Source organism: Aythya ferina (genome assembly GCF_964211825.1).
Source record: "Aythya ferina genome assembly, chromosome: 23".
Classification (NCBI taxonomy): Eukaryota; Metazoa; Chordata; class Aves; order Anseriformes; family Anatidae; genus Aythya; species Aythya ferina.
The window spans coordinates 360427-432515 of record NC_140321.1 but is presented as its reverse complement, the minus strand read 5'-3'; positions in this window follow the sequence as shown (position 1 = coordinate 432515).

Sequence of the window (72089 nt, the reverse complement as noted above, 5' to 3'; positions counted from 1 at the left end):
GAGAACCAACAAAACCCATCGGAGACACCAAAACAAGTCAAAAACACCCCAAACAAGAACGGGATAACCCTAAAAAAAGAAAGAAAACCCCAAAAACAATAGATCCACACCAAAACCACCCTAAACCTACCTGACGTTCTCCAAAACCCAAAATTTACAATTTTCCACAACGATAACCATGGAAAACCCAAGGAAACCCAACGGAGACCCCAAAACACGTCAAAAACACCCCAAAAAAGAACGGGATAACCTCAAAAAAAAGAAAGAAAACCCCAAAAATCATAGATCCACACCAGAACCACCCTAAACCTACTTGATGTTCTCCAAATCCCAAAGTCCACTCCCAACCACCAGAAAACCCATTAGGAACTCAAAGAAACGCAACGGAAACCCCAAACCACGTCAAAAACACCCCAAAAAAAAACTGGATCAGAAGAAAAAAAAAAAATAAAAAAAAAAACTATGTATTTCCACCCAAAACCACCCTGAATTCACCTGATCTTCTCCAAAACCCACAATCCACTCCCATTTACCTTAACGACAAACGAGAACCCAACGAAACCCAACGGAGACCCCAAAACACGTCAAAATCACCCCAAAAAACAACTGGTTCAACACCAAAAACGAAAGAAAACCCCAGAAACCATAGATCCAAACCAGAACCACACTAAACCTACCTGATGTTCTCCAAAACCCACAATTTACAATTTTCCGCCATGATGACCACGGAAAACACAACGAAACCCAACGGAGACCCCAAAACACGTCAAAAACACACCAAAAAAGAACACGATCAACCCCTAAAACGAAAGAAAACTCTAAAAGCCATAGATCCACCCCAAACCCCCCCCCCCCTTAACCTACCTGATGTTCTCCAAAACCCACATTTTACCATTTTCCACCATGATGACCATAGAAAACACAACGAAACCCAACGGAGAAACCAAAACACGTCAAAAACACCCCAAAAAAGAACTGGATCAGAAGTAAGAAAACACAAAACTATGAATTTCTCTACAAAACCACCCTAAACCTACCTGATCTTCTCCAAAACCCACAATCCACTCCCATTTACCTTAACGACCAATGAGAACCCAACAAAACCCAACGGAGACCACAAAACACGTCAAAAACACCCCAAAAAATAACTGGTTCAACACCAAGAAAACGATAGAAAAACCGCAAAAACCATAGATCCAAACCAGGACCACACTAAACCTACCTGATGTTCTCCAAAACCCACAATTTACCATTTTCCACCATGATGACCATGGAAAACACAACGAAACCCAACGGAGACCCCAAAACACGTCAAAAACACACCAAAAAAGAACAGGATCACCCCCAAAAAAGAAAGAAAACACCAAAAGCCATAGATCCACACCAAAAGTCCCCCTAAACATACCTGATGTTCTCCAAAACCCACAATTTACTCTTTTTCACCATGAGGAACATGGAAAACACAACGAAACCCAACGGAGACCCCAAAACACGTCATAATCACCCCAAAAAAAAAACTGGATCAGAAGTAAAAAACCCCAAAACTATGAATTTTTCTACAAAACCACCCTAAACCTACCTGATCTTCTCCAAAACCCACAATCCACTCCCATTTACATTAACGACCAACGAGAACCAACAAAACCCATCGGAGACACCAAAACAAGTCAAAAACACCCCAAACAAGAACGGGATAACCCCTAAAAAAAGAAAGAAAACCCCAAAAACAATAGATCCACACCAAAACCACCCTAAACCTACCTGACGTTCTCCAAAACCCAAAATTTACAATTTTCCACAACGATAACCATGGAAAACCCAAGGAAACCCAACGGAGACCCCAAAACACGTCAAAAACACCCCAAAAAAGAACGGGATAACCTCAAAAAAAAGAAAGAAAACCCCAAAAATCATAGATCCACACCAGAACCACCCTAAACTTACTTGATGTTCTCCAAATCCCAAATTCCACTCCCAACCACCAGAAAACCCATTAGGAACTCAAAGAAACGCAACGGAAACCCCAAACCACGTCAAAAACACCCCAAAAAAAAACTGGATCAGAAGAAAAAAAAAAAAACTAAAAAAAAAAAAACTATGTATTTCCACCCAAAACCACCCTGAATTCACCTGATCTTCTCCAAAACCCACAATCCACTCCCATTTACCTTAACGACAAACGAGAACCCAACAAAACCCAACGGAGACCACAAAACACGTCAAAAACACCCCAAAAAACAACTGGTTCAACACCAAAAACGAAAGAAAACCCCAGAAACCATAGATCCAAACCAGAACCACACTAAACCTACCTGATGTTCTCCAAAACCCACAATTTACAATTTTCCGCCATGATGACCACGGAAAACACAACGAAACCCAACGGAGACCCCAAAACACGTCAAAAACACCACAAAAAAGAACATGATCAACCCCTAAAACGAAAGAAAACTCTAAAAGCCATAGATCCACCCCAATCCCCCCCCCCCTTAACCTACCTGATGTTCTCCAAAACCCACAATTTACACGTTTCCACCATGATGACCATGGAAAACCAAACAAAACCCAACGGAGACCACAAAACACGTCAAAAACACACCAAAAAAGAACGGGATGACCCCCAAAACTGGAAGAAAATAACCCCAAAATCATAGATCCACCCCAAAACCACCCTAAACCTACCTGATGTTCTCCAAAACCCACAATTTACCATTTTCCACCATGATGACCATGGAAAACCAAACGAAACCCAACGGAGAAACCAAAACACGTCAAAAACACCCCAAAAAAGAACTGGATCAGAAGTAAGAAAACACAAAACTATGAATTTCTCTACAAAACAACCCTAAACCTACCTGATGTTATCCAAAACCCACAATCCACTCCCATTTACCTTAACGACCAATGAGAACCCAACAAAACACAACGGAGACCCCAAAACAAGTCAAAAACACTCCAAAAAAGAACGGGATAACACCAAAAAAAACGATAGAAAAACCGCAAAAACCATAGATCCAAACCAGGACCACACTAAACCTACCTGATGTTCTCCAAAACCCACAATTTACCATTTTCCACCATGAGGAACATGGAAAACACAACGAAACCCAACGGAGACCCCAAAACACGTCAAAAACACACCAAAAAAGAACAGGATCACCCCCAAAAAAGAAAGAAAACACCAAAAGCCATAGATCCACACCAAAAGTCCCCCTAAACATACCTGATGTTCTCCAAAACCCACAATTTACTCTTTTTCACCATGAGGAACATGGAAAACACAACGAAACCCAACGGAGACCCCAAAACACGTCATAATCACCCCAAAAAAAAAACTGGATCAGAAGTAAAAAAACCCAAAACTATGAATTTTTCTACAAAACCACCCTAAACCTACCTGATCTTCTCCAAAATCCACAATCCACTCCCATTTACATTAACGACCAACGAGAACCAACAAAACCCATCGGAGACACCAAAACAAGTCAAAAACACCCCAAACAAGAACGGGATAACCCTAAAAAAAGAAAGAAAACCCCAAAAACAATAGATCCACACCAAAACCACCCTAAACCTACCTGACGTTCTCCAAAACCCAAAATTTACAATTTTCCACAACGATAACCATGGAAAACCCAAGGAAACCCAACGGAGACCCCAAAACACGTCAAAAACACCCCAAAAAAGAACGGGATAACCTCAAAAAAAAGAAAGAAAACCCCAAAAATCATAGATCCACACCAGAACCACCCTAAACCTACTTGATGTTCTCCAAATCCCAAAGTCCACTCCCAACCACCAGAAAACCCATTAGGAACTCAAAGAAACGCAACGGAAACCCCAAACCACGTCAAAAACACCCCAAAAAAAAACTGGATCAGAAGAAAAAAAAAAATAAAAAAAAAAACTATGTATTTCCACCCAAAACCACCCTGAATTCACCTGATCTTCTCCAAAACCCACAATCCACTCCCATTTACCTTAACGACAAACGAGAACCCAACGAAACCCAACGGAGACCCCAAAACACGTCAAAATCACCCCAAAAAACAACTGGTTCAACACCAAAAACGAAAGAAAACCCCAGAAACCATAGATCCAAACCAGAACCACACTAAACCTACCTGATGTTCTCCAAAACCCACAATTTACAATTTTCCGCCATGATGACCACGGAAAACACAACGAAACCCAACGGAGACCCCAAAACACGTCAAAAACACACCAAAAAAGAACACGATCAACCCCTAAAACGAAAGAAAACTCTAAAAGCCATAGATCCACCCCAAACCCCCCCCCCCCTTAACCTACCTGATGTTCTCCAAAACCCACATTTTACCATTTTCCACCATGATGACCATGGAAAACACAACGAAACCCAACGGAGAAACCAAAACACGTCAAAAACACCCCAAAAAAGAACTGGATCAGAAGTAAGAAAACACAAAACTATGAATTTCTCTACAAAACCACCCTAAACCTACCTGATCTTCTCCAAAACCCACAATCCACTCCCATTTACCTTAACGACCAATGAGAACCCAACAAAACCCAACGGAGACCACAAAACACGTCAAAAACACCCCAAAAAATAACTGGTTCAACACCAAGAAAACGATAGAAAAACCGCAAAAACCATAGATCCAAACCAGGACCACACTAAACCTACCTGATGTTCTCCAAAACCCACAATTTACCATTTTCCACCATGATGACCATGGAAAACACAACGAAACCCAACGGAGACCCCAAAACACGTCAAAAACACACCAAAAAAGAACAGGATCACCCCCAAAAAAGAAAGAAAACACCAAAAGCCATAGATCCACACCAAAAGTCCCCCTAAACATACCTGATGTTCTCCAAAACCCACAATTTACTCTTTTTCACCATGAGGAACATGGAAAACACAACGAAACCCAACGGAGACCCCAAAACACGTCATAATCACCCCAAAAAAAAAACTGGATCAGAAGTAAAAAACCCCAAAACTATGAATTTTTCTACAAAACCACCCTAAACCTACCTGATCTTCTCCAAAACCCACAATCCACTCCCATTTACATTAACGACCAACGAGAACCAACAAAACCCATCGGAGACACCAAAACAAGTCAAAAACACCCCAAACAAGAACGGGATAACCCCTAAAAAAAGAAAGAAAACCCCAAAAACAATAGATCCACACCAAAACCACCCTAAACCTACCTGACGTTCTCCAAAACCCAAAATTTACAATTTTCCACAACGATAACCATGGAAAACCCAAGGAAACCCAACGGAGACCCCAAAACACGTCAAAAACACCCCAAAAAAGAACGGGATAACCTCAAAAAAAAGAAAGAAAACCCCAAAAATCATAGATCCACACCAGAACCACCCTAAACTTACTTGATGTTCTCCAAATCCCAAATTCCACTCCCAACCACCAGAAAACCCATTAGGAACTCAAAGAAACGCAACGGAAACCCCAAACCACGTCAAAAACACCCCAAAAAAAAACTGGATCAGAAGAAAAAAAAAAAAAATAAAAAAAAAAAAACTATGTATTTCCACCCAAAACCACCCTGAATTCACCTGATCTTCTCCAAAACCCACAATCCACTCCCATTTACCTTAACGACAAACGAGAACCCAACGAAACCCAACGGAGACCACAAAACACGTCAAAAACACCCCAAAAAACAACTGGTTCAACACCAAAAACGAAAGAAAACCCCAGAAACCATAGATCCAAACCAGAACCACACTAAACCTACCTGATCTTATCCAAAACCCACAATTTACAATTTTCCGCCATGATGACCACGGAAAACACAACGAAACCCAACGGAGACCCCAAAACACGTCAAAAACACACCAAAAAAGAACACGATCAACCCCTAAAACGAAAGAAAACTCTAAAAGCCATAGATCCACCCCAATCCCCCCCCCCCTTAACCTACCTGATGTTCTCCAAAACCCACAATTTACACGTTTCCACCATGATGACCATGGAAAACCAAACAAAACCCAACGGAGACCACAAAACACGTCAAAAACACACCAAAAAAGAACGGGATGACCCCCAAAACTGGAAGAAAATAACCCCAAAATCATAGATCCACCCCAAAACCACCCTAAACCTACCTGATGTTCTCCAAAACCCACAATTTACCATTTTCCACCATGATGACCATGGAAAACCAAACGAAACCCAACGGAGAAACCAAAACACGTCAAAAACACCCCAAAAAAGAACTGGATCAGAAGTAAGAAAACACAAAACTATGAATTTCTCTACAAAACAACCCTAAACCTACCTGATGTTATCCAAAACCCACAATCCACTCCCATTTACCTTAACGACCAATGAGAACCCAACAAAACACAACGGAGACCCCAAAACAAGTCAAAAACACTCCAAAAAAGAACGGGATAACACCAAAAAAACGATAGAAAAACCGCAAAAACCATAGATCCAAACCAGGACCACACTAAACCTACCTGATGTTCTCCAAAACCCACAATTTACCATTTTCCACCATGAGGAACATGGAAAACACAACGAAACCCAACGGAGACCCCAAAAAACGTCAAAAACACACCAAAAAAGAACAGGATCACCCCCAAAAAAGAAAGAAAACACCAAAAGCCATAGATCCACACCAAAAGTCCCCCTAAACCTAAATGATCTTCTCCAAAACCCACAATTTACTCTTTTTCACCATGAGGAACATGGAAAACACAACGAAACCCAACGGAGACCCCAAAACACGTCATAATCACCCCAAAAAAAAAACTGGATCAGAAGTAAAAAACCCCAAAACTATGAATTTTTCTACAAAACCACCCTAAACCTACCTGATCTTCTCCAAAACCCACAATCCACTCCCATTTACATTAACGACCAACGAGAACCAACAAAACCCATCGGAGACACCAAAACAAGTCAAAAACACCCCAAACAAGAACGGGATAACCCCTAAAAAAAGAAAGAAAACCCCAAAAACAATAGATCCACACCAAAACCACCCTAAACCTACCTGACGTTCTCCAAAACCCAAAATTTACAATTTTCCACAACGATAACCATGGAAAACCCAAGGAAACCCAACGGAGACCCCAAAACACGTCAAAAACACCCCAAAAAAGAACGGGATAACCTCAAAAAAAAGAAAGAAAACCCCAAAAATCATAGATCCACACCAGAACCACCCTAAACCTACTTGATGTTCTCCAAATCCCAAAGTCCACTCCCAACCACCAGAAAACCCATTAGGAACTCAAAGAAACGCAACGGAAACCCCAAACCACGTCAAAAACACCCCAAAAAAAAACTGGATCAGAAGAAAAAAAAAAAAATAAAAAAAAAAAAACTATGTATTTCCACCCAAAACCACCCTGAATTCACCTGATCTTCTCCAAAACCCACAATCCACTCCCATTTACCTTAACGACAAACGAGAACCCAACGAAACCCAACGGAGACCACAAAACACGTCAAAATCACCCCAAAAAACAACTGGTTCAACACCAAAAACGAAAGAAAACCCCAGAAACCATAGATCCAAACCAGAACCACACTAAACCTACCTGATGTTCTCCAAAACCCACAATTTACAATTTTCCGCCATGATGACCACGGAAAACACAACGAAACCCAACGGAGACCCCAAAACACGTCAAAAACACACCAAAAAAGAACACGATCAACCCCTAAAACGAAAGAAAACTCTAAAAGCCATAGATCCACCCCAAACCCCCCCCCCCTTAACCTACCTGATGTTCTCCAAAACCCACATTTTACCATTTTCCACCATGATGACCATGGAAAACACAACGAAACCCAACGGAGAAACCAAAACACGTCAAAAACACCCCAAAAAAGAACTGGATCAGATGTAAAAAAACACAAAACTATGAATTTCTCTACAAAACCACCCTAAACCTACCTGATCTTCTCCAAAACCCACAATGCACTCCCATTTACCTTAACGACCAATGAGAACCCAACAAAACCCAACGGAGACCACAAAACACGTCAAAAACACCCCAAAAAACAACTGGTTCAACACCAAGAAAACGATAGAAAAACCGCAAAAACCATAGATCCAAACCAGGACCACACTAAACCTACCTGATGTTCTCCAAAACCCACAATTTACAATTTTCCACCATGATGACCATGGAAAACACAACGAAACCCAACGGAGACCCCAAAACACGTCAAAAACACACCAAAAAAGAACAGGATCACCCCCAAAAAAGAAAGAAAACACCAAAAGCCATAGATCCACACCAAAAGTCCCCCTAAACATACCTGATGTTCTCCAAAACCCACAATTTACTCTTTTTCACCATGAGGACCATGGAAAACACAACGAAACCCAACGGAGACCCCAAAACACGTCATAATCACCCCAAAAAAAAAACTGGATCAGAAGTAAAAAAACCCAAAACTATGAATTTTTCTACAAAACCACCCTAAACCTACCTGATCTTCTCCAAAACCCACAATCCACTCCCATTTACATTAACGACCAACGAGAACCAACAAAACCCATCGGAGACACCAAAACAAGTCAAAAACACCCCAAACAAGAACGGGATAACCCCTAAAAAAAGAAAGAAAACCCCAAAAACAATAGATCCACACCAAAACCACCCTAAACCTACCTGACGTTCTCCAAAACCCAAAATTTACAATTTTCCACAACGATAACCATGGAAAACCCAAGGAAACCCAACGGAGACCCCAAAACACGTCAAAAACACCCCAAAAAAGAACGGGATAACCTCAAAAAAAAGAAAGAAAACCCCAAAAATCATAGATCCACACCAGAACCACCCTAAACCTACTTGATGTTCTCCAAATCCCAAAGTCCACTCCCAACCACCAGAAAACCCATTAGGAACTCAAAGAAACGCAACGGAAACCCCAAACCACGTCAAAAACACCCCAAAAAAAAACTGGATCAGAAGAAAAAAAAAAAAATAAAAAAAAAAACTATGTATTTCCACCCAAAACCACCCTGAATTCACCTGATCTTCTCCAAAACCCACAATCCACTCCCATTTACCTTAACGACAAACGAGAACCCAACGAAACCCAACGGAGACCACAAAACACGTCAAAAACACCCCAAAAAACAACTGGTTCAACACCAAAAACGAAAGAAAACCCCAGAAACCATAGATCCAAACCAGAACCACACTAAACCTACCTGATGTTCTCCAAAACACAAAATTTACAATTTTCCGCCATGATGACCACGGAAAACACAACGAAACCCAACGGAGACAACAAAACACGTCAAAAACACCACAAAAAAGAACTGGATCAGAAGTAAAAAAACACAAAACAATGAATTTTTCTAAAAAACCACCCTAACCCTAACTAATCTTCTCCAAACCCCACAATTTACACGTTTCCACCATGATGACCATGGAAAACCAAACAAAACCCAACGGAGACCACAAAACACGTCAAAAACACCCAAAAAAAGAACGGGATGACCCCCAAAACTGGAAGAAAATAACCCCAAAATCATAGATCCACCACAAAACCACGCTAAACCTACCTGATGTTCTCCAAAACCCACAATTTACCATTTTCCACCATGATGACCATGGAAAAACAAACGAAACCCAACGGAGAAACCAAAACACGTCAAAAACACCCCAAAAAAGAACTGGATCAGAAGTAAGAAAACACAAAACTATGAATTTCTCTACAAAACAACCCTAAACCTACCTGATGTTATCCAAAACCAACAATCCACTCCCATTTACCTTAACGACCAATGAGAACCCAACAAAACACAACGGAGACCCCAAAACAAGTCAAAAACACTCCAAAAAAGAAAGGGATAACACCAAAAAAACGATAGAAAAACCGCAAAAAACATAGATCCAAACCAGGACCACACTAAACCTACCTGATGTTCTCCAAAACCCACAATTTACACTTTTTCACCATGAGGAACACGGAAAACACAACGAAACCCAACGGAGACCCCAAAACACGTCATAATCACCCCAAAAAAAAAACTGGATCAGAAGTAAAAAACCCCAAAACTATGAATTTTTCTACAAAACCACCCTAAACCTACCTGATCTTCTCCAAAATCCACAATCCACTCCCATTTACATTAACGACCAACGAGAACCAACAAAACCCATTGGAGACACCAAAACAAGTCAAAAACACCCCAAACAAGAACGGGATAACCCTAAAAAAAGAAAGAAAACCCCAAAAACAATAGATCCACACCAAAACCACCCTAAACCTACCTGACGTTCTCCAAAACCCAAAATTTACAATTTTCCACAACGATAACCATGGAAAACCCAAGGAAACCCAACGGAGACCCCAAAACACGTCAAAAACACCCCAAAAAAGAACGGGATAACCTCAAAAAAAAGAAAGAAAACCCCAAAAATCATAGATCCACACCAGAACCACCCTAAACCTACTTGATGTTCTCCAAATCCCAAAGTCCACTCCCAACCACCAGAAAACCCATTAGGAACTCAAAGAAACGCAACGGAAACCCCAAACCACGTCAAAAACACCCCAAAAAAAAACTGGATCAGAAGAAAAAAAAAAAATAAAAAAAAAACTATGTATTTCCACCCAAAACCACCCTGAATTCACCTGATCTTCTCCAAAACCCACAATCCACTCCCATTTACCTTAACGAAAAACGAGAACCCAACGAAACCCAACGGAGACCACAAAACACGTCAAAAACACCCCAAAAAACAACTGGTTCAACACCAAAAACGAAAGAAAACCCCAGAAACCATAGATCCAAACCAGAACCACACTAAACCTACCTGATGTTCTCCAAAACCCACAATTTACAATTTTCCGCCATGATGACCACGGAAAACACAACGAAACCCAACGGAGACCCCAAAACACGTCAAAAACACACCAAAAAAGAACACGATCAACCCCTAAAACGAAAGAAAACTCTAAAAGCCATAGATCCACCCCAAACCCCCCCCCCTTAACCTACCTGATGTTCTCCAAAACCCACATTTTACCATTTTCCACCATGATGACCATGGAAAACACAATGAAACCCAACGGAGAAACCAAAACACGTCAAAAACACCCCAAAAAAGAACTGGATCAGAAGTAAGAAAACACAAAACTATGAATTTCTCTACAAAACCACCCTAAACCTACCTGATCTTCTCCAAAACCCACAATCCACTCCCATTTACCTTAACGACCAATGAGAACCCAACAAAACCCAACGGAGACCCCAAAACAAGTCAAAAACACTCCAAAAAAGAACGGGATAACACCAAGAAAACGATAGAAAAACCGCAAAAACCATAGATCCAAACCAGGACCACACTAAACCTACCTGATGTTCTCCAAAACCCACAATTTACCATTTTCCACCATGATGACCATGGAAAACACAACGAAACCCAACGGAGACCCCAAAACACGTCAAAAACACACCAAAAAAGAACAGGATCACCCCCAAAAAAGAAAGAAAACACCAAAAGCCATAGATCCACACCAAAAGTCCCCCTAAACATACCTGATGTTCTCCAAAACCCACAATTTACAATTTTTCACCATGAGGAACATGGAAAACCAAACGAAACCCAACGGAGACCCCAAAACACGTCATAATCACCCCAAAAAAAAAACTGGATCAGAAGTAAAAAAACCCAAAACTATGAATTTTTCTACAAAACCACCCTAAACCTACCTGATCTTCTCCAAAACCCACAATCCACTCCCATTTACATTAACGACCAACGAGAACCAACAAAACCCATCGGAGACACCAAAACAAGTCAAAAACACCCCAAACAAGAACGGGATAACCCCTAAAAAAAGAAAGAAAACCCCAAAAACAATAGATCCACACCAAAACCACCCTAAACCTAACTGACGTTCTCCAAAACCCAAAATTTACAATTTTCCACAACGATAACCATGGAAAACCCAAGGAAACCCAACGGAGACCCCAAAACACGTCAAAAACACCCCAAAAAAGAACGGGATAACCTCAAAAAAAAGAAAGAAAACCCCAAAAATCATAGATCCACACCAGAACCACCCTAAACCTACTTGATGTTCTCCAAATCCCAAAGTCCACTCCCAACCACCAGAAAACCCATTAGGAACTCAAAGAAACGCAACGGAAACCCCAAACCACATCAAAAACACCCCAAAAAAAAACTGGATCAGAAGAAAAAAAAATAAAATAAAAAAAAAAAAACTATGTATTTCCACCCAAAACCACCCTGAATTCACCTGATCTTCTCCAAAACCCACAATCCACTCCCATTTACCTTAACGACAAACGAGAACCCAACGAAACCCAACGGAGACCACAAAACACGTCAAAAACACCCCAAAAAACAACTGGTTCAACACCAAAAACGAAAGAAAACCCCAGAAACCATAGATCCAAACCACAACCACACTAAACCTACCTGATGTTCTCCAAAACCCACAATTTACAATTTTCCGCCATGATGACCACAGAAAACACAACGAAACCCAACGGAGACCCCAAAACACGTCAAAAACACACCAAAAAAGAACACGATCAACCCCTAAAACGAAAGAAAACTCTAAAAGCCATAGATCCACCCCAATCCCCCCCCCCCTTAACCTACCTGATGTTCTCCAAAACCCACAATTTACACGTTTCCACCATGATGACCATGGAAAACCAAACAAAACCCAACGGAGACCACAAAACACGTCAAAAACACTCCAAAAAAGAACGGGATGACCCCCAAAACTGGAAGAAAATAACCCCAAAATCATAGATCCACCCCAAAACCACCCTAAACCTACCTGATGTTCTCCAAAACCCACAATTTACCATTTTCCACCATGATGACCATGGAAAACCAAACGAAACCCAACGGAGAAACCAAAACACGTCAAAAACACCCCAAAAAAGAACTGGATCAGAAGTAAGAAAACACAAAACTATGAATTTCTCTACAAAACAACCCTAAACCTACCTGATGTTATCCAAAACCCACAATCCACTCCCATTTACCTTAACGACCAATGAGAACCCAACAAAACCCAACGGAGACCCCAAAACAAGTCAAAAACACTCCAAAAAAGAACGGGATAACACCAAAAAAACGATAGAAAAACCGCAAAAACCATAGATCCAAACCAGGACCACACTAAACCTACCTGATGTTCTCCAAAACCCACAATTTACAATTTTCCGCCATGATGACCACGGAAAACACAACGAAACCCAACGGAGACCCCAAAACACGTCAAAAACACACCAAAAAAGAACAGGATCACCCCCAAAAAAGAAAGAAAACAGCAAAAGCCATAGATCCACACCAAAAGTCCCCCTAAACATACCTGATGTTCTCCAAAACCCACAATTTACACTTTTTCACCATGAGGAACATGGAAAACACAACGAAACCCAACGGAGAAACCAAAACACGTCAAAAACACCCCAAAAAAGAACTGGATCAGAAGTAAAAAAACACAAAACTATGAATTTCTCTACAAAACCACCCTAAACCTACCTGATCTTCTCCAAAACCCACAATCCACTCCCATTTACCTTAACGACCAATGAGAACCCAACAAAACCCAACGGAGACCCCAAAACAAGTCAAAAACACTCCAAAAAAGAACGGGATAACACCAAGAAAAAGATAGAAAAACCGCAAAAACCATAGATCCAAACCAGGACCACACTAAACCTACCTGATGTTCTCCAAAACCCACAATTTACCATTTTCCACCATGATGACCATGGAAAACTCAAGGAAACCCAACGGAGACCCCAAAACACGTCAAAAACACACCAAAAAAGAACAGGATCACCCCCAAAAAAGAAAGAAAACACCAAAAGCCATAGATCCACACCAAAAGTCCCCCTAAACATACCTGATGTTCTCCAAAACCCACAATTTACAATTTTTCACCATGAGGAACATGGAAAACCAAACGAAACCCAACAGAGACCCCAAAACACGTCATAATCACCCACCAAAAAAAACTGGATCAGAAGTAAAAAACCCCAAAACTATGAATTTTTCTACAAAACCACCCTAAACCTACCTGATCTTCTCCAAAACCCACAATCCACTCCCATTTACATTAACGACCAACGAGAACCAACAAAACCCATCGGAGACCCCAAAACAAGTCAAAAACACCCCAAACAAGAACGGGATAACCCCTAAAAAAAGAAAGAAAACCCCAAAAACAATAGATCCACACCAAAACCACCCTAAACCTACCTGACGTTCTCCAAAACCCAAAATTTACAATTTTCCACAACGATAACCATGGAAAACCCAAGGAAACCCAACGGAGACCCCAAAACACGTCAAAAACACCCCAAAAAAGAACGGGATAACCTCAAAAAAAAGAAAGAAAACCCCAAAAATCATAGATCCACACCAGAAACACCCTAAACCTACTTGATGTTCTCCAAATCCCAAAGTCCACTCCCAACCACCAGAAAACCCATTAGGAACTCAAAGAAACGCAACGGAAACCCCAAACCACGTCAAAAACACCCCAAAAAAAAACTGGATCAGAAGAAAAAAAAAAAAAAAAAAAAAAAAAACTATGTATTTCCACCCAAAACCACCCTGAATTCACCTGATCTTCTCCAAAACCCACAATCCACTCCCATTTACCTTAACGACAAACGAGAACCCAACGAAACCCAACGGAGACCAAAAAACACGTCAAAAACACCCCAAAAAACAACTGGTTCAACCCCAAAAACGAAAGAAAACCCCAGAAACCATAGATCCAAACCAGAACCACACTAAACCTACCTGATGTTCTCCAAAACACAAAATTTACAATTTTCCGCCATGATGACCACGGAAAACACAACGAAACCCAACGGAGACAACAAAACACGTCAAAAACACCACAAAAAAGAACTGGATCAGAAGTAAAAAAACACAAAACAATGAATTTTTCTAAAAAACCACCCTAAACCTACCTGATCTTCTCCAAAACCCACAATTTACAATTTTCCACAACGATGACCATGGAAAACCAAACAAAACCCAACGGAGACCACAAAACACGTCAAAAACACCCCAAAAAAGAACGGGATGACCCCCAAAACTGGAAGAAAATAACCCCAAAATCATAGATCCACCACAAAACCACCCTAAACCTACCTGATGATCTCCAAAACCCACAATTTACCATTTTCCACCATGATGACCATGGAAAACACAACGAAACCCAACGGAGAAACCAAAACACGTCAAAAACACCCCAAAAAAGAACTGGATCAGAAGTAAGAAAACAAAAAACTATGAATTTCTCTACAAAACAACCCTAAACCTACCTGATGTTATCCAAAACCAACAATCCACTCCCATTTTCCTTAACGACCAATGAGAACCCAACAAAACCCTACGGAGAAACCAAAACAGGTCAAAAACACTCCAAAAAAGAACGGGATAACACCAAAAAAATGATAGAAAAACCGCAAAAACCATAGATCCAAACCAGAACCACACTAAACCTACCTGATGTTCTCCAAAACCCACAATTTACAATTTTCCACCATGATGACCACGGAAAACGCAACGAAACCCAACGGAGACCCCAAAACACGTCAAAAACACACCAAAAAAGAACAGGATCACCCCCAAAAAAGAAAGAAAACACCAAAAGCCATAGATCCACACCAAAAGTCCCCCTAAATATACCTGATGTTCTCCAAAACCCACAATTTACTCTTTTTCACCATGAGGACCATGGAAAACACAACGAAACCCAACGGAGACCCCAAAACACGTCAAAAACAACACAAAAAAGAACAGGATCACCCCCTAAAATGAAAGAAAACTCTAAAAGCCATAGATCCACCCCAAACCCCCCCCCTTCCCCTTAACCTACCTGATGTTCTCCAAAACCCACAATTTACTCTTTTTCACCATGAGGACCATGGAAAACCAAACGAAACCCAACGGAGAAACCAAAACACGTCATAAACACCCCAAAAAATAACTGGATCAGAAGTAAGAAAACACTTCTTAGAGAAATTCTATGAATTCATAGAGAAATTCATCTCTATGAATTCTATGAATTCATAGAGAAATTCTATGAATTTCTCTACAAAACCACCCTAAACCTACCTGATCTTCTCCAAAACCCACAATCCACTCCCATTTACCTTAACGACCAACGAGAAACCAACGAAACCCAACGGAGACCCCAAAACACGTCAAAAACACTCCAAAAAAGAACGGGATAACACCAAAAAAACGATAGAAAAACCGCAAAAAACATAGATCCAAAACAGAACCACACTAAACCTACCTGATGTTCTCCAAAACCCAAAATTTACAATTTTCCACCATGATGATCACGGAAAACACAAGGAAACCCAACGGAGACAACAAAACACGTCAAAAACACACCCAAATAGAACGGGATGACCCCAAAACTGGAAGAAAATAACCCCAAAATCATAGATCCACCCCAAAACCACCCTAAACTTACTTGATGTTCTCCAAATCCCAAAGTCCACTCCCAACCACCAGAAAACCCATTAGGAACTCAAAGAAACGCAACGGAAACTCCAAAACACGTCAAAAACACCCAAAAAAGAACTGGATCAGAAGAAAAAAAAAAAAAAAAACTACGAATTTCCACCCAAAACCACCCTGAATTCACCTGATCTTCTCCAAAACCCTCAATCCACTCCCATTTACCTTAACGACAAACGAGAACCGAACGAAACCCAACGGAGACCCCAAAACACGTCAAAAACAATCCAAAAAACCAACTGTTAAACCCCAAGAACGAAAGAAAACCCCAAAAACCATAGATCCAAACCAGAACCACACTAAACCTACCTGATCTTCTCCAAAACCCACAATTTACAATTTTCCACCATGATGACCACGGAAAACACAACGAAACCCAACGGAGACCACAAAACACGTCATAAATACCCCAAAAAAGAACTGGATCAGAAGTAAAAAACCCCAAAACGATGAATTTTTCTACAAAACCACCCTAAACCTACCTGATCTTCTCCAAAACCCACAATCCACTCCCATTTACATTAACGATCAACGAGAACCAACAAAACCCATCGGAGACACCAAAACAAGTCAAAAACACCCCAAACAAGAACGGGATAACCCCTAAAAAAAGAAAGAAAACCCCAAAAACAATAGATCCACACCAAAACCACCCTAAACCTACCTGGCGTTCTCCAAAACCCAAAATTTACAATTTTCCACAACGATAACCATGGAAAACCCAAGGAAACCCAACGGAGACCCCAAAACACGTCAAAAACACCCCAAAAAAGAACGGGATAACCTCAAAAAAAAGAAAGAAAACCCCAAAAATCATAGATCCACACCAGAACCACCCTAAACCTACTTGATGTTCTCCAAATCCCAAAGTCCACTCCCAACCACCAGAAAACCCATTAGGAACTCAAAGAAACGCAACGGAAACCCCAAACCACGTGAAAAACACCCCAAAAAAAAACTGGATCAGAAGAAAAAAAAAAAAAAAAAAAAAAAAAAACTATGAATTTCCACCCAAAACCACCCTGAATTCACCTGATCTTCTCCAAAACCCACAATCCACTCCCATTTACCTTAACGACAAACGAGAACCCAACGAAACCCAACGGAGACCACAAAACACGTCAAAAACACCCCAAAAAACAACTGGTTCAACACCAAAAACGAAAGAAAACCCCAGAAACAATAGATCCAAACCAGAACCACACTAAACCTACCTGATGTTCTCCAAAACCCACAATTTACAATTTTCCGCCATGATGACCACGGAAAACACAACGAAACCCAACGGAGACCCCAAAACACGTCAAAAACACACCAAAAAAGAACACGATCAACCCCTAAAACGAAAGAAAACTCTAAAAGCCATAGATCCACCCCAAACCCCCCCCCCCTTAACCTACCTGATGTTCTCCAAAACCCACATTTTACCATTTTCCACCATGATGACCATGGAAAACACAACGAAACCCAACGGAGAAACCAAAACACGTCAAAAACACCCCAAAAAAGAACTGGATCAGAAGTAAAAAAACACAAAACTATGAATTTCTCTACAAAACCACCCTAAACCTACCTGATCTTCTCCAAAACCCACAATCCACTCCCATTTACCTTAACGACCAATGAGAACCCAACAAAACCCAACGGAGACCACAAAACACGTCAAAAACACCCCAAAAAACAACTGGTTCAACACCAAGAAAACGATAGAAAAACCGCAAAAACCATAGATCCAAACCAGGACCACACTAAACCTACCTGATGTTCTCCAAAACCCACAATTTACCATTTTCCACCATGATGACCATGGAAAACACAACGAAACCCAACGGAGACCCCAAAACAAGTCAAAAACACACCAAAAAAGAACAGGATCACCCCCAAAAAAGAAAGAAAACACCAAAAGCCATAGATCCACACCAAAAGTCCCCCTAAACACCTGATGTTCTCCAAAACCCACAATTTACTCTTTTTCACCATGAGGAACATGGAAAACCAAACGAAACCCAACAGAGACCCCAAAACACGTCATAATCACCCCCCAAAAAAAACTGGATCAGAAGTAAAAAACCCCAAAACTATGAATTTTTCTACAAAACCACCCTAAACCTACCTGATCTTCTCCAAAACCCACAATCCACTCCCGTTTACATTAACGACCAACGAGAACCAACAAAACCCATCGGAGACACCAAAACAAGTCAAAAACACCCCAAACAAGAACGGGATAACCCCTAAAAAAAGAAAGAAAACCCCAAAAACAATAGATCCACACCAAAACCACCCTAAACCTACCTGACGTTCTCCAAAACCCAAAATTTACAATTTTCCACAACGATAACCATGGAAAACCCAAGGAAACCCAACGGAGACCCCAAAACACGTCAAAAACACCCCAAAAAAGAACGGGATAACCTCAAAAAAAAGAAAGAAATCCCCAAAAATCATAGATCCACACCAGAACCACCCTAAACCTACTTGATGTTCTCCAAATCCCAAAGTCCACTCCCAACCACCAGAAAACCCATTAGGAACTCAAAGAAACGCAACGGAAACCCCAAACCACGTGAAAAACACCCAAAAAAAAAACTGGATCAGAAGAAAAAAAAAAAAATAAAAAAAAAAACTATGTATTTCCACCCAAAACCACCCTGAATTCACCTGATCTTCTCCAAAACCCACAATCCACTCCCATTTACCTTAACGACAAACGAGAACCCAACGAAACCCAACGGAGACCACAAAACACGTCAAAAACACCCCAAAAAACAACTGGTTCAACACCAAAAACGAAAGAAAACCCCAGAAACCATAGATCCAAACCAGAACCACACTAAACCTACCTGATGTTCTCCAAAACCCACAATTTACAATTTTCCGCCATGATGACCACGGAAAACACAACGAAACCCAACGGAGACAACAAAACACGTCAAAAACACCCCAAAAAAGAATGGGATGACCCACAAATCTGGAAGAAAATAACCCCAAAATCATAGATCCACCCCAAAACCACCCTAAACTTACTTGATGTTCTCCAAACCCAAAGTCCACTCCCAACCACCAGAAAACCCATTAGGAACTCAAAGAAACGCAACGGAAACCCCAAACCATGTCAAAAACACCCCAAAAAAGAACTGGATCAGAAGAAAAAAAAAAAAACTACGAATTTCCACCCAAAACCACCCTGAATTCACCTGATCTTCTCCAAAACCCACAATCCACTCCCATTTACCTTAACGACAAACGAGAACCCAACGAAACCCAACGGAGACCACAAAACACGTCAAAAACACCCCAAAAAACAACTGGTTCAACACCAAAAACGAAAGAAAACCCCAGAAACCATAGATCCAAACCAGAACCACACTAAACCTACCTGATGTTCTCCAAAACCCACAATTTACCATTTTCCACCATGATGACCACGGAAAACACAACGAAACCCAACGGAGACCCCAAAACACGTCAAAAACACACCAAAAAAGAACAGGATCACCCCCAAAAAAGAAAGAAAACACCAAAAGCCATAGATCCACACCAAAAGTCCCCCTAAACATACCTGATGTTCTCCAAAACCCACAATTTACTCTTTTTCACCATGAGGAACATGGAAAACCAAACGAAACCCAACGGAGACCCCAAAACACGTCATAATCACCCCAAAAAAAAAACTGGATCAGAAGTAAAAAACCCCAAAACTATGAATTTTTCTACAAAACCACCCTAAACCTACCTGATCTTCTCCAAAACCCACAATCCACTCCCATTTACATTAACGACCAACGAGAACCAACAAAACCCATCGGGGACACCAAAACAAGTCAAAAACACCCCAAACAAGAACGGGATAACCCCTAAAAAAAGAAAGAAAACCCCAAAAACAATAGATCCACACCAAAACCACCCTAAACCTACCTGACGTTCTCCAAAACCCAAAATTTACAATTTTCCACAACGATAACCATGGAAAACCCAAGGAAACCCAACGGAGACCCCAAAACACGTCAAAAACACCCCAAAAAAGAACGGGATAACCTCAAAAAAAAGAAAGAAAACCCCAAAAATCATAGATCCACACCAGAACCACCCTAAACCTACTTGATGTTCTCCAAATCCCAAAGTCCACTCCCAACCACCAGAAAACCCATTAGGAACTCAAAGAAACGCAACGGAAACCACAAACCACGTGAAAAACACCCCAAAAAAAAACTGGATCAGAAGAAAAAAAAAAATAAATAAATAAAAAACTATGTATTTCCACCCAAAACCACCCTGAATTCACCTGATCTTCTCCAAAACCCACAATCCACTCCCATTTACCTTAACGACAAACGAGAACCCAACGAAACCCAACGGAGACCACAAAACACGTCAAAAACACCCCAAAAAACAACTGGTTCAACACCAAAAACGAAAGAAAACCCCAGAAACCATAGATCCAAACCAGAACCACACTAAACCTACCTGATGTTCTCCAAAACCCACAATTTACAATTTTCCGCCATGATGACCACGGAAAACACAATGAAACCCAACGGAGACCCCAAAACACGTCAAAAACACCCCAAAAAAAAAAGGATGACCCACAAATCTGGAAGAAAGAAAACCCCAAAATCATAGATCCACCCCAAAACCACCCTAAACTTACTTGATGTTCTCCAAACCCAAAGTCCACTCCCAACCACCAGAAAACCCATTAGGAACTCAAAGAAACGCAACGGAAACCCCAAACCAGGTCAAAAACACCCCAAAAAAGAACTGGATCAGAAGAAAAAAAAAAAAAACTACGAATTTCCACCCAAAACCACCCTGAATTCACCTGATCTTCTCCAAAACCCACAATCCACTCCCATTTACCTTAACGACAAACGAAAACCCAACGAAACCCAACGGAGACCACAAAACACGTCAAAAACACCCCAAAAAACAACTGGTTCAACACCAAAAACGAAAGAAAACCCCACAAACCATAGATCCAAACCAGAACCACACTAAACCTACCTGATGTTCTCCAAAACCCACAATTTACCATTTTCCACCATGATGACCACGGAAAACACAACGAAACCCAACGGAGACCCCAAAACACGTCAAAAACACACCAAAAAAGAACAGGATCACCCCCAAAAAAGAAAGAAAACACCAAAAGCCATAGATCCACACCAAAAGTCCCCCTAAACATACCTGATGTTCTCCAAAACCCACAATTTACTCTTTTTCACCATGAGGAACATGGAAAACCAAACGAAACCCAACGGTGACCCCAAAACACGTCATAATCACCCCAAAAAAAAAACTGGATCAGAAGTAAAAAAACCCAAAACTATGAATTTTTTTACAAAACCACCCTAAACCTACCTGATCTTCTCCAAAACCCACAATCCACTCCCATTTACATTAACGACCAACGAGAACCAACAAAACCCATCGGAGACACCAAAACAAGTCAAAAACACCCCAAACAAGAACGGGATAACCCCTAAAAAAAGAAAGAAAACCCCAAAAACAATAGATCCACACCAAAACCACCCTAAACCTACCTGACGTTCTCCAAAACCCAATATTTACAGTTTTCCACAACGATATCCATGGAAAACCCAAGGAAACCCAACGGAGACCCCAAAACACGTCAAAAACACCCCAAAAAAGAACGGGATAACCTCAAAAAAAAGAAAGAAAACCCCAAAAATCATAGATCCACACCAGAACCACCCTAAACCTACTTGATGTTCTCCAAATCCCAAAGTCCACTCCCAACCACCAGAAAACCCATTAGGAACTCAAAGAAACGCAACGGAAACCCCAAACCACGTGAAAAACACCCAAAAAAAAAACTGGATCAGAAGAAAAAAAAAAAAATAAAAAAAAAAACTATGTATTTCCACCCAAAACCACCCTGAATTCACCTGATCTTCTCCAAAACCCACAATCCACTCCCATTTACCTTAACGACAAACGAGAACCCAACGAAACCCAACGGAGACCACAAAACACGTCAAAAACACCCCAAAAAACAACTGGTTCAACACCAAAAACGAAAGAAAACCCCAGAAACCATAGATCCAAACCAGAACCACACTAAACCTACCTGATGTTCTCCAAAACCCACAATTTACAATTTTCCGCCATGATGACCACGGAAAACACAACGAAACCCAACGGAGACAACAAAACACGTCAAAAACACCCCAAAAAAGAATGGGATGACCCACAAATCTGGAAGAAAATAACCCCAAAATCATAGATCCACCCCAAAACCACCCTAAACTTACTTGATGTTCTCCAAACCCAAAGTCCACTCCCAACCACCAGAAAACCCATTAGGAACTCAAAGAAACGCAACGGAAACCCCAAACCATGTCAAAAACACCCCAAAAAAGAACTGGATCAGAAGAAAAAAAAAAAAAACTACGAATTTCCACCCAAAACCACCCTGAATTCACCTGATCTTCTCCAAAACCCACAATCCACTCCCATTTACCTTAACGACAAACGAAAACCCAACGAAACCCAACGGAGACCACAAAACACGTCAAAAACACCCCAAAAAACAACTGGTTCAACACCAAAAACGAAAGAAAACCCCAGAAACCATAGATCCAAACCAGAACCACACTAAACCTACCTGATGTTCTCCAAAACCCACAATTTACCATTTTCCACCATGATGACCACGGAAAACACAACGAAACCCAACGGAGACCCCAAAACACGTCAAAAACACACCAAAAAAGAACAGGATCACCCCCAAAAAAGAAAGAAAACACCAAAAGCCATAGATCCACACCAAAAGTCCCCCTAAACATACCTGATGTTCTCCAAAACCCACAATTTACTCTTTTTCACCATGAGGAACATGGAAAACACAACGAAACCCAACGGAGACCCCAAAACACGTCATAATCACCCCAAAAAAAAAACTGGATCAGAAGTAAAAAAACCCAAAAAAATGAATTTTTCTACAAAACCACCCTAAACCTACCTGATCTTCTCCAAAACCCACAATCCACTCCCATTTACATTAACGACCAACGAGAACCAACAAAACCCATCGGAGACACCAAAACAAGTCAAAAACACCCCAAACAAGAACGGGATAACCCCTAAAAAAAGAAAGAAAACCCCAAAAACAATAGATCCACACCAAAACCACCCTAAACCTACCTGACGTTCTCCAAAACCCAAAATTTACAATTTTCCACAACGATAACCATGGAAAACCCAAGGAAACCCAACGGAGACCCCAAAACACGTCAAAAACACCCCAAAAAAGAACGGGATAACCTCAAAAAAAAGAAAGAAAACCCCAAAAATCATAGATCCACACCAGAACCACCCTAAACCTACTTGATGTTCTCCAAATCCCAAAGTCCACTCCCAACCACCAGAAAACCCATTAGGAACTCAAAGAAACGCAACGGAAACCCCAAACCACGTGAAAAACACCCCAAAAAAAAACTGGATCAGAAGAAAAAAAAAAAAAAAAAAAAAAAAAACTATGTATTTTCACCCAAAACCACCCTGAATTCACCTGATCTTCTCCAAAACCCACAATCCACTCCCATTTACCTTAACAACAAACGAGAACCCAACGAAACCCAACGGAGACCAAAAAATACGTCAAAAACACCCCAAAAAACAACTGGTTCAACACCAAAAACGAAAGAAAACCCCAGAAACCATAGATCCAAACCAGAACCACACTAAACCTACCTGATGTTCTCCAAAACCCACAATTTACAATTTTCCGCCATGATGACCACGGAAAACACAACGAAACCCAACGGAGACAACAAAACACATCAAAAACACCCCAAAAAAGAATGGGATGACCCACAAATCTGGAAGAAAATAACCCCAAAATCATAGATCCACCCTAAAACCACCCTAGACTTACTTGATGTTCTCCAAATCCCAAAGTCCACTCCCAACCACCAGAAAACCCATTAGGAACTCAAAGAAACGCAACGGAAACCCCAAACCAGGTCAAAAACACCCCAAAAAAGAACTGGATCAGAAGAAAAAAAAAGAAAACTACGAATTTCCACCCAAAACCACCCTGAATTCACCTGATCTTCTCCAAAACACACAATCCAATCCCATTTACCTTAACGACAAACGAGAACCCAACGAAACCCAACGGAGACCACAAAACACGTCAAAAACACCCCAAAAAACAACTGGTTCAACACCAAAAACGAAAGAAAACCCCAGAAACCATAGATCCAAACCAGAACCACACTAAACCTACCTGATGTTCTCCAAAACCCACAATTTACAATTTTCCGCCATGATGACCACGGAAAACACAATGAAACCCAACGGAGACCCCAAAACACGTCAAAAACACACCAAAAAAGAACACGATCAACCCCTAAAACGAAAGAAAACTCTAAAAGCCATAGATCCACCCCAAACCCCCCCCCCTTAACCTACCTGATGTTCTCCAAAACCCACATTTTACCATTTTCCACCATGATGACCATGGAAAACACAACGAAACCCAACGGAGACCCCAAAACACGTCAAAAACACACCAAAAAAGAACAGGATCACCCCCAAAAAAGAAAGAAAACACCAAAAGCCATAGATCCACACCAAAAGTCCCCCTAAACATACCTGATGTTCTCCAAAACCCACAATTTACACTTTTTATCCATGACGACCATGGAAAACCAAACAAAACCCAACGGAGACCCCAAAACACGTCATAATCACCCCAAAAAAAAAACTGGATCAGAAGTAAAAAACCCCAAAACTATGAATTTTTCTACAAAACCACCCTAAACCTACCTGATCTTCTCCAAAACCCACAATCCACTCCCATTTACATTAACGACCAACGAGAACCAACAAAACCCATCGGAGACACCAAAACAAGTCAAAAACACCCCAAACAAGAACGGGATAACCCCTAAAAAAAGAAAGAAAACCCCAAAAACAATAGATCCACACCAAAACCACCCTAAACCTACCTGACGTTCTCCAAAACCCAAAATGTACAATTTTCCACAACGATAACCATGGAAAACCCAAGGAAACCCAACGGAGACCCCAAAACACGTCAAAAACACCCCAAAAAAGAACAGGATCACCCCCAAAAAAGAAAGAAAACCCCAAAAATCATAGATCCACACCAGAGCCACCCTAAACCTACTTGATGTTCTCCAAATCCCAAAGTCCACTCCCAACCACCAGAAAACCCATTAGGAACTCAAAGAAACGCAACGGAAACCCCAAACCACGTGAAAAACACCGCAAAAAAAAACTGGATCAGAAGAAAAAAAAAAAATAAAAAAAAAAAACTATGTATTTCCACCCAAAACCACCCTAAATTCACCTGATCTTCTCCAAAACCCACAATCCACTCCCATTTACCTTAACGACAAACGAGAACCCAACGAAACCCAACGGAGACCACAAAACACGTCAAAAACACCCCAAAAAACAACTGGTTCAACACCAAAAACGAAAGAAAACCCCAGAAACCATAGATCCAAACCAGAACCACACTAAACCTACCTGATGTTCTCCAAAACCCACAATTTACAATTTTCCGCCATGATGACCACGGAAAACACAACGAAACCCAACGGAGACCCCAAAACACGTCAAAAACACACCAAAAAAGAACACGATCAACCCCTAAAACGAAAGAAAACTCTAAAAGCCATAGATCCACCCCAAACCCCCCCCCCTTAACCTACCTGATGTTCTCCAAAACCCACATTTTACCATTTTCCACCATGATGACCATGGAAAACACAACGAAACCCAACGGAGACCCCAAAACACGTCAAAAACACCCCAAAAAAGAACAGGATCACCCCCAAAAAAGAAAGAAAACACCGAAAGCCATAGATCCACACCAAAAGTCCCCCTAAACATACCTGATGTTCTCCAAACCCCACAATTTACTCTTTTTCACCATGAGGACCATGGAAAACACAACGAAACCCAACGGAGACCCCAAAACACGTCATAATCACCCCCAAAAAAAAACTGGATCAGAAGTAAAAAACCCCAAAACTATGAATTTTTCTACAAAACCACCCTAAACCTACCTGATCTTCTCCAAAACCCACAATCCACTCCCATTTACCTTAACAACCAATGAGAACCCAACAAAACCCAACGGAGACCCCAAAACAAGTCAAAAACACTCCAAAAAAGAACGGGATAACACCAAAAAAACGATAGAAAAACCGCAAAAACCATAGATCCAAACCAGAACCACACTAAACCTACCTGATCTTATCCAAAACCCACAATTTACCATTTTCCACCATGATGACCACGGAAAACACAACGAAACCCAACGGAGACCCCAAAACACGTCAAAAACACCCCAAAAAAGAACAGGATCACCCCCAAAAAAGAAAGAAAACACCAAAAGCCATAGATCCACACCAAAAGTCCCCCTAAACCTAAATGATCTTCTCCAAAACCCACAATCCACTCCCATTTACATTAACGACCAACGAGAACCAACAAAACCCATCGGAGACACCAAAACAAGTCAAAAACACCCCAAACAAGAACGGGATAACCCCTAAAAAAAGAAAGAAAACCCCAAAAACAATAGATCCACACCAAAATCACCCTAAACCTACCTGACGTTCTCCAAAACCCACAATCCACTCCCATTTACATTAACGACCAACGAGAACCAACAAAACCCATCGGAGACACCAAAACAAGTCAAAAACACCCCAAACAAGAACGGGATAACCCCTAAAAAAAGAAAGAAAACCCCAAAAACAATAGATCCACACCAAAACCACCCTAAACCTACCTGACGTTCTCCAAAACCCAAAATGTACAATTTTCCACAACGATAACCATGGAAAACCCAAGGAAACCCAACGGAGACCCCAAAACACGTCAAAAACACCCCAAAAAAGAACAGGATCACCCCCAAAAAAGAAAGAAAACCCCAAAAATCATAGATCCACACCAGAGCCACCCTAAACCTACTTGATGTTCTCCAAATCCCAAAGTCCACTCCCAACCACCAGAAAACCCATTAGGAACTCAAAGAAACGCAACGGAAACCCCAAACCACGTGAAAAACACCCCCAAAAAAAACTGGATCAGAAGAAAAAAAAAAAATAAAAAAAAAAAACTATGTATTTCCACCCAAAACCACCCTAAATTCACCTGATCTTCTCCAAAACCCACAATCCACTCCCATTTACCTTAACGACAAACGAGAACCCAACGAAACCCAACGGAGACCACAAAACACGTCAAAAACACCCCAAAAAACAACTGGTTCAACACCAAAAACGAAAGAAAACCCCAGAAACCATAGATCCAAACCAGAACCACACTAAACCTACCTGATGTTCTCCAAAACCCACAATTTACAATTTTCCGCCATGATGACCACGGAAAACACAATGAAACCCAACGGAGACCCCAAAACACGTCAAAAACACACCAAAAAAGAACACGATCAACCCCTAAAACGAAAGAAAACTCTAAAAGCCATAGATCCACCCCAAACCCCCCCCCCTTAACCTACCTGATGTTCTCCAAAACCCACATTTTACCATTTTCCACCATGATGACCATGGAAAACACAACGAAACCCAACGGAGACCCCAAAACACGTCAAAAACACACCAAAAAAGAACAGGATCACCCCCAAAAAAGAAAGAAAACACCAAAAGCCATAGATCCACACCAAAAGTCCCCCTAAACATACCTGATGTTCTCCAAAACCCACAATTTACACTTTTTATCCATGACGACCATGGAAAACCAAACGAAACCCAACGGAGACCCCAAAACAGGTCATAATCACCCCAAAAAAAAAACTGGATCAGAAGTAAAAAAACCCAAAACTATGAATTTTTCTACAAAACCACCCTAAACCTACCTGATCTTCTCCAAAACCCACAATCCACTCCCATTTACCTTAACAACCAATGAGAACCCAACAAAACCCAACGGAGACCCCAAAACAAGTCAAAAACACTCCAAAAAAGAACGGGATAACACCAAAAAAACGATAGAAAAACCGCAAAAACCATAGATCCAAACCAGAACCACACTAAACCTACCTGATCTTATCCAAAACCCACAATTTACCATTTTCCACCATGATGACCACGGAAAACACAACGAAACCCAACGGAGACCCCAAAACACGTCAAAAACACCCCAAAAAAGAACAGGATCACCCCCAAAAAAGAAAGAAAACACCAAAAGCCATAGATCCACACCAAAAGTCCCCCTAAACCTAAATGATCTTCTCCAAAACCCACAATCCACTCCCATTTACATTAACGACCAACGAGAACCAACAAAACCCATCGGAGACACCAAAACAAGTCAAAAACACCCCAAACAAGAACGGGATAACCCCTAAAAAAAGAAAGAAAACCCCAAAAACAATAGATCCACACCAAAATCACCCTAAACCTACCTGACGTTCTCCAAAACCCACAATCCACTCCCATTTACATTAACGACCAACGAGAACCAACAAAACCCATCGGAGACACCAAAACAAGTCAAAAACACCCCAAACAAGAACGGGATAACCCCTAAAAAAAGAAAGAAAACCCCAAAAACAATAGATCCACACCAAAACCACCCTAAACCTACCTGACGTTCTCCAAAACCCAAAATGTACAATTTTCCACAACGATAACCATGGAAAACCCAAGGAAACCCAACGGAGACCCCAAAACACGTCAAAAACACCCCAAAAAAGAACAGGATCACCCCCAAAAAAGAAAGAAAACCCCAAAAATCATAGATCCACACCAGAGCCACCCTAAACCTACTTGATGTTCTCCAAATCCCAAAGTCCACTCCCAACCACCAGAAAACCCATTAGGAACTCAAAGAAACGCAACGGAAACCCCAAACCACGTGAAAAACACCCCCAAAAAAAACTGGATCAGAAGAAAAAAAAAAAATAAAAAAAAAAAACTATGTATTTCCACCCAAAACCACCCTAAATTCACCTGATCTTCTCCAAAACCCACAATCCACTCCCATTTACCTTAACGACAAACGAGAACCCAACGAAACCCAACGGAGACCACAAAACACGTCAAAAACACCCCAAAAAACAACTGGTTCAACACCAAAAACGAAAGAAAACCCCAGAAACCATAGATCCAAACCAGAACCACACTAAACCTACCTGATGTTCTCCAAAACCCACAATTTACAATTTTCCGCCATGATGACCACGGAAAACACAATGAAACCCAACGGAGACCCCAAAACACGTCAAAAACACACCAAAAAAGAACACGATCAACCCCTAAAACGAAAGAAAACTCTAAAAGCCATAGATCCACCCCAAACCCCCCCCCCTTAACCTACCTGATGTTCTCCAAAACCCACATTTTACCATTTTCCACCATGATGACCATGGAAAACACAACGAAACCCAACGGAGACCCCAAAACACGTCAAAAACACACCAAAAAAGAACAGGATCACCCCCAAAAAAGAAAGAAAACACCAAAAGCCATAGATCCACACCAAAAGTCCCCCTAAACATACCTGATGTTCTCCAAAACCCACAATTTACACTTTTTATCCATGACGACCATGGAAAACCAAACGAAACCCAACGGAGACCCCAAAACACGTCATAATCACCCCAAAAAAAAAACTGGATCAGAAGTAAAAAAACCCAAAACTATGAATTTTTCTACAAAACCACCCTAAACCTACCTGATCTTCTCCAAAACCCACAATCCACTCCCATTTACATTAACGACCAACGAGAACCAACAAAACCCATCGGAGACACCAAAACAAGTCAAAAACACCCCAAACAAGAACGGGATAACCCCTAAAAAAAGAAAGAAAAACCCAAAAACAATAGATCCACACCAAAACCACCCTAAACCTACCTGACGTTCTCCAAAAACCAAAATTTACAATTTTCCACAACGATAACCATGGAAAACCCAAGGAAACCCAACGGAGACCCTAAAACATATCAAAAACACCCCAAAAAAGAACGGGATAACCACAAAAAAAAGAAAGAAAACCCCAAAAATCATAGATCCACACCAAAACCACCCTAAACCTACCTGACGTTCTCCAAAACCCAAAATGTACAATTTTCCACAACGATAACCATGGAAAACCCAAGGAAACCCAACGGAGACCCCAAAACACGTCAAAAACACCCCAAAAAAGAACAGGATCACCCCCAAAAAAGAAAGAAAACGCCGAAAGCCATATATCCACACCAGAACCACCCTAAACCTACTTGATGTTCTCCAAATCCCAAAGTCCACTCCCAACCACCAGAAAACCCATTAGGAACTCAAAGAAACGCAACGGAAACCCCAAACCACGTGAAAAACACCCCAAAAAAAACTGGATCAGAAGAAAAAAATAAATAAAAAAAAAAAAAAAACTATGTATTTCCACCCAAAACCACCCTGAATTCACCTGATCTTCTCCAAAACCCACAATCCACTCCCATTTACCTTAACGACAAACGAGAACCCAACGAAACCCAACGGAGACCACAAAACACGTCAAAAACACCCCAAAAAACAACTGGTTCAACACCAAAAACGAAAGAAAACCCCAGAAACCATAGATCCAAACCAGAACCACACTAAACCTACCTGATGTTCTCCAAAACCCACAATTTACCATTTTCCACCATGATGACCACGGAAAACACAACGAAACCCAACGGAGACCCCAAAACACGTCAAAAACACCCCAAAAAAGAACAGGATCACCCCCAAAAAAGAAAGAAAACACCAAAAGCCATAGATCCACACCAAAAGTCCCCCTAAACATACCTGATGTTCTCCAAAACCCACAATTTACTCTTTTTCACCATGAGGAACATGGAAAACCAAACGAAACCCAACGGAGACCCCAAAACACGTCATAATCACCCCAAAAAAAAAACTGGATCAGAAGGAAAAAAACCCAAAACTATGAATTTTTCTACAAAACCACCCTAAACCTACCTGATCTTCTCCAAAACCCACAATCCACTCCCATTTACATTAACGACCAACGAGAACCAACAAAACCCATCGGAGACCCCAAAACAAGTCAAAAACACCCCAAACAAGAACGGGATAACCCCTAAAAAAAGAAAGAAAACCCCAAAAACAATAGATCCACACCAAAACCACCCTAAACCTACCTGACGTTCTCCAAAAACCACAATTTACAATTTTCCACAACGATAACCATGGAAAACCCAAGGAAACCCAACGGAGACCCCAAAACACGTCAAAAACACCCCAAAAAAGAACGGGATAACCTCAAAAACAAGAAAGAAAACCCCAAAAATCATAGATCCACACCAGAGCCACCCTAAACCTACTTGATGTTCTCCAAATCCCAAAGTCCACTCCCAACCACCAGAAAACCCATTAGGAACTCAAAGAAACGCAACGGAAACCCCAAAGCACGTGAAAAACACCGCAAAAAAAAACTGGATCAGAAGAAAAAAAAAAAATAAAAAAAAAAAACTATGTATTTCCACCCAAAACCACCCTGAATTCACCTGATCTTCTCCAAAACCCACAATCCACTCCCATTTACCTTAACGACAAACGAGAACCCAACGAAACCCAACGGAGACCACAAAACACGTCAAAAACACCCCAAAAAACAACTGGTTCAACACCAAAAACGAAAGAAAACCCCAGAAACCATAGATCCAAACCAGAACCACACTAAACCTACCTGATGTTCTCCAAAACCCACAATTTACAATTTTCCGCCATGATGACCACGGAAAACACAATGAAACCCAACGGAGACCCCAAAACACGTCAAAAACACACCAAAAAAGAACACGATCAACCCCTAAAACGAAAGAAAACTCTAAAAGCCATAGATCCACCCCAAACCCCCCCCCCTTAACCTACCTGATGTTCTCCAAAACCCACATTTTACCATTTTCCACCATGATGACCATGGAAAACACAACGAAACCCAACGGAGACCCCAAAACACGTCAAAAACACACCAAAAAAGAACAGGATCACCCCCAAAAAAGAAAGAAAACACCAAAAGCCATAGATCCACACCAAAAGTCCCCCTAAACATACCTGATGTTCTCCAAAACCCACAATTTACACTTTTTATCCATGACGACCATGGAAAACCAAACGAAACCCAACGGAGACCCCAAAACAGGTCATAATCACCCCAAAAAAAAAACTGGATCAGAAGTAAAAAACCCCAAAACTATGAATTTTTCTACAAAACCACCCTAAACCTACCTGATCTTCTCCAAAACCCACAATCCACTCCCATTTACATTAACGACCAACGAGAACCAACAAAACCCATCGGAGACACCAAAACAAGTCAAAAACACCCCAAACAAGAACGGGATAACCCCTAAAAAAAGAAAGAAAAACCCAAAAACAATAGATCCACACCAAAACCACCCTAAACCTACCTGACGTTCTCCAAAACCCAAAATTTACAATTTTCCACAACGATAACCATGGAAAACCCAAGGAAACCCAACGGAGACCCTAAAACACATCAAAAACACCCCAAAAAAGAACGGGATAACCACAAAAAAAAGAAAGAAAACCCCAAAAATCATAGATCCACACCAGAACCACCCTAAACCTACTTGATGTTCTCCAAATCCCAAAGTCCACTCCCAACCACCAGAAAACCCATTAGGAACTCAAAGAAACGCAACGGAAACCCCAAACCACGTGAAAAACACCCCAAAAAAAAACTGGATCAGAAGAAAAAAATAAAAAATAAAAAATAAAAAACTATGTATTTTCACCCAAAACCACCCTGAATTCACCTGATCTTCTCCAAAACCCACAATCCACTCCCATTTACCTTAACGACAAACGAGAACCCAACGAAACCCAACGGAGACCACAAAACACGTCAAAAACACCCCAAAAAACAACTGGTTCAACACCAAAAACGAAAGAAAACCCCAGAAACCATAGATCCAAACCAGAACCACACTAAACCTACCTGATCTTATCCAAAACCCACAATTTACAATTTTCCACCATGATGACCACGGAAAACACAACGAAACCCAACGGAGACCCCAAAACACGTCAAAAACACACCAAAAAAGAACAGGATCACCCCCAAAAAAGAAAGAAAACACCAAAAGCCATAGATCCACACCAAAAGTCCCCCTAAACATACCTGATGTTCTCCAAAACCCACAATTTACAATTTTTCACCATGAGGAACATGGAAAACCAAACGAAACCCAACGGAGACCCCAAAACACGTCATAATCACCCCAAAAAAAAAACTGGATCAGAAGTAAAAAAACCCAAAACTATGAATTTTTCTACAAAACCACCCTAAACCTACCTGATCTTCTCCAAAACCCACAATCCACTCCCATTTACATTAACGACCAACGAGAACCAACAAAACCCATCGGAGACACCAAAACAAGTCAAAAACACCCCAAACAAGAACGGGATAACCCCTAAAAAAAGAAAGAAAACCCCAAAAACAATAGATCCACACCAAAACCACCCTAAACCTACCTGACGTTCTCCAAAACCCAAAATTTACAATTTTCCACAACGATAACCATGGAAAACCCAAGGAAACCCAACGGAGACCCCAAAACACGTCAAAAACACCCCAAAAAAGAACGGGATAACCTCAAAAAAAAGAAAGAAAACCCCAAAAATCATAGATCCACACCAGAACCACCCTAAACCTACTTGATGTTCTCCAAATCCCAAAGTCCACTCCCAACCACCAGAAAACCCATTAGGAACTCAAAGAAACGCAACGGAAACCCCAAACCACGTGAAAAACACCCCAAAAAAAACTGGATCAGAAGAAAAAAAAAAAAAAAAAAAAAAAAAAAAAACTATGTATTTTCACCCAAAACCACCCTGAATTCACCTGATCTTCTCCAAAACCCACAATCCACTCCCATTTACCTTAACGACAAACGAGAACCCAACGAAACCCAACGGAGACCAAAAAACACGTCAAAAACACCCCAAAAAACAACTGGTTCAACACCAAAAACGAAAGAAAACCCCAGAAACCATAGATCCAAACCAGAACCACACTAAACCTACCTGATGTTCTCCAAAACCCACAATTTACAATTTTCCGCCATGATGACCACGGAAAACACAACGAAACCCAACGGAGACAACAAAACACGTCAAAAACACCCCAAAAAAGAACGGGATGACCCACAAATCTGGAAGAAAATAACCCCAAAATCATAGATCCACCCTAAAACCACCCTAAACTTACTTGATGTTCTCCAAATCCCAAAGTCCACTCCCAACCACCAGAAAACCCATTAGGAACTCAAAGAAACGCAACGGAAACCCCAAACCACGTGAAAAACACCCCAAAAAAGAACTGGATCAGAAGAAAAAAAAAAAAAAACTACGAATTTCCACCCAAAACCACCCTGAATTCACCTGATCTTCTCCAAAACACACAATCCACTCCCATTTACCTTAATGACAAACGAAAACCCAACGAAACCCAACGGAGACCACAAAACACGTCAAAAACACCCCAAAAAACAACTGGTTCAACACCAAAAACGAAAGAAAACCCCAGAAACCATAGATCCAAACCAGAACCACACTAAACCTACCTGATGTTCTCCAAAACCCACAATTTACCATTTTCCACCATGATGACCACGGAAAACACAACGAAACCCAACGGAGACCCCAAAACACGTCAAAAACACACCAAAAAAGAACAGGATCACCCCCAAAAAAGAAAGAAAACACCAAAAGCCATAGATCCACACCAAAAGTCCCCCTAAACATACCTGATGTTCTCCAAAACCCACAATTTACTCTTTTTCACCATGAGGAACATGGAAAACCAAACGAAACCCAACGGAGACCCCAAAACACGTCATAATCACCCCAAAAAAAAAACTGGATCAGAAGTAAAAAAACCCAAAACTATGAATTTTTCTACAAAACCACCCTAAACCTACCTGATCTTCTCCAAAACCCACAATCCACTCCCATTTACATTAACGACCAACGAGAACCAACAAAACCCATCGGAGACCCCAAAACAAGTCAAAAACACCCCAAACAAGAACGGGATAACCCCTAAAAAAAGAAAGAAAACCCCAAAAACAATAGATCCACACCAAAACCACCCTAAACCTACCTGACGTTCTCCAAAACCCAAAATTTACAATTTTCCACAACGATAACCATGGAAAACCCAAGGAAACCCAACGGAGACCCTAAAACACATCAAAAACACCCCAAAAAAGAACGGGATAACCTCAAAAAAAAGAAAGAAAACCCCAAAAATCATAGATCCACACCAGAACCACCCTAAACCTACTTGATGTTCTCCAAATCCCAAAGTCCACTCCCAACCACCAGAAAACCCATTAGGAACTCAAAGAAACGCAACGGAAACCCCAAACCACGTGAAAAACACCCCAAAAAAAAACTGGATCAGAAGAAAAAAATAAAAAATAAAAAATAAAAAACTATGTATTTTCACCCAAAACCACCCTGAATTCACCTGATCTTCTCCAAAACACACAATCCACTCCCATTTACCTTAACGACAAACGAGAACCCAACGAAACCCAACGGAGACCACAAAACACGTCAAAAACACCCCAAAAAACAACTGGTTCAACACCAAAAACGAAAGAAAACCCCAGAAACCATAGATCCAAACCAGAACCACACTAAACCTACCTGATCTTATCCAAAACCCACAATTTACAATTTTCCACCATGATGACCACGGAAAACACAACGAAACCCAACGGAGACCCCAAAACACGTCAAAAACACACCAAAAAAGAACAGGATCACCCCCAAAAAAGAAAGAAAACACCAAAAGCCATAGATCCACACCAAAAGTCCCCCTAAACATACCTGATGTTCTCCAAAACCCACAATTTACAATTTTTCACCATGAGGAACATGGAAAACCAAACGAAACCCAACGGAGACCCCAAAACACGTCATAATCACCCCAAAAAAAAAACTGGATCAGAAGTAAAAAAACCCAAAACTATGAATTTTTCTACAAAACCACCCTAAACCTACCTGATCTTCTCCAAAACCCACAATCCACTCCCATTTACATTAACGACCAACGAGAACCAACAAAACCCATCGGAGACACCAAAACAAGTCAAAAACACCCCAAACAAGAACGGGATAACCCCTAAAAAAAGAAAGAAAAACCCAAAAACAATAGATCCACACCAAAACCACCCTAAACCTACCTGACGTTCTCCAAAACCCAAAATTTACAATTTTCCACAACGATAACCATGGAAAACCCAAGGAAACCCAACGGAGACCCCAAAACACGTCAAAAACACCCCAAAAAAGAACGGGATAACCTCAAAAAAAAGAAAGAAAACCCCAAAAATCATAGATCCACACCAGAACCACCCTAAACCTACTTGATGTTCTCCAAATCCCAAAGTCCACTCCCAACCACCAGAAAACCCATTAGGAACTCAAAGAAACGCAACGGAAACCCCAAACCACGTGAAAAACACCCCAAAAAAAACTGGATCAGAAGAAAAAAAAAAAACAAAAAAACAAAAAAAACTATGTATTTTCACCCAAAACCACCCTGAATTCACCTGATCTTCTCCAAAACCCACAATCCACTCCCATTTACCTTAACGACAAACGAGAACCCAACGAAACCCAACGGAGACCAAAAAACACGTCAAAAACACCCCAAAAAACAACTGGTTCAACACCAAAAACGAAAGAAAACCCCAGAAACCATAGATCCAAACCAGAACCACACTAAACCTACCTGATGTTCTCCAAAACCCACAATTTACAATTTTCCGCCATGATGACCACGGAAAACACAACGAAACCCAACGGAGACAACAAAACACGTCAAAAACACCCCAAAAAAGAACGGGATGACCCACAAATCTGGAAGAAAATAACCCCAAAATCATAGATCCACCCTAAAACCACCCTAAACTTACTTGATGTTCTCCAAATCCCAAAGTCCACTCCCAACCACCAGAAAACCCATTAGGAACTCAAAGAAACGCAACGGAAACCCCAAACCAGGTCAAAAACACCCCAAAAAAGAACTGGATCAGAAGAAAAAAAAAAAAAAACTACGAATTTCCACCCAAAACCACCCTGAATTCACCTGATCTTCTCCAAAACACACAATCCACTCCCATTTACCTTAATGACAAACGAAAACCCAACGAAACCCAACGGAGACCACAAAACACGTCAAAAACACCCCAAAAAACAACTGGTTCAACACCAAAAACGAAAGAAAACCCCAGAAACCATAGATCCAAACCAGAACCACACTAAACCTACCTGATGTTCTCCAAAACCCACAATTTACCATTTTCCACCATGATGACCACGGAAAACACAACGAAACCCAACGGAGACCCCAAAACACGTCAAAAACACACCAAAAAAGAACAGGATCACCCCCAAAAAAGAAAGAAAACACCAAAAGCCATAGATCCACACCAAAAGTCCCCCTAAACATACCTGATGTTCTCCAAAACCCACAATTTACAATTTTTCACCATGAGGAACATGGAAAACCAAACGAAACCCAACGGAGACCCCAAAACACGTCATAATCACCCCAAAAAAAAAACTGGATCAGAAGTAAAAAAACCCAAAACTATGAATTTTTCTACAAAACCACCCTAAACCTACCTGATCTTCTCCAAAACCCACAATCCACTCCCATTTACATTAACGACCAACGAGAACCAACAAAACCCATCGGAGACACCAAAACAAGTCAAAAACACCCCAAACAAGAACGGGATAACCCCTAAAAAAAGAAAGAAAACCCCAAAAACAATAGATCCACACCAAAACCACCCTAAACCTACCTGACGTTCTCCAAAACCCAAAATTTACAATTTTCCACAACGATAACCATGGAAAACCCAAGGAAACCCAACGGAGACCCTAAAACACATCAAAAACACCCCAAAAAAGAACGGGATAACCACAAAAAAAAGAAAGAAAACCCCAAAAATCATAGATCCACACCAGAACCACCCTAAACCTACTTGATGTTCTCCAAATCCCAAAGTCCACTCCCAACCACCAGAAAACCCATTAGGAACTCAAAGAAACGCAACGGAAACCCCAAACCACGTGAAAAACACCCCAAAAAAAAACTGGATCAGAAGAAAAAAATAAAAAATAAAAAATAAAAAACTATGTATTTTCACCCAAAACCACCCTGAATTCACCTGATCTTCTCCAAAACACACAATCCACTCCCATTTACCTTAACGACAAACGAGAACCCAACGAAACCCAACGGAGACCACAAAACACGTCAAAAACACCCCAAAAAACAACTGGTTCAACACCAAAAACGAAAGAAAACCCCAGAAACCATAGATCCAAACCAGAACCACACTAAACCTACCTGATCTTATCCAAAACCCACAATTTACAATTTTCCACCATGATGACCACGGAAAACACAACGAAACCCAACGGAGACCCCAAAACACGTCAAAAACACACCAAAAAAGAACAGGATCACCCCCAAAAAAGAAAGAAAACACCAAAAGCCATAGATCCACACCAAAAGTCCCCCTAAACATACCTGATGTTCTCCAAAACCCACAATTTACAATTTTTCACCATGAGGAACATGGAAAACCAAACGAAACCCAACGGAGACCCCAAAACACGTCATAATCACCCCAAAAAAAAAACTGGATCAGAAGTAAAAAAACCCAAAACTATGAATTTTTCTACAAAACCACCCTAAACCTACCTGATCTTCTCCAAAACCCACAATCCACTCCCATTTACATTAACGACCAACGAGAACCAACAAAACCCATCGGAGACACCAAAACAAGTCAAAAACACCCCAAACAAGAACGGGATAACCCCTAAAAAAAGAAAGAAAACCCCAAAAACAATAGATCCACACCAAAACCACCCTAAACCTACCTGACGTTCTCCAAAACCCAAAATTTACAATTTTCCACAATGATAACCATGGAAAACCCAAGGAAACCCAACGGAGACCCCAAAACACGTCAAAAACACCCCAAAAAAGAACGGGATAACCTCAAAAAAAAGAAAGAAAACCCCAAAAATCATATATCCACACCAGAACCACCCTAAACATACTTGATGTTCTCCAAATCCCAAAGTCCACTCCCAACCACCAGAAAACCCATTAGGAACTCAAAGAAACGCAACGGAAACCCCAAACCACGTGAAAAACACCCCCAAAAAAAACTGGATCAGAAGAAAAAAATAAATAAATAAATAAATAAAACTATGTATTTCCACCCAAAACCACCCTGAATTCACCTGATCTTCTCCAAAACCCACAATCCACTCCCATTTACCTTAACGACAAACGAAAACCCAACGAAACCCAACGGAGACCACAAAACACGTCAAAAACACCCCAAAAAATAACTGGTTCAACACCAAAAACGAAAGAAAACCCCAGAAACCATAGATCCAAACCAGAACCACACTAAACCTACCTGATGTTCTCCAAAACCCACAATTTACAATTTTCCGCCATGATGACCACGGAAAACACAATGAAACCCAACGGAGACCCCAAAACACGTCAAAAACACACCAAAAAAGAACACGATCAACCCCTAAAACGAAAGAAAACTCTAAAAGCCATAGATCCACCCCAAACCCCCCCCCCTTAACCTACCTGATGTTCTCCAAAACCCACATTTTACCATTTTCCACCATGATGACCATGGAAAACACAACGAAACCCAACGGAGACCCCAAAACACGTCAAAAACACACCAAAAAAGAACAGGATCACCCCCAAAAAAGAAAGAAAACACCAAAAGCCATAGATCCACACCAAAAGTCCCCCTAAACATACCTGATGTTCTCCAAAACCCACAATTTACACTTTTTATCCATGACGACCATGGAAAACCAAACGAAACCCAACGGAGACCCCAAAACACGTCATAATCACCCCAAAAAAAAAACTGGATCAGAAGTAAAAAACCCCAAAACTATGAATTTTTCTACAAAACCACCCTAAACCTACCTGATCTTCTCCAAAACCCACAATCCACTCCCATTTACATTAACGACCAACGAGAACCAACAAAACCCATCGGAGACACCAAAACAAGTCAAAAACACCCCAAACAAGAACGGGATAACCCCTAAAAAAAGAAAGAAAAACCCAAAAACAATAGATCCACACCAAAACCACCCTAAACCTACCTGACGTTCTCCAAAACCCAAAATTTACAATTTTCCACAACGATAACCATGGAAAACCCAAGGAAACCCAACGGAGACCCTAAAACACATCAAAAACACCCCAAAAAAGAACGGGATAACCACAAAAAAAAGAAAGAAAACCCCAAAAATCATAGATCCACACCAGAACCACCCTAAACCTACTTGATGTTCTCCAAATCCCAAAGTCCACTCCCAACCACCAGAAAACCCATTAGGAACTCAAAGAAACGCAACGGAAACCCCAAACCACGTGAAAAACACCCCAAAAAAAAACTGGATCAGAAGAAAAAAATAAAAAATAAAAAATAAAAAACTATGTATTTTCACCCAAAACCACCCTGAATTCACCTGATCTTCTCCAAAACCCACAATCCACTCCCATTTACCTTAACGACAAACGAGAACCCAACGAAACCCAACGGAGACCAAAAAACACGTCAAAAACACCCCAAAAAACAACTGGTTCAACACCAAAAACGAAAGAAAACCCCAGAAACCATAGATCCAAACCAGAACCACACTAAACCTACCTGATCTTATCCAAAACCCACAATTTACAATTTTCCACCATGATGACCACGGAAAACACAACGAAACCCAGCGGAGACCCCAAAACACGTCAAAAACACACCAAAAAAGAACAGGATCACCCCCAAAAAAGAAAGAAAACACCAAAAGCCATAGATCCACACCAAAAGTCCCCCTAAACATACCTGATGTTCTCCAAAACCCACAATTTACAATTTTTCACCATGAGGAACATGGAAAACCAAACGAAACCCAACGGAGACCCCAAAACACGTCATAATCACCCCAAAAAAAAAACTGGATCAGAAGTAAAAAAACCCAAAACTATGAATTTTTCTACAAAACCACCCTAAACCTACCTGATCTTCTCCAAAACCCACAATCCACTCCCATTTACATTAACGACCAACGAGAACCAACAAAACCCATCGGAGACACCAAAACAAGTCAAAAACACCCCAAACAAGAACGGGATAACCCCTAAAAAAAGAAAGAAAAACCCAAAAACAATAGATCCACACCAAAACCACCCTAAACCTACCTGACGTTCTCCAAAACCCAAAATTTACAATTTTCCACAACGATAACCATGGAAAACCCAAGGAAACCCAACGGAGACCCCAAAACACGTCAAAAACACCCCAAAAAAGAACGGGATAACCTCAAAAAAAAGAAAGAAAACCCCAAAAATCATAGATCCACACCAGAACCACCCTAAACCTACTTGATGTTCTCCAAATCCCAAAGTCCACTCCCAACCACCAGAAAACCCATTAGGAACTCAAAGAAACGCAACGGAAACCCCAAACCACGTGAAAAACACCCCAAAAAAAACTGGATCAGAAGAAAAAAAAAAAAAAAAAGACAAAAAAACCTATGTATTTTCACCCAAAACCACCCTGAATTCACCTGATCTTCTCCAAAACCCACAATCCACTCCCATTTACCTTAACGACAAACGAGAACCCAACGAAACCCAACGGAGACCAAACAACACGTCAAAAACACCCCAAAAAACAACTGGTTCAACACCAAAAACGAAAGAAAACCCCAGAAACCATAGATCCAAACCAGAACCACACTAAACCTACCTGATGTTCTCCAAAACCCACAATTTACAATTTTCCGCCATGATGACCACGGAAAACACAACGAAACCCAACGGAGACAACAAAACACGTCAAAAACACCCCAAAAAAGAACGGGATGACCCACAAATCTGGAAGAAAATAACCCCAAAATCATAGATCCACCCTAAAACCACCCTAAACTTACTTGATGTTCTCCAAATCCCAAAGTCCACTCCCAACCACCAGAAAACCCATTAGGAACTCAAAGAAACGCAACGGAAACCCCAAACCAGGTCAAAAACACCCCAAAAAAGAACTGGATCAGAAGAAAAAAAAAAAAAAACTACGAATTTCCACCCAAAACCACCCTGAATTCACCTGATCTTCTCCAAAACACACAATCCACTCCCATTTACCTTAATGACAAACGAAAACCCAACGAAACCCAACGGAGACCACAAAACACGTCAAAAACACCCCAAAAAACAACTGGTTCAACACCAAAAACGAAAGAAAACCCCAGAAACCATAGATCCAAACCAGAACCACACTAAACCTACCTGATGTTCTCCAAAACCCACAATTTACCATTTTCCACCATGATGACCACGGAAAACACAACGAAACCCAACGGAGACCCCAAAACACGTCAAAAACACACCAAAAAAGAACAGGATCACCCCCAAAAAAGAAAGAAAACACCAAAAGCCATAGATCCACACCAAAAGTCCCCCTAAACATACCTGATGTTCTCCAAAACCCACAATTTACTCTTTTTCACCATGAGGAACATGGAAAACCAAACGAAACCCAACGGAGACCCCAAAACACGTCATAATCACCCCAAAAAAAAAACTGGATCAGAAGTAAAAAAACCCAAAACTATGAATTTTTCTACAAAACCACCCTAAACCTACCTGATCTTCTCCAAAACCCACAATCCACTCCCATTTACATTAACGACCAACGAGAACCAACAAAACCCATCGGAGACACCAAAACAAGTCAAAAACACCCCAAACAAGAACGGGATAACCCCTAAAAAAAGAAAGAAAACCCCAAAAACAATAGATCCACACCAAAACCACCCTAAACCTACCTGACGTTCTCCAAAACCCAAAATTTACAATTTTCCACAACGATAACCATGGAAAACCCAAGGAAACCCAACGGAGACCCTAAAACACATCAAAAACACCCCAAAAAAGAACGGGATAACCTCAAAAAAAAGAAAGAAAACCCCAAAAATCATAGATCCACACCAGAACCACCCTAAACCTACTTGATGTTCTCCAAATCCCAAAGTCCACTCCCAACCACCAGAAAACCCATTAGGAACTCAAAGAAACGCAACGGAAACCCCAAACCACGTGAAAAACACCCCAAAAAAAAACTGGATCAGAAGAAAAAAATAAAAAATAAAAAATAAAAAACTATGTATTTTCACCCAAAACCACCCTGAATTCACCTGATCTTCTCCAAAACACACAATCCACTCCCATTTACCTTAACGACAAACGAGAACCCAACGAAACCCAACGGAGACCACAAAACACGTCAAAAACACCCCAAAAAACAACTGGTTCAACACCAAAAACGAAAGAAAACCCCAGAAACCATAGATCCAAACCAGAACCACACTAAACCTACCTGATCTTATCCAAAACCCACAATTTACAATTTTCCACCATGATGACCACGGAAAACACAACGAAACCCAACGGAGACCCCAAAACACGTCAAAAACACACCAAAAAAGAACAGGATCACCCCCAAAAAAGAAAGAAAACACCAAAAGCCATAGATCCACACCAAAAGTCCCCCTAAACATACCTGATGTTCTCCAAAACCCACAATTTACAATTTTTCACCATGAGGAACATGGAAAACCAAACGAAACCCAACGGAGACCCCAAAACACGTCATAATCACCCCAAAAAAAAAACTGGATCAGAAGTAAAAAAACCCAAAACTATGAATTTTTCTACAAAACCACCCTAAACCTACCTGATCTTCTCCAAAACCCACAATCCACTCCCATTTAAATTAACGACCAACGAGAACCAACAAAACCCATCGGAGACACCAAAACAAGTCAAAAACACCCCAAACAAGAACGGGATAACCCCTAAAAAAAGAAAGAAAACCCCAAAAACAATAGATCCACACCAAAACCACCCTAAACCTACCTGACGTTCTCCAAAACCCAAAATTTACAATTTTCCACAACGATAACCATGGAAAACCCAAGGAAACCCAACGGAGACCCCAAAACACGTCAAAAACACCCCAAAAAAGAACAGGATAACCTCAAAAAAAAGAAAGAAAACCCCAAAAATCATAGATCCACACCAGAACCACCCTAAACCTACTTGATGTTCTCCAAATCCCAAAGTCCACTCCCAACCACCAGAAAACCCATTAGGAACTCAAAGAAACGCAACGGAAACCCCAAACCACGTGAAAAACACCCCCAAAAAAAACTGGATCAGAAGAAAAAAATAAATAAATAAATAAATAAAACTATGTATTTCCACCCAAAACCACCCTGAATTCACCTGATCTTCTCCAAAACCCACAATCCACTCCCATTTACCTTAACGACAAACGAAAACCCAACGAAACCCAACGGAGACCACAAAACACGTCAAAAACACTCCAAAAAATAACTGGTTCAACACCAAAAACGAAAGAAAACCCCAGAAACCATAGATCCAAACCAGAACCACACTAAACCTACCTGATGTTCTCCAAAACCCACAATTTACCATTTTCCACCATGATGACCACGGAAAACACAACGAAACCCAACGGAGACCCCAAAACACGTCAAAAACACCCCAAAAAAGAACAGGATCACCCCCAAAAAAGAAAGAAAACACCAAAAGCCATAGATCCACACCAAAAGTCCCCCTAAACATACCTGATGTTCTCCAAAACCCACAATTTACTCTTTTTCACCATGAGGACCATGGAAAACACAACGAAACCCAACGGAGACCCCAAAACACGTCATAATCACCCCAAAAAAAAAACTGGATCAGAAGTAAAAAACCCCAAAACTATGAATTTTTCTACAAAACCACCCTAAACCTACCTGATCTTCTCCAAAACCCACAATCCACTCCCATTTACCTTAACAACCAATGAGAACCCAACAAAACCCAACGGAGACACCAAAACAAGTTAAAAACACTCCAAAAAAAAACGGGATAACACCAAAAAAACGATAGAAAAACCGCAAAAACCATAGATCCAAACCAGAACCACACTAAACCTACCTGATCTTATCCAAAACCCACAATTTACAATTTTCCACCATGATGACCATGGAAAACACAACGAAACCCAACGGAGACCCCAAAACACTTCAAAAAAAAAACAAAAAAGAACGGGATGACCCCCAAAACTGGAAGAAAATAACCCAAAAATCATAGATCCAACCCAAAACCACCCTAAACCTACCTGATGTTCTCCAAAACCCACAATTTACCATTTTCCACCATGATGACCACGGAAAACACAACGAAACCCAACGGAGACCCCAAAACACGTCAAAAACACCCCAAAAAAGAACAGGATCACCCCCAAAAAAGAAAGAAAACACCAAAAGACATAGATCCACACCAAAAGTCCCCCTAAACCTAAATGATCTTCTCCAAAACCCACAATCCACTCCCATTTACATTAACGACCAACGAGAACCAACAAAACCCATCGGAGACACCAAAACAAGTCAAAAACACCCCAAACAAGAACGGGATAACCTCAAAAAAAAGAAAGAAAACCCCAAAAATCATAGATCCACACCAGAACCACCCTAAACCTACTTGATGTTCTCCAAATCCCAAAGTCCACTCCCAACCACCAGAAAACCCATTAGGAACTCAAAGAAACGCAACGGAAACCCCAAACCACGTGAAAAACACCCCAAAAAAAAACTGGATCAGAAGAAAAAAATAAATAAATAAAAAAAAAAAAACTATGTATTTCCACCCAAAACCACCCTGAATTCACCTGATCTTCTCCAAAACCCACAATCCACTCCCATTTACCTTAACGACAAACGAGAACCCAACGAAACCCAACGGAGACCACAAAACACGTCAAAAACACCCCAAAAAACAACTGGTTCAACACCAAAAACGAAAGAAAACCCCAGAAACCATAGATCCAAACCAGAACCACACTAAACCTACCTGATGTTCTCCAAAACCCACAATTTACCATTTTCCACCATGATGACCACGGAAAACACAACGAAACCCAACGGAGACCCCAAAACACGTCAAAAACACACCAAAAAAGAACAGGATCACCCCCAAAAAAGAAAGAAAACACCAAAAGCCATAGATCCACACCAAAAGTCCCCCTAAACATACCTGATGTTCTCCAAAACCCACAATTTACTCTTTTTCACCATGAGGAACATGGAAAACCAAACGAAACCCAACGGAGACCCCAAAACACGTCATAATCACCCCAAAAAAAAAACTGGATCAGAAGTAAAAAAACCCAAAACTATGAATTTTTCTACAAAACCACCCTAAACCTACCTGATCTTCTCCAAAACCCACAATCCACTCCCATTTACATTAACGACCAACGAGAACCAACAAAACCCATCGGAGACACCAAAACAAGTCAAAAACACCCCAAACAAGAACGGGATAACCCCTAAAAAAAGAAAGAAAACCCCAAAAACAATAGATCCACACCAAAACCACCCTAAACCTACCTGACGTTCTCCAAAAACCACAATTTACAATTTTCCACAACGATAACCATGGAAAACCCAAGGAAACCCAACGGAGACCCCAAAACACGTCAAAAACACCCCAAAAAAGAACGGGATAACCTCAAAAACAAGAAAGAAAACCCCAAAAATCATAGATCCACACCAGAGCCACCCTAAACCTACTTGATGTTCTCCAAATCCCAAAGTCCACTCCCAACCACCAGAAAACCCATTAGGAACTCAAAGAAACGCAACGGAAACCCCAAACCACGTGAAAAACACCGCAAAAAAAAACTGGATCAGAAGAAAAAAAAAAAATAAAAAAAAAAAACTATGTATTTCCACCCAAAACCACCCTGAATTCACCTGATCTTCTCCAAAACCCACAATCCACTCCCATTTACCTTAACGACAAACGAGAACCCAACGAAACCCAACGGAGACCACAAAACACGTCAAAAACACCCCAAAAAACAACTGGTTCAACACCAAAAACGAAAGAAAACCCCAGAAACCATAGATCCAAACCAGAACCACACTAAACCTACCTGATGTTCTCCAAAACCCACAATTTACAATTTTCCGCCATGATGACCACGGAAAACACAATGAAACCCAACGGAGACCCCAAAACACGTCAAAAACACACCAAAAAAGAACACGATCAACCCCTAAAACGAAAGAAAACTCTAAAAGCCATAGATCCACCCCAAACCCCCCCCCCTTAACCTACCTGATGTTCTCCAAAACCCACATTTTACCATTTTCCACCATGATGACCATGGAAAACACAACGAAACCCAACGGAGACCCCAAAACACGTCAAAAACACACCAAAAAAGAACAGGATCACCCCCAAAAAAGAAAGAAAACACCAAAAGCCATAGATCCACACCAAAAGTCCCCCTAAACATACCTGATGTTCTCCAAAACCCACAATTTACACTTTTTATCCATGACGACCATGGAAAACCAAACGAAACCCAACGGAGACCCCAAAACACGTCATAATCACCCCAAAAAAAAAACTGGATCAGAAGTAAAAAACCCCAAAACTATGAATTTTTCTACAAAACCACCCTAAACCTACCTGATCTTCTCCAAAACCCACAATCCACTCCCATTTACATTAACGACCAACGAGAACCAACAAAACCCATCGGAGACACCAAAACAAGTCAAAAACACCCCAAACAAGAACGGGATAACCCCTAAAAAAAGAAAGAAAACCCCAAAAACAATAGATCCACACCAAAACCACCCTAAACCTACCTGACGTTCTCCAAAACCCAAAATTTACAATTTTCCACAACGATAACCATGGAAAACCCAAGGAAACCCAACGGAGACCCCAAAACACGTCAAAAACACCCCAAAAAAGAACGGGATAACCTCAAAAAAAAGAAAGAAAACCCCAAAAATCATAGATCCACACCAGAACCACCCTAAACCTACTTGATGTTCTCCAAATCCCAAAGTCCACTCCCAACCACCAGAAAACCCATTAGGAACTCAAAGAAACGCAACGGAAACCCCAAACCACGTGAAAAACACCCCAAAAAAAAACTGGATCAGAAGAAAAAAATAAATAAATAAATAAAAAAAAACTATGTATTTCCACCCAAAACCACCCTGAATTCACCTGATCTTCTCCAAAACCCACAATCCACTCCCATTTACCTTAACGACAAACGAGAACCCAACGAAACCCAACGGAGACCACAAAACACGTCAAAAACACCCCAAAAAACAACTGGTTCAACACCAAAAACGAAAGAAAACCCCAGAAACCATAGATCCAAACCAGAACCACACTAAACCTACCTGATGTTCTCCAAAACCCACAATTTACCATTTTCCACCATGATGACCACGGAAAACACAACGAAACCCAACGGAGACCCCAAAACACGTCAAAAACACACCAAAAAAGAACAGGATCACCCCCAAAAAAGAAAGAAAACACCGAAAGCCATAGATCCACACCAAAAGTCCCCCTAAACATACCTGATGTTCTCCAAAACCCACAATTTACTCTTTTTCACCATGAGGAACATGGAAAACCAAACGAAACCCAACGGAGACCCCAAAACACGTCATAATCACCCCAAAAAAAAAACTGGATCAGAAGTAAAAAAACCCAAAACTATGAATTTTTCTACAAAACCACCCTAAACCTACCTGATCTTCTCCAAAACCCACAATCCACTCCCATTTACATTAACGACCAACGAGAACCAACAAAACCCATCGGAGACACCAAAACAAGTCAAAAACACCCCAAACAAGAACGGGATAACCCCTAAAAAAAGAAAGAAAACCCCAAAAACAATAGATCCACACCAAAACCACCCTAAACCTACCTGACGTTCTCCAAAAACCACAATTTACAATTTTCCACAACGATAACCATGGAAAACCCAAGGAAACCCAACGGAGACCCCAAAACACGTCAAAAACACCCCAAAAAAGAACGGGATAACCTCAAAAACAAGAAAGAAAACCCCAAAAATCATAGATCCACACCAGAGCCACCCTAAACCTACTTGATGTTCTCCAAATCCCAAAGTCCACTCCCAACCACCAGAAAACCCATTAGGAACTCAAAGAAACGCAACGGAAACCCCAAACCACGTGAAAAACACCCCAAAAAAAAACTGGATCAGAAGAAAAAAAAAAAATAAAAAAAAAAAACTATGTATTTCCACCCAAAACCACCCTGAATTCACCTGATCTTCTCCAAAACCCACAATCCACTCCCATTTACCTTAACGACAAACGAGAACCCAACGAAACCCAACGGAGACCACAAAACACGTCAAAAACACCCCAAAAAACAACTGGTTCAACACCAAAAACGAAAGAAAACCCCAGAAACCATAGATCCAAACCAGAACCACACTAAACCTACCTGATGTTCTCCAAAACCCACAATTTACAATTTTCCGCCATGATGACCACGGAAAACACAATGAAACCCAACGGAGACCCCAAAACACGTCAAAAACACACCAAAAAAGAACACGATCAACCCCTAAAACGAAAGAAAACTCTAAAAGCCATAGATCCACCCCAAACCCCCCCCCCTTAACCTACCTGATGTTCTCCAAAACCCACATTTTACCATTTTCCACCATGATGACCATGGAAAACACAACGAAACCCAACGGAGACCCCAAAACACGTCAAAAACACACCAAAAAAGAACAGGATCACCCCCAAAAAAGAAAGAAAACACCAAAAGCCATAGATCCACACCAAAAGTCCCCCTAAACATACCTGATGTTCTCCAAAACCCACAATTTACACTTTTTATCCATGACGACCATGGAAAACCAAACGAAACCCAACGGAGACCCCAAAACACGTCATAATCACCCCAAAAAAAAAAACTGGATCAGAAGTAAAAAACCCCAAAACTATGAATTTTTCTACAAAACCACCCTAAACCTACCTGATCTTCTCCAAAACCCACAATCCACTCCCATTTACATTAACGACCAACGAGAACCAACAAAACCCATCGGAGACACCAAAACAAGTCAAAAACACCCCAAACAAGAACGGGATAACCCCTAAAAAAAGAAAGAAAAACCCAAAAACAATAGATCCACACCAAAACCACCCTAAACCTACCTGACGTTCTCCAAAACCCAAAATTTACAATTTTCCACAACGATAACCATGGAAAACCCAAGGAAACCCAACGGAGACCCTAAAACACATCAAAAACACCCCAAAAAAGAACGGGATAACCTCAAAAAAAAGAAAGAAAACCCCAAAAATCATAGATCCACACCAGAACCACCCTAAACCTACTTGATGTTCTCCAAATCCCAAAGTCCACTCCCAACCACCAGAAAACCCATTAGGAACTCAAAGAAACGCAACGGAAACCCCAAACCACGTGAAAAACACCCCAAAAAAAAACTGGATCAGAAGAAAAAAATAAAAAATAAAAAATAAAAAACTATGTATTTTCACCCAAAACCACCCTGAATTCACCTGATCTTCTCCAAAACACACAATCCACTCCCATTTACCTTAACGACAAACGAGAACCCAACGAAACCCAACGGAGACCACAAAACACGTCAAAAACACCCCAAAAAACAACTGGTTCAACACCAAAAACGAAAGAAAACCCCAGAAACCATAGATCCAAACCAGAACCACACTAAACCTACCTGATCTTATCCAAAACCCACAATTTACAATTTTCCACCATGATGACCACGGAAAACACAACGAAACCCAACGGAGACCCCAAAACACGTCAAAAACACACCAAAAAAGAACAGGATCACCCCCAAAAAAGAAAGAAAACACCAAAAGCCATAGATCCACACCAAAAGTCCCCCTAAACATACCTGATGTTCTCCAAAACCCACAATTTACAATTTTTCACCATGAGGAACATGGAAAACCAAACGAAACCCAACGGAGACCCCAAAACACGTCATAATCACCCCAAAAAAAAAACTGGATCAGAAGTAAAAAAACCCAAAACTATGAATTTTTCTACAAAACCACCCTAAACCTACCTGATCTTCTCCAAAACCCACAATCCACTCCCATTTACATTAACGACCAACGAGAACCAACAAAACCCATCGGAGACACCAAAACAAGTCAAAAACACCCCAAACAAGAACGGGATAACCCCTAAAAAAAGAAAGAAAACCCCAAAAACAATAGATCCACACCAAAACCACCCTAAACCTACCTGACGTTCTCCAAAACCCAAAATGTACAATTTTCCACAACGATAACCATGGAAAACCCAAGGAAACCCAACGGAGACCCCAAAACACGTCAAAAACACCCCAAAAAAGAACGGGATAACCTCAAAAAAAAGAAAGAAAACCCCAAAAATCATAGATCCACACCAGAACCACCCTAAACCTACTTGATGTTCTCCAAATCCCAAAGTCCACTCCCAACCACCAGAAAACCCATTAGGAACTCAAAGAAACGCAACGGAAACCCCAAACCACGTGAAAAACACCCCAAAAAAAACTGGATCAGAAGAAAAAAAAAAAAAAAAAAAAAAAAAAAACTATGTATTTTCACCCAAAACCACCCTGAATTCACCTGATCTTCTCCAAAACCCACAATCCACTCCCATTTACCTTAACGACAAACGAGAACCCAACGAAACCCAACGGAGACCAAAAAACACGTCAAAAACACCCCAAAAAACAACTGGTTCAACACCAAAAACGAAAGAAAACCCCAGAAACCATAGATCCAAACCAGAACCACACTAAACCTACCTGATGTTCTCCAAAACCCACAATTTACAATTTTCCGCCATGATGACCACGGAAAACACAACGAAACCCAACGGAGACAACAAAACACATCAAAAACACCCCAAAAAAGAATGGGATGACCCACAAATCTGGAAGGAAATAACCCCAAAATCATAGATCCACCCCAAAACCACCCTAAACTTACTTGATGTTCTCCAAATCCCAAAGTCCACTCCCAACCACCAGAAAACCCATTAGGAACTCAAAGAAACGCAACGGAAACCACAAACCATGTCAAAAACACCCCAAAAAAGAACTGGATCAGAAGAAAAAAAAAAAAACCTATGTATTTCCACCCAAAACCACCCTGAATTCACCTGATCTTCTCCAAAACCCACAATCCACTCCCATTTACCTTAACGACAAACGAAAACCCAACGAAACCCAACGGAGACCACAAAACACGTCAAAAACACCCCAAAAAACAACTGGTTCAACACCAAAAACGGAAGAAAACCCCAGAAACCATAGATCCAAACCAGAACCACACTAAACCTACCTGATGTTCTCCAAAACCCACAATTTACCATTCTCCACCATGATGACCACGGAAAACACAACGAAACCCAACGGAGACCCCAAAACACGTCAAAAACACACCAAAAAAGAACAGGATCACCCCCAAAAAAGAAAGAAAACACCAAAAGCCATAGATCCACACCAAAAGTCCCCCTAAACATACCTGATGTTCTCCAAAACCCACAATTTACTCTTTTTCACCATGAGGAACATGGAAAACACAACGAAACCCAACGGAGACCCCAAAACACGTCATAATCACCCCAAAAAAAAAACTGGATCAGAAGTAAAAAACCCCAAAACTATGAATTTTTCTACAAAACCACCCTAAACCTACCTGATCTTCTCCAAAACCCACAATCCACTCCCATTTACCTTAACGACCAATGAGAACCCAACAAAACCCAACGGAGACACCAAAACAAGTCAAAAACACTCCAAAAAAGAACGGGATAACACCAAAAAAACGATAGAAAAACCGCAAAAACCATAGATCCAAACCAGAACCACACTAAACCTACCTGATCTTATCCAAAACCCACAATTTACAATTTTCCACCATGATGACCATGGAAAACACAACGAAACCCAACGGAGACCCCAAAACACTTCAAAAAAAAAACAAAAAACAACGGGATGACCCCCAAAACTGGAAGAAAATAACCCAAAAATCATAGATCCAACCCAAAACCACCCTAAACCTACCTGATGTTCTCCAAAACCCACAATTTACCATTTTCCACCATGATGACCACGGAAAACACAACGAAACCCAACGGAGACCCCAAAACACGTCAAAAAAACCCCAAAAAAGAACAGCATCACCCCCAAAAACGAAAGAAAACACCAAAAGCCATAGATCCACACCAAAAGTCCCCCTAAACATACCTGATGTTCTCCAAAACCCACAATTTACTCTTTTTACCCATGACGACCATGGAAAACCAAACGAAACCCAACGGAGACCCCAAAACACGTCAAAAACACCCCAGAAAAAAACTGGATCAGAAGTAAAAAACCCCAAAACTATGAATTTTTCTACAAAACCACCCTTAACCTACCTGATCTTCTCCAAAACCCACAATCCACTCCCATTTACCTTAACGACCAACGAGAACCAACAAAACCCACCGGAGACCCCAAAACAAGTCAAAAACACCACAAACAAGAACGGGATAACCCCTAAAAAAAGAAAGAAAACCCCCAAACCAATAGATCCACACCAAAACCACCCTAAACCTACCTGACGTTCTCCAAAAACCACAATTTACAAGTTTCCACAACGATAACCATGGAAAACCCAAGGAAGCCAAACGGAGACCACAAAACAAGTCAAAAACACGCCAAAAAAGAACGGGATAACCTCAAAAAAAGAAAGAAAACCCCAAAAATCATAGATCCACACCAGAACCACCCTAAACCTACTTGATGTTCTCCAAATCCCAAAGTCCACTCCCAACCACCAGAAAACCCTTTAGGAACTCAACGAAACACAACGGACAACCCAAAACACGTCAAAAACACCCCAAAACTGAACTGGATCAGAAGAAAAAAAATAAAACCAAAAACTATGAATTTCCTCCCAAAAACACCCTAAACTCACCTGATCTTCTCCAAAACACACAATCCACTCCAATTTACATTAACGAGAAACGAGAACACAACGAAACCCAACGGAGACGCAAAAACAAGTAAACAACACCCCTAAAAAGAACGGGATATCCCCAAAAAACGAAAGAAAACCCCAAAAAACATAGATCCAAACCAGAACCACACTAAACATACCTGATGTTCTCCAAAACCCACAATTTACCATTTTCCACCATGATGACCACGGAAAACACAACGAAACCCAACGGAGAACACAAAACACGCCAAAAACACCCCAAAAAAAAACAGGATCACCCCCTAAAACGAAAGAAAACTCTAAAAGCCATAGATCCACACCAAAACCCCACTAAACCTACCTGATGTTCTCCAAAACCCACAATTTACTCTTTTTCAACGTGATGACCATGGAAAACCAAACGAAACCCAACGGAGAAACCAAAACACGTCAAAAACACCACAAAAAAGAACTGGATCATAAATAAAAAAAAACCAAAACTATGAATTTTTCTACAAAACCATCCTAAACCTACCTGATCTTCTCCAAAACCCACAATTTACCATTTTCCACCATGATGACCATGGAAAACACAACGAAACCCAACGGAGACCCCAAAACACGTCAAAAACACCACAAAAAAGCACACGATCAACCCCTAAAACGAAAGAAAACTCTAAAAGCCATAGATCCACCCAAAACCCCCCCCTTAACCTACCTGATGTTCTCCAAAACCCACAATTTACTCTTTTTCACCATGATGACCATGGAAAACCAAAGGAAACCCAACGGAGAAACCAAAACACGACAAAAACACCCCAAACAAGAACTGGATCAGAAGTAAAAAAACACAAAACTATGAATTTCTCTACAAAACCACCCTAAACCTACCTGATCTTCTCCAAAACCCACAATTTACTCTTTTCCACAACGATGACAATGAAAAATCCAAGGAAACCCAACGGAGACACCAAAACACGTAAAAAGCACACTAAAAAGAACTGGATCAGAAGTAAAAAATCACAAAACTATAAATTTTTCTACAAAACCACCCTAAACCTACCTGATGTTCTCCAAAACCCACAATTTACCATTTTCCACCATGATGACCACGGAAAACACAACGAAACCCAACAGAGACCCCAAAACACGTCAAAAACACCACAAAAAAAAAAAAAGGATCACCCCCTAAAACGAAAGAGAACTCTAAAAGCCATAGATCCACCCCAAACCCCCCCCCCCTTAACCTACCTGATGTTCTCCAAAATCCACAATTTACAATTTTTCACCATGATGACCATGGAAAACCAAACGAAACCCAACGGAGAAACCAAAACACGACAAAAACACCCCAAAAAAGAACTGGATCAGAAGTAAAAAAACACAAAACTATGAATTTCTCTACAAAACCACCCTAAACTTACCTGATCTTCTCCAAAACCCACAATTTACAATTTCCCACCATGATGACGATGGAAAACACAACGAAACCCAACGGAGACCCAAAAACACATCAAAAAAAAAAAAACAAGGAAAACGGGATAACCCCAAAAAACGAAAGAAAACCACCAAAATCATTGATCCACACCAGAACCACCCTAAACCTACCTGATGTTCTCCAAATCCCAAAGTCCACTCCCAACCACCTGAAAACTTATTAGGAACTCAACGAAATGCAACAGACACCCCAAAACACGTCAAAAACACCCCAAAAAAGATCTGGATCAGAAGAAAAAAAAAAAAAAAAGAAACTATGAATTTCCTCCCAAAACCACCCTAAGCTCACCTGATCTTCTCCAAAACACACAATCCACTCCCATTTACATTAACGAGCAACTAGAACACAACAAAACCCAACAGAGACCACAAAACACGTCAAAAACACCTCAAACAAGAACGGGATATACCCAAACAAGAAAGAAAACCCCAAAAGCCATAGATCCACCCCAAAAAACACCCTAAACCTACCTGATGTTCTCCAAAACCCACAATCTACACTTTTCCACCATGATGACCACGGAAAACCCAACGAAACCCAACGGACACCACAAAACACGTCAAAAACACCCCAAACAAGAACGGGATCAACACATAAAATAAAAGAAAAACCCAAAAGCCATAGATCCACCCCAAAAGTCCCCCTAAACCTACCTGATGTTCTCCAAATCCCAAAGGCCACTCCCAACCACCAGAAAACCCATTAGGAACTCAACGAAATGTAACAGAAACACCAAAACACCTCAAAAACACCCCAAAAGCGAACCGGATCAGAAGAAAAAAAGTGATTTAACCCCCAAATAACCCTTAAACCTACCTGATGTTCTCCTCAATGTACAATCCACTCCCAACCACCAGAAAACCCAATGGAAACCCAACAAAACCCAACGGAGACACCAAAACACGTCAAAAACACCCCCAAAAAAGAACGGGATCACTCCCAAAACAGAAGAAAACCCTAAAAAAAACCGAAGAAATCCCACAAAACCATAGATTCGCCCCAAAAAAAGAACAGAATCACCCCAAAAAAAGACAGAAAACCCCAAATACCATAGATCCACGCCCAAACAACCCTAAACCTACCTGACGTTCTCCAAAACCCACAATTTACACGTTTCCACCATGATGACCAACGAGAATTCAACAAAACCCAACGGAGACCCCCAAACACCTCAAAAATTTCCCAAAAAAGAACGGGACCACCCCAAGAAACAGAAGGAAACCCCAAAAAACATGACTCTGCCCCAAATGTCCCCCTAAACCTACCTGATGTTCTCCAAAACCCACAATTTACACTTTTCCAACACCAACGCACGGAAAACCCAACGAAACCCAACGGAAACCCCAAAACACGTCAAAAACACACCAAACAAGAACGGGATCACCCCCAAAAACGAAAGAAAAACCCCAAAGCCATGGATCCACCCCAAAAGACCCCCTAAACCTACCTGATGTTCTCCAAAACCCACAATTTAACCTGTTCCTCCATGATGACCACGGAAAACCCAACGAAACCCAACGGAGACCACAAAACACGTCAAAAACACACCAAAAAAGAACTGCATCACCCCAAAAAACAGAAGAAAACCCCAAAAGCCATAGATCCACCCCAAAAGTCCCCCTAAACCTACCTGATGTTCTCCAAAACCCACAATCTACACTTTTCCACCACGATGACAACGGAAAACCCAACGAAACCCAAAGGAGACCCCAAAACACGTCAAAACACCCCAAAAAAACAACAGAATCAACAGAAAAAAAAAACAAAGAAAACCCCAAATACAATAGATCCACCCCAAAACCACCCTAAACCTACCTGATGTTCTCCTCAATGTACAATCCACTCCCAACCACCAGAAAACCCAATGGAAACCCAACAAAACCCAATGGAGACCCCAAAACACGTCAAAAACACACCAAAAAAGAACTGGATCAGAAAACAAACACAAAAACAAAAACTATGAATTTCCCCCCAAAACCAGCCTAAACTCACCTAATCTTCTCCAAATCCCACATTTCACTCCCATTCACCATCATGACCAACAAGAACCAAACGAAAACCCATGAAGAACCCAAAACACCTCAAAACCACCCCACAATCAAAACAAATGCAACGGAGAACCCAAAACACGTCAAAAACACCCCAGAAAAGAACGGGACCACCCCAAAAACAGAGAAAACCATAAAAAAACAGAAGAAATCCCACAAAACCAGAGATTCACCCCCCAAAAAAACTTAAACTCACCTGATGTTCTCCAAAACCCACAATCTACACTTTTCCACCACGATGACAACGGAAAACCCAACAAAACCCAACGGAGACCCCCAAACACCTCAAAAACACCCCGAAAAAGAACGGGACCACCCCAAGAAACAGAAGTAAACCCCAAGAAACATGACTCTGCCCCAAAATGTCCCCTAAACCTACCTGATGTTCTCCAAAACCCACAATTTACACTTTTCCACCATGATGACCAACAGGAACCCAACTAAAACCCAACGGAGACGCCAAAACATGTCAAAAACACCACAAAAAAAGAACTGGTTCAACCCCAAAAAGAAAGAAAACCCCAAAAGACATAGATTCACCCCCCAAAAAACCTTAAACTCACCTGATGTTCTCCAAAACCCACAATTTACACTTTTCCAACACCAATGCACGGAAAACCCAACGAAACCCAACGGAAACCCCAAAACACGTCAAAAACACCCCAAAAAAGAACTGCATCACCCCAAAAAACAGAAGAAAACCCCAAATACCATAGATCCACCACAAAAGTCCCCCTAAACCTACCTGAAGTTCTCCAAAACCCACAATCTACACTTTTCCACCATGATGACAACGGAAAACCCAACGAAACCCAAGGACACCCCAAAACACGTCAAAAACACCCCAAAAAAGAACGGGATCAACACATAAAATAAAAGAAAACCCCAAAAGCCATAGATCCACCCCAAAAGTCCCCCTAAACCTACCTGATGTTCTCCAAATCCCAAAGGCCACTCCCAACCACCAGAAAACCCATTAGGAACTCAACGAAACGCAACAGAAACACCAAAACACCTCAAAACACCCCAAAAGCGAACCGGATCAGAAGAAAAAACGTGATTTAACCCCCAAATAACCCTTAAACCTACCTGATGTTCTCCTCAATGTACAATCCACTCCCAACCACCAGAAAACCCAATGGAAATCCAACAAAACCCAACGGAGACCCCAAAACACGTCAAAAACACCCCCAAAAAAGAACGGGATCACTCCAAAAACAGAAGAAAACCCTAAAAACAGAAGAAATCCCCCAAAACAATAGATTCACCCCAAAAAAGAACAGAATCACCCCAAAAAAAAGAAAGAAAACCCCAAATACCATAGATCCACCCCAAAACAACCCTAAACCTACCTGATGTTCTCCAAAACCCACAATCTACACTTTTCCACCATGATGACAAAAAAGACCCCAACTAAAACCCAACGGAGACCCCAAAACACGTCAAAAACACCCCAAAAAGGAACAGGATAACCCCCAAAAAACAGAACAAAACCCCTAATACAATAGTTCCACTCCAAAAGTCCCCCTAAACCTACCTGATGTTCTCCAAATCCCAAAGTCCACTCCCAACCACCAGAAAACTCATTAGGAACTCAACGAAACGCAACGGAAACCCCAAAACACCTCAAAAACACCCCAAAAGCGAACCGGATCAGAAGAAAAAACGTGATTTAACCCCCAAATAACCCTTAAACCTACCTGATGTTCTCCTAAATGTACAATCCACTCCCAACCACCAGAAAACCCAATCGAAACCCAGCAAAACCCAACGGAGACCCCAAAACACATCAAAAACACCCCAAAAAAGAACTGGATATGAAGAAAAAAAAAAATAAAAAAAATAAAAAAAAAACAGAACAAAACCCATGAATTTCCCCCCATAACCAACCTAAACTCACCTGATCTTCTCCAAATCCCACATTTCACTCCCACTCACCATCATGACCAACAAGAACCCAACGAAAACCCATGAAGAACCCAAAACACCTAAAAAACCACCCCACAATCAAACCAGTCCTAAAAAAAAAAAAAAAAAACAAAATGCCATGATTTCACCCCCAAAAAGCCTTAAACCTACCTGATGTTCTCCAAAACCCACAATCTACACTTTTCCACCATGATGACCAACAAGAACCCAACTAAAACCCAACGGAGACCCCAAAACACGTCAAAAACACCCCAAAAAAGAACGGCATCACCCCAAAAAAACAGAACAAAACCCCAAATACAATAGTTCCACTACAAAAGTCCCCCTAAACCTACCTGATGTTCTCCAAATCCCAAAGTCCACTCCCAACCACCAGAAAACCCATTAGGAACTCAACAAAACGCAACGGAAACACCAAAACACCTCAAAAACACCCCAAAAGCAAACCGGATCAGAAGAAAAAACGTGATTTAACCCCCAAATAACCCTTATACCTACCTGATGTTCTCCTAAATGTGCAATCCACTCCCAATCACCAGAAAACCCAATGGAAACCCAACAAAACCCAACGGACACCCCAAAACATGTCAAAAACACCCCAAAAAAGAACGGCATCACCCCAAAACTGGAAGAAAATCCCCCAAAAGCACGGATCCAATCGCAAAACCACCCTAAACCTACCTGATGTGCTCCAAATCCCAAAGTCCACTCCCAGCCACCAGAAAACCCATTAGGAACTCAACGAAATGCAACGGAAACCCCAAAACACCTCAAAAACACCCCAAAAGCGAACCGGATCAGAAGAAAATACGTGATATAAACCCCCCCAAAAAAACTTAAACCTACCTGATGTTCTCCTAAATGTACAATCCACTCCCAACCACCAGAAAACCCAATGGAAACCCAACAAAACCCAACGGAGACCATAAAAACACGTCAAAAACACCCCAAAAAAGAACGGCATCACCCCCAAAACTGGAAGAAAATCCCCCAAAAGCACGGATCCAATCCCAAAACCACCCTAAACCTACCTGATGTGCTCCAAATCCCAACGTCCACTCCCAACCACCAGAAAACCCATTAGGAACTCAACGAAACGCAACGGAAACGCCAAAACATCTCAAAAACACCCCAAAAGCGAACCGGATCAGAAGAAAAAACGTGATTTAACCCCCAAATAACCCTTAAACCTACCTGATGTTCTCCTAAATGTACAATCCACTCCCAACCACCAGAATACCCAATGGAAACCCAACAAAACCCAACGGAGACCACAAAAACACGTCAAAAATACCCCTCAAAAAATGGGATCACTCCAAAAACAGAAGAAAACCCTAAAAAACAGAAGAAATCCCACAAAACCATAGATTCACCCCAAAACAACCCTAAACCTACCTGATGTTCTCCAAAACCCACAATATACAATTTTACACCATGATGACCAACGAGAACGCAACAAAACCCAACGGAGACCCCCAAACACCTCAAAAATTTCCCAAAAAAGAACGGGACCTCCCCAAGAAACAGAAGGAAACCCCAAAAAACATGACTCTGCCCCAAAAGTCCCCCTAAACCTACCTGAAGTTATTCAAAACCCACAATTTACCCTTTTCCACCATGATGCCAAAGGAAAACTCAGCGAAATCCAACGGAGACCACAAAACACGCCAAAAACACCCCAAACAAGAACTGGATCAGAAGAAAAAAACAACTAAAACTATGAATTTCCCCCCAAAACCACCCTAAACTCACCTGATCTTCTTCAAAACTCAGAATCCACTCCCATTTACCTTAACAACCAACGAGAACTCAACAAAACCCAACGGAGAACCCAAAACACGTCAAGAACACCCCCCAAAAAAAAAGGGACCACCCCAAAACCAGAAGAAAACCCTAAAAAACAGAAGGAATCACCCAAAACAATAGATTCACCACCAAAAAAAAACTTAAACTCACCTATGTTCTCCAAAACCCACAATTTACCATTTTCCACCATGATGACCAACGAGAACCCAACAAAACCCAACGGAGACCCCAAAAAACGTCAAAAACACCCCAAAAAACAACTGGTTCAACCCCAAAAACGAAAGAAAACCCCAAAAGCCATAGATCCGCACCAAAAATCCCCCTAAACCTACCCGATGTTCTCCAAAACCCACAATTTACACTTTTTCACCATGATGACCAACAAGAACTCAACAAAACCCAACGGAGACCCCAAAACATGGCAAAAACACCCCAAAAAAGAAAGGGACCACTCCAAAAACAGAAGAAAACGCTTTAAAAAAAAAAAAAAAAAAAAAAAAAAAAACGAAGAATTTTCCCAAAACCAAAGATTCACCCTTTAAAAAAACTTAAACTCACCTGATGTTCTCCAAAAATCACAATTTACTCTTTTCCAAAATGATGACCAACAAGAACCCAACAAAACCCAACGGAGACCCCAAAACACGTCAAAAACACCCCAAACAAGAAAGGCATTCCCCCAAAACTGGAAGAAAATAACCCCAAAACCATAGATCCACCCCAAAACCACCCTAAACCTACCTGATGTTCTCCAAAACCCACAATTTAAACTTTTCGACCATGATGACCTACAAAAACCTAACAAAACCCAACGGAGACACAAAAACACGTCAAAAACACCCCAAAAAAGAACGGGATCAACCCCAAAACCGAAAGAAAATCCTAAAAGCCATAGATCCACACCAAAACAACCCTAAACCTACCTGATGTTCTCCAAAACCCACAATTTACACTTTTTCACCATGATGACAAACGAGAACCCAACAAAACCCAACGGAGACCTCAAAACACACCAAAAACACCCCAAAAAAGAACGGGAACACCGCAAGAAACAGAAGGAAACCCCAAAAAACATTACTCTGACCCAAAAGTCCCCCTAAACCTACCTGATGTTCTCCAAAAACCCACAATTTACACTTTTCCACCATGATGACCAACGAGAACCCAACAAAACCCAACGGAGACCCCAAAACACGTCAAAAACACCCCAAACAAGAACGGGACAACACCAAAAAACAGAAGAAAACGCTGAAAAAAAAAAAAAAAAAAAAAAAAAAAAAAAAAAACAGAAGAATTTTCCCAAAACAAAAGGTTCACCACCAAAAAAACGTAAACTCACCTGATGTTCTCCAAAAATCACAATTTCCACTTTTCCAAAATGATGACCAACGAGAACCCAACAAAACCCAACGGAGACCCCAAAACACGTCAAAAACACCCCAAACAAGAAAGGAATTCCCCCAAAACTGCAAGAAAATAACCCCAAAACCATAGATCCACCCCAAAACCACCCTAAACCTACCTGATCTTCTCCAAATCCCAAAGTCCACTCCCAACCACCAGAAAACCCATTACGAACTCAACGAAATGCAACGGAAACACAAAAACACGTCAAAAACACCCCAAAAAAGAACTGGATCAGAAGAAAAAAAAAAAACTAAACTATGAATTTCCCCCCAAAACCACCCTAAACTCACCTGATCTTCTTCAAAACCCACAATCCACGCCCATTTACCTTAACGACCAACGACAACCCAACAAAACCCAACGGAGACCCCAAAAAACGTCAAAAACAACCCAAAAAACAACTGGTTCAACCCCAAAAACGAAAGAAAACCCCAAAAGCCTTAGATCCGCACCAAAAATCCCCCTAAACCTACCTGATGTTCTCCAAAACCCACAATTTACACTTTTTCACCATGATGACCAACAAGAACCCAACAAAACCCAACGGAGACACCAAAACACATGAAAAACACCCCAAAAAAGAACAGGATGAACCCAAAATAACACAAGAAAAGCCCAAAAAACATAACTCTGCCCCAAAAGTCCCCCTAAACCTACCTGAAGTTATTCAAAACCCACAATTTACACTTTTCCACCGTGATGCCAAAGGAAAAACCAACGAAATCCAACGGAGAACCCAAAACACGTCAAAAACACCCCAAACAAGAATGGAATCACCCCCAAAACTGGAAGAAAATCCCCAAAAAGCACGGATCCAATCTTCAAACGACACTAAACCGACCTGATGTTCTCCAAAACCCGCAATTTACCCTTTTCCACGATGATGAACAACGAGAACGCAACAAAACCTAACGGAGACACACAAACACCTCAAAAACACCCCAAAAAAGAACGGGACCACCCCAAGAAACAGAAGAAAACATCAAAAAACATGACACAGCCCCAAAAGTCCCCCTAAAACTACCTGATGTTCTCCAAAATCCACAATCTATACCTATTTAACATAATGAACAACAAGAACCCAACAAAACCCAACAGAGACGCCAAAACACGTCAAAAACACCCCCCCAAAAAAACGGGATCACTCCAAAAACAGAAGAAAACCCTAAAAAACAGAAGAAATCCCCCAAAACCATAGATTCACCCCAAAAAAGAACAGGATCACCCCAAAAAACAAAAGAAAACCCCAAATACCATAGATCCACCCCAAAAGACCCCCTAAACCTACCTGATGTTCTCCAAAACCCGCAATTTACCCTTTTCCACCATGATGACCAACGAGAACCCAACAAAACCCAACGGAGACCTCAAAACACGTCAAAAACACCCCAAACAAGAAAGGGAACACCCCAAAAAACAGAAGGAAACCCCAAAAAACATGATTCTGCCCCGAAAGTCCCCCTAAACCTAACTGATGTTCTCCAAAAACCCGCAATTTACACTTTTCCACCATGATGACCAACAAGAACCAAACTAAAACCCAACGGAGACCCCAAAACACGTCAAAAACACCCCAAACAAGAAAGGCATTCCCCCAAAACTGCAAGAAAATAACCCCAAAATCATAGATCCACCCCAAAACCACCCTAAACCTACCTGATGTTCTCCAAATCCCAAAGTCCACTCCCAACCACCAGAAAACCCATTAGGAACTCAACGAAATGCAACGGAAACACAAAAACACGTCAAAAACACCCCAAAAAAGAACAGGATCAGAAGAAAAAAAAAAAAAAAAAAAACAAAACTATGAATTTCCCCCCAAAACCACCCTAAACTCACCTGATCTTCTTCAAAACCCACAATCCACGCCCATTTACCTTAACGACCAACGAGAACCCAACAAAACCCAACGGAGACCCCAAAAAACGTCAAAAACACCCCAAAAAACAACTGGTTTAACCCCAAAAACGAAAGAAAACCCCAAAAGCCATAGATCCGCACCAAAAATCCCCCTAAACCTACCTGATGTTCTCCAAAACCCGCAATTTACACTTTTTCACCATGATGACCAACAAGAACCCAACAAAACCCAACGGAGACCCCAAAACAGATGAAAAACACCCCAAAAAATAACAGGATGAACCCAAAATAACACAAGAAAAGCCCAAAAAACATAACTCTGCCCCAAAAGTCCCCCTAAACCTACCTGAAGTTATTCAAAACCCACAATTTACACTTTTCCACCATGATGCCAAAGGAAAACCCAACGAAATCCAACGGAGAACCCAAAACACGTCAAAAACACCCCAAACAAGAACGGAATCACCCCCAAAACTGGAAGAAAATCCCCAAAAAGCACGGATCCAATCTTCAAACGACCCTAAACCGACCTGATGTTCTCCAAAACCCGCAATTTACCCTTTTCCACAATGATGACCATGGAAAACCGAACGAATCCCAACGGAGAGCACAAAACACGACAAAAAAAAAAAAAAAAAAAAAAAAAAAAAAAAAGGATCACCCCCAAAATTGGAAGAAAACCCCTCAAAATCATAGATCCACACCAAAACGACCCTAAACCTACCTGATGTTCTCCAAAACCCACAATTTACACTTTTCCACCATGATGACCAACAAGAACCCATCTAAAACCCAACGGAAAACCCAAAACATTTCAAAAACACCCCAAACAAGAACGGGATCACCCCCAAAACTCGAAAAAATCCCCCAAAACCATAGATCCACCACAAACCACCCTAAACCTACCTGATGTTCTCCAAAACCCACAATTTACACTTTTCCACCATGATGACTAACAAGAACCCAACAAAACACAACGGAGCACCCAAAACATTTCAAAAACACCCCAAACAAGAACGGGATCACCCCCAAAATTGGAAGAAAATCCCCAAAAACCATAGATCCACCCCAAAACCACCCTAAACCTACCTGAAGTTCTCCAAATCCCAAAGTCCACTCCCAACCACCAGAAAACCCATTAGGAACTGTCGTGGTTCCGCTCAAGTGGGCAGCCGAGCACCACCACAGCTGCTCTCTCCCTTGACTCTCCCGGCTGCTGACCCCAAAACAAGTCAAAAAAAAAACCAAAACAAGAACGGGATAACCCCTAAAAACGAAAGAATAAACCAAAAGCCATAGATCCACACCAAAAGTCCCCCTAAACCTACCTGATGTTCTCCAATACCCACAATTTACAATTTTTCACCATGATGACCAACAAGAACCCAACAAAACCCAACGGAGACCCCAAAACATGGCAAAAACACCCCAAACAAGAACGGAACCACCCCAAAAACAGAAGAAAACACTTAAAAAAAAAAAAAAAAAAAAAAAAAAGAATTTTCCCAAAACCAAAGATTCACCCTTTAAAAAAACTTAAACCCACCTGATGTTCTCCAAAAATCACAATTTACACTTTTCCACCATGATGACCAACGAGAACCCAACAAAACCCAACGGAGACCCCAAAACACGTCAAAAACACCCCAAACAAGAAAGGCATTCCCCCAAAACTGGAAGAAAATAACCCCAAAACCATAGATCCACCCCAAAACCACCCTAAACCTACCTGATGTTCTCCAAAACCCACAATTTAAACTTTTCGACCATGATGACCTACAAAAACCTAACAAAACCCAACGGAGACACAAAAACACGTCAAAAACACCCCAAAAAAGAACGGGATCAACCCCAAAACCGAAAGAAAATCCCCCAAAACGATGGATCCACCCCAAAACCACCCTAAACCTACCTGATGTTCTCCAAAACCCACAATTAAACCTGTTCCTCCATGATGACCACGGAAAACCCAACAAAACACAACAGAGAACACAAAACACGTCAAAAACACCCCAAACAAGAACAGGATCACCCCCAACACTGGAAGAAAACCCCAAAACCATAGATCCACCCCAAAACCACCCTAAACCTACCTGATGTTCTCCTCAATGTACAATCCACTCCCAACCACCAGAAAACCCAATGGAAACCCAACAAAACCCAACGGAGACCCCAAAACACGTCAAAAACACCTCAAAAAAGAACTGGATCAGAAAACAAAAACAAAAACAATAACTATGAATTTCCCCCCAAAACCAGCCTAAACTCACCTAATCTTCTCCAAATCCCACATTTCACTCCCATTCACCATCATGACCAACAAGAACCAAACGAAAACCCATGAAGAACCCAAAACACCTCAAAACCACCCCACAATCAAAACAAATGCAACGGAGAACCCAAAACACGTCAAAAACACCCCAGAAAAGAACGGGACCAACCCAAAAACAGAGAAAACCATAAAAAACAGAAGAAATCCCCCAAAACCAGAGATTCACCACCAAAATACTTAAACTCACCTGATGTTCTCCAAAACCCACAATCTACACTTTTCCACAACCATAACCACGGAAAACCCAACAAAAACCAACAGAGACCCCAAAACATGTCAAAAACACCCCAAAAAAGAACTGCATCACCCCAAAAAACAGAAGAAAACCCCAATACCATAGATCCACCACAAAAGTCCCCCTAAACCTACCTGAAGTTCTCCAAAACCCACAATCTACACTTTTCCACCATGATGACCACGGAAAACCCAACGAAACCCAACGGACACCCCAAAACACGTCAAAAACACCCCAAACAAGAACGGGATCAACACAAAAAATGAAAGAAAACCCCAAAAGCCATAGATCCACCCCAAAAGTCCCCCTAAACCTACCTGATGTTCTCCAAATCCCAAAGTCCACTCCCAACCACCAGAAAACCCATTAGGAACTCAACGAAACGCAACAGAAACACCAAAACACCTCAAAAACACCCCAAAAGCGAACAGGATCAGAAGAAAAAACGTGATTTAACACCCAAATAACCCTTGAACATACCTGATGTTCTCCTCAATGTACAATCCACTCCCAACCACCAGAAAACCCAATGGAAATCCAACAAAACCCAACGGAGACCCCAAAACACGTCAAAAACACACCCAAAAAAGAACGGGATCACTCCAAAAACAGAAGAAAACCCTAAAAAACAGAAGAAATCCCCCAAAACCAGAGATTCACCCCAAAAAAGAACAGAATCACCCCAAAAAAAAGAAAGAAAACCCCAAATACCATAGATCCACCCCAAAACAACCCTAAACCTACCTGATGTTCTCCAAAACCCACAATTTACAATTTTACACCATGATGACCAACGAGAACGCAACAAAACCCAACGGAGACCCCCAAACACCTCAAAAATTTCCCAAAAAAGAACGGGACCACCCCAAGAAACAGAAGGAAAACCCAAAAAACATGACTCTGCCCCAAATGTCCCCCTAAACCTACCTGATGTTCTCCAAAACCCACAATTTACACTTTTCCACCATGATGACCAACAAGAACCCAACTAAAACCCAACGGAGACCCCAAAACACGTCAAAAACACCCCAAAAAAGAACTGGTTCAACCCCAAAAAGAAAGAAAACACCAAAACCCATAGATTCACCCCCCAAAAAACCTTAAACTCACCTGATGTTCTCCAAAACCCACAATTTACACTTTTCCAACACCAATGCACGGAAAACCCAACGAAACCCAACGGAAACCCCAAAACACGTCAAAAACACACCAAACAAGAACGGGATCACCCCCAAAAACGAAAGAAAAACCCCAAAGCCATGGATCCACCCCAAAAGACCCCCTAAACCTACCTGATGTTCTCCAAAACCCACAATTTAACCTGTTCCTCCAGGATGACCACGGAAAACCCAACGAAACCTAACGGAGACCACAAAACACGTCAAAAACACACCAAAAAAGAACTGCATCACCCCAAAAAACAGAAGAAAACCCCATATACCATGAATCCACCCCAAAAGTCCCCCTAAACCTACCTGATGTTCTCCAAAACCCACAATCTACACTTTTCCACCACGATGACAACGGAAAACCCAACGAAACCCAAAGGAGACCCCAAAACACGTCAAAACACCCCAAAAAAGAACAGGATCAACACAAAAAAAAAAAAACACAAAGAAAACCCCAAATACAATAGATCCACCCCAAAACCACCCTAAACCTACCTGATGTTCTCCTCAATGTACAATCCACTCCCAACCACCAGAAAACCCAATGGAAACCCAACAAAACCCAACGGAGACCCCAAAACACGTCAAAAACACCTCAAAAAAGAACTGGATCAGAAAACAAAAACAAAAACAAAAACTATGAATTTCCCCCCAAAACCAGCCTAAACTCACCTAATCTTCTCCAAATCCCACATTTCACTCCCATTCACCACCATGACCAACAAGAACCAAACGAAAACCCATGAAGAACGCAAAACACCTCAAAACCACCCCACAATCAAAACAAATGCAACGGAGAACCCAAAACACGTCAAAAACACCCCAGAAAAGAACGGGACCACCCCAAAAACAGAGAAAACCATAAAAAACAGAAGAAATCCCCCAAAACCAGAGATTCACAAACAAAAAAACCTTAAACTCACCTGATGTTCTCCAAAACCCACAATCTACACTTTTCCACTACGATGACAACGGAAAACCCAACAAAACCAAACGGAGACCCCAAAACATGCCAAAAACACCCCAAAAAGAACTGCATCACCCCAAAAAACAGAAGAAAATCCAAATACCATAGATCCACCACAAATGTCCCCCTAAACCTACCTGAAGTTCTCCAAAACCCACAATCTACATTTTCCACCATGATGACCACGGAAAACCCAACGAAACCCAACGGACACCACAAAACACGTCAAAAACACCCCAAAAAAGAACGGGATCAACACAAAAAACGAAAGAAAACCCCAAAAGCCATAGATCCACCCCAAAAGTCCCCCTAAACCTACCTGATGTTCTCCAAATCCCAAAGTCCACTCCCAACCACCAGAAAACCCATTAGGAACTCAACGAAACGCAACAGAAACACCAAAACACCTCAAAAACACCCCAAAAGCAAAGCGGATCAGAAGAAAAAACGTGATTTAACCCCCAAATAACCCTTAAACCTACCTGATGTTCTCCTCAATGTACAATCCACTCCCAAACACCAGAAAACCCAATGGAAACCCAACAAAACCCAACGGAGACCCCAAAACACGTCAAAAACACCCCCAAAAAAGAACGGGATCACTCCAAAAACAGAAGAAAACCCTAAAAAACAGAAGAAATCCCACAAAACCATAGATTCGCCCCAAAAAAAGAACAGAATCACCCCAAAAAAAGACAGAAAACCCCAAATACCATAGATCCACGCCCAAACAACCCTAAACCTACCTGACGTTCTCCAAAACCCACAATTTACACTTTTCCACCATGATGACCAACGAGAATTCAACAAAACCCAACGGAGACCCCCAAACACCTCAAAAATTTCCCAAAAAAGAACGGGACCACCCCAAGAAACAGAAGGAAACCCCAAAAAACATGACTCTGCCCCAAATGTCCCCCTAAACCTACCTGATGTTCTCCAAAACCCACAATTTACACTTTTCCAACACCAATGCACGGAAAACCCAACGAAACCCAACGGAAACCCCAAAACACGTCAAAAACACACCAAACAAGAACGGGATCACCCCCAAAAACGAAAGAAAAACCCCAAAGCCATGGATCCACCCCAAAAGACCCCCTAAACCTACCTGATGTTCTCCAAAACCCACAATTTAACCTGTTCCTCCATGATGACCACGGAAAACCCAACGAAACCCAACGGAGACCACAAAACACGTCAAAAACACACCAAAAAAGAACTGCATCACCCCAAAAAAACAGAAGAAAACCCCATATACCATGAATCCACCCCAAAAGACCCCCTAAACCTACCTGATGTTCTCCAAAACCCACAATCTACACTTTTCCACCACGATGACAACGGAAAACCCAACAAAAACCAACGGAGACCACAAAACACGTCAAAAACACACCAAAAAAGAACTGCATCACCCCAAAAAAAACAGAAGAAAACCCCAAATACCATAGATCCACCACAAAAGTCCCCCTAAACCTACCTGAAGTTCTCCAAAACCCACAATCTACAATTTTCCACCATGATGACAACGGAAAACCCAACGAAACCCAAAGGAGACCCCAAAACACGTCAAAAACACCCCAAAAAAGAACGGGATCAACACAAAAAAACAAAGAAAACTCCAAATACAATAGATCCACCCCAAAACCACCCTAAACCTACCTGATGTTCTCCTCAATGTACAATCCACTCCCAACCAACAGAAAACCCAATGGAAACCCAACAAAACCCAACGGAGACCCCAAAACACGTCAAAAACACCTCAAAATAGAACTGGATCAGAAAACAAAAACAAAAACAAAAACTATGAATTTCCCCCCAAAACCAGCCTAAACTCACCTAATCTTCTCCAAATTCCACATTTCACTCCCATTCACCATCATGACCAACAAGAACCAAACGAAAACCCATGAAGAACCCAAAACACCTCAAAACCACCCCACAATCAAAACAAATGCAACGGAGAACCCAAAACACGTCAAAAACACCCCAGAAAAGAACGGGACCAACCCAAAAACAGAGAAAACCATAAAAAACAGAAGAAATCCCCCAAAACCAGAGATTCACCACCAAAATACTTAAACTCACCTGATGTTCTCCAAAACCCACAATCTACACTTTTCCACCACGATGACAACGGAAAACCCAACAAAACCCAACGGAGACCCCCAAACACCTCAAAACCACCCCGAAAAAGAACGGGACCACCCCAAGAAACAGAAGGAAACCCCAAAAAACATGACTCTGCCCCAAATGT